Genomic DNA, 72,089 nt, shown 5'->3' with positions numbered 1-72,089 from the left:
CAACACACGAAAAACAGAATCTGTCAAAAACAGAACAGTCTGTAGAAATCAGATTTGTTCTAATACTTCTGGAACTCCAAAAATTCTGAAAAACTAGGAAAACCTGGATAATTTGTATATTGATCTACTGCAAAAAGAATTAGCAATTTATCACGTTCTAGTGAATTTTAACAATTATTTTCGTGAGCGCAAAGTTTCTGTCTTTTTCAGCAAGATCAAACAACTATCACCCAAGAAGATCCTATTGGTTCTACATGGCAAAAACACTAAATAAAACATAAAAGCACATCTAAACAGAAGCTAGATGAATTATTTATTACTGAACAGAAACAAAAAGCAAGAAACAAAAATAAAATTGGGTGCCTCCCAACAAGCGCTATCGTTTAACGCCCCTAGCTAGATATAAAAGCAAGAATAGATCTAGGTATTATCATGATAATGGTAAGGCAAATTGCGAAAACTCATATAATATTCCCTACATTCAGCAGCAAGTTTTCTTTGTGGCAAGAAAAAGTAATCAAAAGGGCTAAATTTAATGGGACAAAAGTCCCCAAGATCAAGCTCGGGAGGTATGGGTTCCTCCTTTGGCCCTTTATATTGCACAACCAATTCATCATTATAAGTATTCTTTTGGCAAAAAGTCATGAGCCCTTGCTCAATAGAAAAACCTAACCCATTGTTATGAATAGCAAAATCATCATTGATTTCAGAAATTCTATCAACTAGAACATCGGTAGGGACCTTCTTTCTAAGGTTTTCATTGTAAGCAACATGATCTAGAGATCGTAAACGCATTAAGTCTTCTTGATTAAAAAGGATAGCTTCTATTGGAGGACGACCAGCGTCCACCCTATACTGCGCAAAAAATTCATTGGCCTCTTTCATTATAAATCTGAACTCATGTGCCAAGAAGATAGTAGCTGCTCGCTTAACAGAAGAATGCTCGATATTGGAAAACTCTAGAAAAATCCTCTGTATGCAAGGATGCATATGAATAAATTGTCTTTCAAGTTCAACTACGAGCAAGGATATAGCATCCGCAAGACTACTAGTTTTATGAAGAATAGACCCCCCATAGAGGGCAGGGCACCGACACAAATAAAGAAATCTTGAATAATTCCTTTTCCAATAATATTACCGCTACCAATCCGAAACCTTTTAGTGTGTAAAATAGTAGGCTCTTCATGAGGATCATCAAAAGCATCAAAGTTTTCCATGTTATTACCACTATCCTTATCAATGATAACCTCCCCAGTTTCAGACATGAAGGCAGCAAAATTGCACAAAAGAACGAGCACACAAGAAGCAAGCGAAAAGAAACAGGCGGACGAAAAAGAGGGCGAATAAAACGGCAAAGGTGAAGTGGGGGAGAGGAAAACGAGAGGCAAATGGAAAATAATGTAATGCGAGGGATAAGAGTTTGTGATGGGTACTTGGTATGTCTTGACTTGACTTGGCAAGTGCGCCAGCAATGGCTAGCTGCTGGAAGATCAAATCTTGACTTGACTTGGCGTAAGCCTCCCCGGCAACGGCGCCAGAAATCCTTCTTGCTACCTCTTGAGCATGCGTTGGTTTTCCCTTCAAGAGGAAAGGGTGATGCAGCAAAGTAGCGTAAGTATTTCCCTCAGTTTTTGAGAACCAAGGTATCAATCCAGTAGGAGGTTACACGCAAGTCGCCTCGTACCTACACAAACAAATAAGAACCCTGCAACCAACGCGATAAAGGGGTTGTCAATCCCATCACGGCCACTTGCAAAAGTGAGATCTGATAGAGATAATAAGATAAATATTTTTGGTATTTTTATGATATAGATTGGAAAATAAAGAATGCAAAATAAACAAAGGCAGAAATAGTAAATTGATAGGATAATAATATGATGGAAGATAGACCCGGGGGCCATAGGTTTCACTAGTGGCTTCTCTCAAGATAGCATAATCTACGGTGGGTGAACAAATTACTGTCGAGCAATTGATAGAAAAGCGCATAGTTATGAGAATATCTAGGCATGATCATGTATATAGGCATCACGTCCGCGACAAGTAGACCAAAACGATTCTGCATCTACTACTATTACTCCACACATCGACCACTATCCAGCATGCATCTAGAGTATTAAGTTCATAAGAAGAGAATAATGCATTAGGCAAGATGACATGATGTAGAGGGATAAACTCAATCAATATGATATAAAACCCATCTTTGTATCCTCGATGGCAACAATACAATACGTGCCTTGCTGCCCCTGCTGTTACTGGGAAAGGACACCGCAAGATTGAACCCAAAGCTAAGCACTTCTCCCATTGCAAGAAAGATCAATCCAGTAGGCCAAGCCAAACTGATAATTCGAAGAGACTTGCAAAGATAACAAATCATACATATAAGAATTCAGAGAAGAACCAAATATTGTTCATAGATAATCTTGATCATAAACCCACAATTCATCGGATCTCGACAAACACACCGCAAAAAGAATTACATCGAATAGATTCCAAGAGAATCGAGGAGAACTTTGTATTGAGATCCAAAGAGAGAGAAGAAGCCATCTAGCTAATAACTATGGACCCGAAGGTCTGTGGTAAACTACTCACACATCATCGGAGAGGCTATGGTGTTGATGTAGAAGCCCTCCGTGATCGATTCCCCCTTCGGCGGAGCGCCGAAACAGGCCCCAAGATGGGATCTCACGGGTACAGAAGGTTGCGGCGGTGGAAATAGGGTTTCGTGGTGCTCTCGGATGTTTTCGGGGTACATGAGTATATATAGGCGAAAGAAGTAGGTCGGTGGAGCCACGATGGGCCCACGAGGGTGGGGGGCGTGCCTCCCTGCCTCGTGGCTTCCTCGTTGCTTGCTTGACGTCCACTCCAAGTCTCCTGGATTGCATTTGTTCCAAAAATAACTCTCCCGATGGTTTCATTCCATTTGGATTCCGTTTGATATTCCTTTTCTACGAAACACTGAAATAGGCAAAAAAACAACAATTTGCACTGGGCCTTCGGTTAATAGGTTACTCCCAAAAATAATATAAAAGTGTATAATAAAGCCCATTAAACATCCAAAACAGATAATATAATAGCATGGAACAATAAAAAATTATAGATACGTTGGAGACGTATCACGGACCCGTGTAGTACTCAGGGTCATCTGCTCAGTTGATGATGGTAATGCAGTTGTCGTGGCTGTCGGCGGTGGGAAAGAAGATCTTAGGCGGCGAAAGACAGTATGGAGGGCGGATCCCTGCTGTGGTGGACCCTTCTGTCATTGGAGCAGCCGAGCTGGGGTGGACGACGGTGCGACAGGAGCGGGACAAACCACACAAGGTTTTCTTTGACAGCTATCTGTAAGAGAAGTAATTCTGTAAGGGCTTGTTTGAATTGGAGGATTCTAACAACGCAGGGATACGAAATACATAGTAATAGGATAGGAATGCATGTGCAAAACAAAGAATTTAAAATCATAGGATTTCTGTCAATCTGGGTGTGTGGTTCACAGGAATTGGAAGGTCACAAGAATGCAAAGAAGCATGGTCAAATTAAGTCAAACCACAAGAAAATGTACAGTTATAATGCTATTATGCTACTATCACTAAGTCTTGTTCTTCTTGAATAGGAATTTGAAAAGGAGGGCCAAGTGGATATTAAAATTCCTATGGTTTTTCTTTGAAAGAGACACTAAGGGAACAAACCCTACAGTTTTCCTTTGCTCCATTCCTTTGAACCAAATGCATTAATAGTAGTACCATAGGAAACTTTCCAATTCCTATGTTTTCCTTCACTTTTCCTTTCAACCACTGGGAATTCTAGTAGGCAGGCTTGAACAGGCAAAAGCCTACACTCCAAAAATGTATTTGTGCTACTTGTACTACTTTGGACCTAGGCCACTGCCCTACTAACTCAACTCCCAGGCCCATCTACACATGCACAACTCAAATGCACAGAAATAAATAATGATGGCTTTCGAGAGAGTCCATCACGGATAGCTCAGTTGCCTGGTACCTCACTGCTTGTTATATAGGAGAAACTAATCGTATTTCACGTTACTACGTGTGCTTAGTGGACAATATATATAAAATGTAGAGTAAAAAATCGATGCACTAAGTGTACAACCTCTTTGGTGAAGCCATGTCGATCTCAACATCATTGGGTTAGTCGCCGAGGATGTTGCGGCTAATGTGGCAGTCTGAGGAGGGGAAGAAGATCTTAAGCACCTGGAGATGGAGCCAAGGGTACTGCTCCGCTGTGATGGAGGGTTTCGTCATTGGAGCAGATCCAGTGAGGTGTACGACAGCGAGGCTAAAGCAGGACAAGAGAGACAATGTTAACCTGAAGTGGTATTCTAATAGCATATCCGATAGATGATGTAAAATACATAACCAAAAAGTGCTAGATGTAAAATACACCAGCCGCTCGTCTCTGAACTTAACTATTCAAACTGAATTTAACTGTCGAAACTGAATTTTACTGTCGAAACTGAATTTTGCTGTCGAAACTGAATTTTACTGTCGAAACTAAACACACTAGTAGTAGAAAAGCAGTGCACTAATAGTTTTGGCCGCTCGAGCACTAGTGGTAGAGTAGTAGTGATCTAAATCGGTAGCCGCTCTAGCAGGGACCATACTACCAGAGAGCAGCTGGGGCAGAGCAGCAGTGCGTGCGAGAGTCAGGGCAGCTGGTCGTGTAGTAGCATCTCAGGTAGCAGCAGCAGGAGCTCGAGCGAGAGCCGGAGCTGCTGCTCGTGCAGCAGCAACACGAGCAAGAGTAGACCATCAGCGCAAGCAAGAGCAAGAGTAGCAGCGCGAGCAAGAGCCATAGTAGAACAGGCAGGGGACCGAGACCAAGAGCAGAGCAGCAGTGCGAGCGAGAGCCGAAGCAATAGCAGCAGGGCCAGCGAGAGCTGGAGTAGCAGCAGCTCAAGACTGATGTGGACGTCGCAGCCGAGGGAGCGACACCATGGAGGAAGTGGCTGGCGATGCCGCCGTAGATGGAGCCGCGCCATGGCGGCTCGATACCGAGCGCCGACAGCACCGTGAGATCGAATCAAGAAGAAAATGCAGCGATTAGTGTAGAACCTCTTTGGTGGTGTTAATTAGGCCTTAGCTTCATCCGAAGAATCGATGATGGTGCTGCTTTTCCGGTGGTGCAGGTGAAGACGGTGCTATGGGAACGGACATGGCGCGAAAGATGAGGCGAACATCGAGGCAGCTCCTTGGAGGTGGAGGACGGGGTGGCTGAACCGGCAGGACGACGAGATCGATGACAGATCCTCATCCTGTGCGGTGGATGAGGGACGCGGAGCTATTGCAGTGGACGATGTCGTCGGGAAAGAGGCTCCGGCTGGGTGGCGAACGGAGGAGGGTGTGGGGCTTCACGGGTTTTCGCGGCCTCGATGGACGAAGGGGGGGGCGGAGGGGATGGGAGGGGGAACCATGGCTTATGGATGTGCTTGTCCGAAATGTGGGTTAAGTTACAAAAGTAGCCCCACCAGTTTGAACTAGGTGGTTCTTTTGGTTTAGGGGTATCACGGCAATTTCGCCTGTCGGGATTTCGCAGGAGGTGGGAGTTTTCGCGTGCGTTGTAGTTTTGGGATAGCCAAGCGCGGGTTGAGATGGACGGAATTTTAGGAGCACAACGAGACAAAGAGATGTCTTAAAATTTCGGGATAACAAGGCACATATTGAAATTTCTGTACAAGCATAACGTATATTGTACCAAATCAATTCGCACTTCCGTCGATGAAAAAACCAAAAAGAAATCAACTCGCACCACACAAGAGAGTCTAGTCCCATTTTGCTGTATGAGTTACTACAAATGCCATTCAAAAGTTTGAATCCATGTTATGTTCAATTAAAATATTTCCTACGTGTATAATGCACCTATCTATAGGTCATTCTCCCATGGTCTCCACAACTCCTTTCCAACACACACTGATCGATAAACCTCTCAAGGGATGTCTGCCTACCACATACACACACACACTTTCCATCTCCTCCTTTCTCTGTCCATGCCTCGTGTCTCTCATATGATCCCACACACGTGTAAACTCTCGCCCCTCTTTTCACTGATCTCACAATCACACACTCCTCCCCCTATCTAGTAGGCCTCTCGCACCACCTCCTAGCTCCATCCCTCTCTCTCTATCCGTCTCTCTCAGCCTTATTTGCCTCTAACAAATGGATGTACACCGACCGATCTCCCAGTATACATATAGCTAGCTAGGTCGTTTATAACTCATTTTCCCCACACACTGATCGATCTACCTCATTAGTTATCTCTCTCCCTTCCTTCGACACACATGATCTACCGATCTAGTTAGGTCTGCTTAACAAACACATGGTTCCCCTTCATTATCCATGCATGCCTCCCGACACATCTATCACGCACACGCACACACAGAAACACATCCCCACTCTTCTTGATATTGCAGTTGTACCCTCAGTTTTTCTTGTAGGCCTCTCCCACATCTCCGAGAAGCAACTCCACCACCCCTCCGACACTCTACTTCTCTCTCTCTCTCTCTCTCTCTCTCTCTCTCTCTCTCTCTTTGTCCCAACCTATATCCCGTCCTTCAATTGTGTATGGATGTCGACCAATCTCCCTCAAGACATAGCTAGGTCTCTCCTTCTCAACACATACATGAGTCGATCTACCTCTCTAGTTAGGTCTCTGGTTCCCCCTCCCCCCCACACACCAATACATCGAGGCGCTCTAGTCATGTCTCCTTGCCACACACAAACTTTCCCTCTGCCCTCTGACGTTCTGGTACATCAGTCGCCCTATATCTTTGACGTGCACAATCACAATTTTGATGGCTCTCTCCATCGATCTCGCGCACCCACACACTTGATCCTCTCTTCGACTCTATCGATATCTATGACCCCTCCCTCTTTTCTCGTGGATTGCCCCCTCTATATATGATATAGATAGGCCTCTATTTCAGACACATTGCATGTGTCACATTTTTGTTTGAGATATCATCAACACATATTCCTACAAATAAATTCAGGAAATCACCCCCCATAACAAAAAACACTCATGAATGCACACACCATCTCTCTAGGTTTGTATCTCTCTCTCACACACCCATGTAGGTGGGGGACGTGCACGAAGAGAAGAGGTGCACGCACGGCACACGTACTCCCATCTCTTTCCCAACCACACCCGTGCTGGTACACGGTGGAGCTCATTTCTGTATGAAAAGGCAATCCACGTGGTAATTTGACATGTGTACCGGCTGTCCACTTGATGGAGGATCGTGTAGTGAACAAACATTGCGACTTGACGCGTTCTTTAAAAAAAGAGGCAAACCATGTGGGGCCTACCTTAGAGGCAAGGCTCTATACACTGGAGATGCTCTGTACTACTTTTGATGTGTCCCGTCAACTCACAGAACGAGGAGAAGCTTGCTTAGTATGCCCTCTCCCCCACCCATGGGCGCGGTGGCTCGCAGAGTCGCAGGATGAGGAGAAGCTTGCTTCCTACGCCTACGCCTGCTTCCTCGCCCACGGGCACGGTGCCTCGCAGAGTCGCAGGACGAGGAGAAGCTTGCTTACTACGCCTAAGCCCGCTCCCTCGCCCACGAGCGCGGTGGCTCGTAGGACGAGGAGAAAATTTTACTACTCCCTTCGTTAGATGTATATACTCCTCGACCCTACCTTGGTTAGAGAGATTATCATATTGTTTGAAATGTATGTCTTTTAGCAGATTTCAATATGAACTACTAGTACATACTCCAAACACTGATGTATATAGACATATTTTAGAGTGTAGATTCACTCATTTTGCTCCGTATGTAGTCCATATTGAAACGGACGTGGTAGTACACACTCTCCCTCGCCCCTCGCCTCTCGACCCTCGCCCACGTGGTGGACGTGCAACAATTCATTCAGTCTCAGATAGCCAGAACCATATACTGTAGTACCATCATTGCTCGACATCCCGAAGAGGCGAAGAGCCAAGCGCAAGGTTAATATTTTTGAGATGACAAATGCAAGGTTTATAGGGGAACGAGTAGTAGTACTAGTAGTACGTACTGTATGAGGAAGAAGGCAAAAAGAATGTATGTTTTGCATGACAGTCTCTTCTTACAGGACGTGCTAGACCTAGTGGACCTCATTGTTGTTGCAATGAGAGTATCAAAGATGGCATGATTCAGAGTGGTGGGCAGCGGGAATAATATTCGGAGCTGCTTAAGAAGTCCCATCGAAAGGAATAGCCATCCTCTACATGTGCTCCTATGTAAAATGAGTAAATGAGACAAAAAGAGAATGAGACAAGGTAAAAAAAATCACCAGCCTTAGAGCCAGCCCTATTGTATCAGTGAATGATATTTCTACATCGTGATTGACATGGCTATATTATTAACCGTGTTGCGGAGGTAGCAGCAGATTATTTATTTATTTGTGGTGGTAGCAGCGGATGTGTCGGTGTAACAAACCCTAGGTCTATTGCCCGGACCGTGCACAGGCCTTACATCAAGATTATTACATCCAAGACCAGACCAAGTTCAAGAGATCGGCTCTTTGAAGAGTCAGAGTGCAGATCAAGAAGACCAAGTCAAGCTAGAGAAGCAAGATACCACTAAGAGAAAACCTCCCTTGTCGGGCAGGCGAGCCTAGCGAGGTCGAGGTTGCCCCAAAGACAAGCCTCCAGACTGCCCCGGCAGGCCTGCCGGGCACAACAAGGGTGAACTACCCCGCGAAGGCTTCACCGCACCTCCTCACAACAACACAAGTCACCGATCGGTGCGGTGTCAAGCCCCGGAGTGACTAAGTGGTTGTCTTTCACCACATGGCAGCCACTTCCTACAGAAACCATCTCCAAATGACACCCGTCCAGAAACGTATCAAGCAGGCAGACGCGAAGCTGGCAAAACAGCCCGGCAAGGCTTGCCGGGCGCTCCGTTATGTGACACTAAGCGGCGCATTTAATGCGCTCTATCCCGCTTGCAGAGTTACGTATGATAGCACTGTTTGCGATCTAATCGGTACACAATGACTCATTTGCCACTGTTGTGACCCCTTTGATCTATAAAAGGAGGCCCATGGCGACCGTAGAAACGATTCAGACCCTTGTACACTCGTATGTGCATAGCCACTCTCGCCTTGAGGCATCCCTGCCGGGCAAGGGCGCAACATTTTCCACCGCGATCCACCACCTCACCACAACGCACGTCGATCGATGCGGTGTCAAGGTCCAAAGTTACTAAGTGGCTGCTATTCGCCACATGGCAGCCACTTTCTATAGGAAATACCTACAGGCGACACCCATCCTGCGACGTGTCAAGCGAGCAGATGCGAAGCTGGCAAAATAGCCCGGCAGGCCCTGCCGGGCAGGCTATGATGTGATGTTGAGCAGCGCATTTAATGCGCTCTGTCAGCCTACAGAGTTAGGTATGATAGCACTGTTTGCTATCTTATCAGTGCATAATGACTGATTTGCCACTGTGGTGACCCCTTTGTCTATAAAAGGAGGCCCAAGGCAACCATAGAAAGGGTTAGCGAATCCACCCCCTCACACATTCATACGCGCATAGCCGTTTCGCCTCGAGGCAACCCTGCCGGGCAAGCGTGTTGCGTTCACCACCATTTTTCCACCATCAAACCACCAAAGCAGGAGTAGGGTTTTACGCCTCGTGGCGGCCCGAACCTGGGTAAAGATTGGCCGTGTGATCTCTGCCGTGCTGTTCGACGCCCCTCTGCTCTTTGTGCAACGTGCCATCCCCCCGCCGAACTAGCAAGGGACTCTTGGTCCCGTAGGTGGTCGTGGTTTCCCATGACATCTTTGGCGCGCTAGGTAGGGGGATCACTTGCGTGAACCTGAAGGTATGAGCAGCGCGTCATCTTCATCGTCATCTTCTTCATCTTATGGCTCCATCGAATATGGCGCCCAAGAAGAAACCCGGTGCTTCAGCTCACCCGTCCACCTCGAAGGCTCCGCCACCCGCGGTCAACGACGCTGCGGGGGCCACGAAGGCGCACGAGGATGTGGGCGCTGTCGGGGACGCGGTCGACGCAGGCGGTGTCATCACCACCTCCCCCGTGGCCGGAACAGGAGCGGGAGGCACAAGAGGAGAGCAACATCGGCAACATCCCGGTGGCCATGCTCCGCGAGGTATGAGCGAAGGGGTTATTCCATCTGTACCTCTTCCCCTCGTAGAGGGGCACAACCACAGTGGTGGCACCAGTATTGGGGCGAATCGCCACCCTCCGGCCGCCCCCACCACGGGTGCGACCGCAGGGCGCGTGCCACCCCCGGGACGGGTTGACCCAACCACTGTGCCCAACGGAGCCGCTACCCCTCAAGTGCCTTCTCCATGTCATCGTGCCATCCAAGTGGGTGGCTCGCAACAGCGAGGGCGTGATGCGGTCACCACCGGCACCATCAAAAGCCGGGCGACAGTACGATCTACATCATCATCACTGATGCCAAGCTCCGCTATGGAGGCCATGGCACGTGCCCATCTGCTGTTGAGGTTTCCGCCGGCGGCTGATTAGATGGATGAACGGAGAGCCACCATTCAAAGACTGATTGGCTTCACCGAGACTGGGGGCTCGCAGCGGGCTGGTCCGTCACGGCCTCCCCAAGCGACGACAACGGCTCGCGCTGCTGGTCGTACGGAAGGGGCCACCCCCACGGTGCAATCCCCACTGAGGCAACCAGTGCGGGCATGACAGAATCCAGAACCTGACGATGTCTCGATGGCCTCTTCCGACCCTCGAGCACGTCAGGCCAACAACGAGTTTTGGAGGACAGGCGGAGGGGAGACGCGCGCGTCGTCGTCGAGCGACGCCGCGACGACCACCGCCGTACCAATGGGTGCGATGGTCTCAAGGCCGACGAGCCTGCGCTCGAGGACGGCGGGTGCCAGCCTTTCGAGGTTGGGTGCCCCGCCTTTACTCGTGAGATACGGCAAGTCCGTTGGCCATCCGCTCATACGTTCAAGCCAGAGATACTAGAGAAGTATGATGGAAGACTGAACCCGGCAGAATTCTTGAGCATCTACACCATCGCTGTTTAGGTTGCCGGAGGAAGAGATGAGAAGGTGTTTGCCAACTACTTCCCTTTGGCACTCAAGTCCAATGTGAGGTCTTAGCTGATGCATCTGCCGGAGAACTCCATTTCATCATGGGCTGACCTGTGCCATGAGTTCATTGGCGCCTTCACAAGCGTCCATCAAGAACCAGGATGACCCAGTGACTTGTAGCTTCTCCAACAGAAAGAACGAGAGACCCTCCGCCAGTATTTGCAGAGATTCAACATAGTCCTCAGGAATATCCCAAATATCCATCCAACAGTTGTGATAGATGCCTTCCAGTCCGATGTGTGCAACCGCAGGATACATTCCAAGATGAATGTACGATTGCCCAAGACTGTGAAGGAGCTTTACACCTTGGTGGACAAGTGTGCGTGGATGGAGGAGGGAAGGAAACTCCCTGGGGAGGAAGATTGCATCGACATCGACTCAGAGGATGACGGTGAATCCACCAGTCAAAAGAAGAAGAGCAAGAAGCGCAACAAGAGGCACAAGGATAAGGCAGTGATGACCGTCAAGGGATTGGGCACGTTCAGTACCGGCAAGAAGGCTAAGGCCGGAGCCCCCGGCAAGGAGGCTGCCGCGTGCGCTGACTGTCGAGAGGCTGCGGCTGCCGAGAAGGTTGGGAAAGGCGATGGGCCGTACTGCAAGATCCATCGGACCAAAGGCCATGATCTCCAAGAGTGTCATCAGGTCGAGCAGCTTGTCAATAGGCAGAGAGCCGAATACGAGAAGCGTGATAAGGAGAAAGGTCAGAATGGTACTGGAGGTAAGGGCCATGATGGTGAAGCAAATCGTCCTGGCAAGGCCTTTTGGAACCTAGGAAAACCCGCCAGGGGCCGAGAGAAGGAGGTTTGTAATGATGAGAGTGATGGAGGGGATGAAGAGGGAACCAGCGAGCCGGAATTCCAGAAGGCCACTGACGCCCTATGCATTGATGGGGGTGCATCTTTGCACTCTTCTCACGCTAGCTTAAACGGTGGGCGTGTGAGGTCAATGCTGTGGAGCCAGCGGCAGAATCTCAGAAGCCGCTCAGATGGTCACACACGCCCATCATCTTTGACGAAGAGGACCATCCAGACCGCACCATTGCGGTAGGATGTTTGCCATTGTTGGTCTCTCCAACAATTCGCAACCTCAAAGTCACAAAGATGTTGGTTAACGGCGGTGCCGGGTTAAATCCGATTTCCCCAAAGGTTATTAGCAAACTTCAGATAGCAGAGGAAGAACTAATGGTCACAGGCACGCTTTAAGGAGTTAATCCCGGCAGGAGTCATCCTAAGGGAAAGATCACGTTGCTACTAACATTGGGGGGGGGAACTGAACTATCAGACTGAGAAGGTTGTGTTTGATGTGGTCGACCTCCGCCTGCCATACAATGGGATCCTTGGATGCCCAGCCCTAGCAAAATTCATGGCGGCATCCCACTATGCCTACAACACCTTGAAGATGCCAGGGTCGGTAGGAGTCATTTGTATCCTGTCAGATGAGAAGGACGCAATCATTGCGTGGATAAGATGTATTAGGACGCAGTCGCGGCAGAGGCCACAACAGCGGTAGCTCCTGCCAATGAAAACAAGGGAAAGAAGAAGGATAGCAGGGACACCAGCAAGGAATCCGGGAAGCATACTTCTTCGGAGTGCGTTGCACCTGTTGATGACTTGCTGGAGAGTTCCAACAACAAGAGATCCAAGGTTGCCACACCACATGTGAAGAAGGTCCCGGCAGGGCTGGCTGGCGTTGATGGTACCTTCACCATCAGCGCCACCCTTGATGACAAATAGGGAAGCGCGCTCGTTGCCTTCTTGCGGGCAAATATTGATGTGTTTGCCTGGCAACCATTTGATGTCCTCGGTGTTCCCTGGGAGGTAACCGAGCACCACCTTGCTGTCTGCCCACACGCTCGACCTGTCAAGCAGAAGGTTTGAAAGCAAGCCTTGGAGAGGCAGCAGTTCATTGCATAGGAGATTAAGAAGCTTGAAGCAACTGGTCTGGTCAGAGGAGTATTGCATACGACATGGTTGGAAAACCCAGTGGTCGTGCGCAAGGCTAACGAGAAATGGAGGCTTTGCATAGATTTCACATATCTCAACAAGGCTTGCCCGAAGGACCCATTTCCCTTGCCGCACATCGACCATATTGTGGCTCCACTTCAGGTTGTGATTTGCTCTCCTTTTTGGATGCATACTCTGGGTATCACCAGATCTTCATGTCCAAGGAAGACGAAGAGAAGACCTCGTTCATCACCCCGTGTGGTACGTACTGCTTTGTGCGCATGCCTTTCGGGTTAAAGAGTGCCGGATCTGCTTTTGCAAGAGCAGTCCAGATTGGTTTTGAACCACAGTTGCACAGAAACATTGAGTCTTATATGGATGATATTGTGGTCAAGACCAAGGACAGATCAACCCTCGTCCAGGATTTGGAGACATTTGCTAATCTGCGCAAGATCACCTTGAATCTAAGTCCGGAGAAGTGTGTGGTTGGCGTTCCCTCTGGCAAGATACTTGGGTTCATTGTGTCCCATCGGGGGATCGAAGCCAACCCCGACAAGATCAAGGCTATCGAGCAGATACAGGCACCCAGGACAGTCAATGATACGAGGCATCCGACAGGGTGCGTTGCCGCGCTTAGCAGATTTATCTCCAAGTCTGCTGAGCACGCCCTACCGTTCTTCAAGATTTTGAAGAAGGCTAGGTTGAGGTACTCCGGTGTGCAAAAGTTGATTTTTGGCCTCATCATGGCCTCAGGGAAACTGCACCAGTACTTCAAAGCCCATGAGATCACCACGGCGCACGTCGTCGATCGGTGCGATGTCAAGCTCCAAAGTGACTAAGTGGCTGCTATTTGCCACATGGCAGCTACTTTCTACAGGAAATACCTACAGGCGACACCCGTCCTGTGATGTGTCAAGCGAGCAGATGCGAAGCTGGCAAAACAGCCCGGCAGGGCCTGCCGGGCAGGCTACGATGTGACGTTAAGCGGCGCATTTAATGCGTTTTGTCAGCAGAGTTAGGTATGATATCACTGTTTTCTATCTTATCAGTGCATAATGCCACTGTGGTGACCCCTTTGTCTATAAAAGGAGGCCCAAGGCAACAATAGAAAGGGTTAGCGAATCCACCCCCTCATACATTCATACGCGCATAGCCATTTTGCCCCGGGGCAACCCTACCGGGCAAGCGTGTTGCGTTCACCACCATTTTTCCATCGTCAATCCACCAAAGCAGGAGTAGGGTTTTACGGCTCGCGGTGGCCCGAACCTGGGTAAAGATTGCCCGTGTGATCTCTGCAGTGCTGTTCGACGCCCCTCTGCGCTTTGTGCAACGTGCCATCCCTCCGCCGAACCAGCAAGGGACTCTTGGTCCCATAGGTGGTCGTGGTTTCCCATGACAATGAGACTATTATGTGTATCATATGATGAGCATATTGCATCTTTCTGATATGATTAGAATACTGTATAAAACCTATTCAAAAACATCGCAAATACGTAGCAAAAAAAAGATATGTGAAAATATAGTAGTAGCGCTTGACAGGAAAACACTACTGCTAAGCCACTTAGTAGTAGCGCTGGCACAGACAGTGCTACTGCTAAGTTGGTATAGCAGTAGGGCGGGTAGAAACGCACTACTGCTAAACATTAGCTGTAGCGCATATTAGTAGCGCGGTGCCACGCGCTACTGATAGCCCTTAGACCAGCACTACTGCTAGGCTTTTCCCTAGTAGTGACGGAGTAGCGTTTGGTTGGCCCAAAGCAGGTCTGTCACACCCCCAAGTACATGCTCCAGCTCAGGTCTTAGGACGTAGAACGTATGTTGTACTAGAGACTCACAGATGACATATCACTTCGTCTCATAGTTGGGCTTGTCCGACTCAGACCTTATCTCGACTCGGATCTGACTATGTTGAATCCGACCAGATCCTTCCGAGTCCATATTATCCGGCTAGCATCCAATGCTCCATGGCCAGTGAGACCGAGCCATCCACCGTGTCATATGCTAGTCTAGTCGGCCGTGCATCCACATAGCCCTTTCGACTAAGGACCTTTTAGGACAGTCCTCATACAATGTATAGTCCCACAAACAAGTCACATACTTGCTGATACACATCATTGATAACGTCCAAGGACTATCTTTATTCATAAACACATCGGAAATACCATCATACATGATTGCCTCTAGGGCGTATCTCCAACACTATCCAACTAGATTGATTTATCCTGCCATGAGAAGAGGTGCTTTGTGATGGGTTCAATCTTGCGGCGCTCAATTCTAGTGACAGAAAGGGACATGACACGCATATATCGTTACTATTCAGGGTAAGAAGATGGGATTTATTTCATACGTAAGTTTATCTTGTCTACATCATGTCATCTTGCTTAAGGCGTTACTCCATTCTTCCATAAACTTAATATACTAGATGCATGCTGGACACCGGTCGATGTGTGGAGTAATAGTAGTAGATGCAGAATCGTTTCAGTCTACTTGTCTCGGACGTGATGCCTATATACATGATCATTGTGTTGGATATCGTCATAATTATTTGCTTTTCTATCAATTGCCCAACACTAATTTGTCTACCCAATGTATGCTATTTTTATGAGAGAAGCCTCGAGTGAAAACTATGGCCTCACATATATCTCGTTGAACTCATATCCATTCAAGATAAATATTTCAGGATGTTCAATGATTGGCATGGCATGAAACAGAGATGTGGACCCCTCAAAATGATAAGGACAAGGATTGGAAAAAGCTCAAGACTATACATTTTGGTTTAAGTGATCCAAGATCACATTGAGTCCATAGGAAAGCCAATACTATTAAAAGGGGATGAGGTGTTGCTTAATGATCTATTTGCTCAAGTGCTTAGTGATATTGCTCCAAAACCCTCAGCCACTTTCTCTATCCAAATATGTCAAAACCCTAATTCCCCACTCGGCCCCACCGATATTTCCTACCCGGAGCCACCGAGTTCATCTTGACATAGCCATAGCCAAAGCCAAAACCCTAGCATTTCAGTCCCACCCATATAGATCTCGGTTCCACTGAGATGGCCTTGCCAACTCTCTGTTGCTTTTTGCAACTATTTCAGTCCCACCGAGATGTTGCAATCGATCCCACCGAGATGGCTTGACTGACTCTCTGTTGCCTTATTACTTTACTTCGGTCCCACCAAGTTGATGCAATCGGTTCCACCGAGACGAGGTTTTCCCTAAGCCCTAGCATCGTCAGTCCAACCGAGATTCCTAACGTTCATATTTTTGTACAGACCAGTGCCACCGAGTTTTCTGATCGGTGCCACCGAGATGGGTCAAAAGTGTGTAACAGTTGGATTTTGTGTGGATGCTATATATACCCCTCCACCCCCTCTTACTCGTAGGAGAGAGCCATCAGAACGTGCCTAGACTTTCACCATTCGTTTTCTGAGAGAGAACTACCTACTCATGTGTTGAGATCAAGAGATTCCATTCCTACCATTTGAACCTTGATTTCTAGCCTTCCCCAAGTTGCTTTCCACTCAAATCCTTCTTCCACCATAGCCAAATCTGTGTGAGAGAGTTGAGTGTTGGGGAGACTATAATTTCAAGCACTAGAGCAAGGAGTTCATCATGAACACACCGTCTATTACCTTTTGGAGAGTGGTGTCTCCTAGATTGGCTAGGTGTGGCTTGGGAGCCTCCAACATGATGTGGAGTTGAACCAAGAAGTTTCTAAGGGCAAGGAGATCGCCTACTTCGTGAAGATCTACCCGAGTGAGGCAGTCCTTCATGGGCGATGGCCATGGTGGGATAGAAAAGGTTGCTTCTTCGTGGACCCTTCGTGGGTAGAACCGCCGTGGACTCGCTCAACGTTACCCTTCGTGGGTTGAAGTCTCCATCAACGTCGATGTACGATAACACCACCTATCAGACGCCAAAAACTTCGTGTCCCCATTGCGTTTGCCGTCTCCAAACCCTTCCCTTTACCTTCATATGCAATGTTTTACTTTTCGCTGCTATACTCTTAGAATTACATGTGTGGGTTGATTGCTTGACTTGTCATAATTGCTGAAATCTGCCCACAACTAAAATTGGGAAAAGGAAAGATGTTTATTTTGTCAAGTAGTCTAATCACCCCCATCTAGACATACTTTCAATCCTACACTTTTATTTATTTTATTTTGTATTTTTGTTCGGTATATCCGTCAAAAAATAAACCTTTTAATCTTGCTCATAACCGTTGAGGGATTGACATCCCCTCCGCGTGTTGGGTTGCAAGTATTTGTTGTTTGTTTGCACATGCTATTCACTAGTCCCTTCTTCGTTCTCTTACTGGATTGATAATCTTGGTTTCATAACTGAGGGAAATACTTATCTCTATTGTACCACACCATCCTCTCCTCTTCAAGGAAATCCCAACGCAGCGCACAAGTAGTAGGTTACATGTTCGAATCTCATCCTTCTGATTTGTTAGTTTTAGGTCCAAATTTGATCAATGATAAGTGGGACCCCCATGTGTTGTTCTGATCTTTTAGTGTATGAGGTTTTTTTGCACAAACACTTTGCGCGGTTAGACAAGTAACGACACTAGTTACATGTATTTTGCAAGTTTAGGAACAAAAGTGATAGTGGCGGAGAATATCACGTGCTCCCCGCAGCTTAGATGCTATGGTGATACGAGATTCTACGTTGTTGGATCTGAGATCCAATGGCTTGGGATTAGTCTTTGTAATTATGCGCAATTTCCTAACTCTTCACGGATTTTTGTTGCAAAAAAATTCAGGCCTCCTATGAGCCACTGGATCTTGGATCCAACGACTCCGAGTAGCTCATATCACCATAGCATCTAAGGTGTGGGAGCACTCGATATTCTCACGTACAAGAGAATATTAGCTGCTCCCCACAACTTAATTAGCCGCTACGGTTATACGAGCATCTAGGTCGTTGGATCTGAGATCCAATGCCATGTGTGTAGTATTTGTAATTCTGCGCAATTTCTAAAGTCTTTGAGGCATGTAATGCAAAAACATAAATGGAGATCGAAACGTGAAGAGAAATAATGAGCGTGCGTGTGTTGGATACCAATAGCTATATTAACAAAGAGATGAAGATCGATCGATACATGACGTATGTGTGGTGAGGGGGGGGGGGGGGGTCGATGGAGAGACCTAAACACAACTGTTGCATGTACATAGTACTAGACTTAATATTCACGTTTTAGTTTACTGTACATTTTATATATTGAATTGAGGACCATGCATGGCTTACATTTTATTTTTGAATTCGTGTCATACATGCATGGTCTGGAAAAATGGATGCACTATACTTGCTGGATTGTTGTTGTATTTGTGTGTGTGGTCATGCTTGAATACATAAAAAGTTTTCTCACCACCATATTGTTCATCTTTTAAATTTGAATTTGCAATGGAAAACTTACCGTGGATACCATGAAATGTGAAATCCACGTTTAGATCACTATATCACGAACCCACTCCAATTCAACAACTCGTCATAAATCAATTACCGTGCCTTTTGGAATGACCAGTTATTTGCCAGGAAAATACGGGCATTGTAATACATTAGCCAACCCCAACGAAAAGAACCACGATATTAAACTTCGCTCCTCCACTCGAGCCTCCGCGTTTTGATTTGAAATATCTGGCGGCCAGAATTCCAGCCCTGCGAACTTCCCCTTATGTCCCCGGTCCATAATGACTACCGATGAACAATGGAGGGATGCTTTAGTAACTAGCCCATGTTACCTACCGTGCCAAGCACAGTTCAAGTCCCTCGGTTGCCGCTATCCAAGGTCACCCATCAACTCCATTGCCTAGTACTAGTACTACACCAGGATGACTATAGAATGGAGCTCCATTTGTAGTATATCACGCAATGCACTGGTACGAAGGGATTGTCTTTTTACTATGCATATATAATTTGTTTGAAGTCTAACTAAGCAAAAAAATTGACCAAATTCTTTCTTAAGAAATATGAACATCTACAATAGTAAAGATGTATCGCTTGAAAATTTATTTCATGATGCAGGTAGTGATATTGTTTCAAATCCTGGATTTTAAATTCTAGAAAATCCAAAACTCGCTTGAAATTCATGAAACTGAGCATGGTCTCGTGATATGGCACAAATAGGTTGTCGTAATTTTTCTGTTCAATTTGAGACAAGATGCTTATGAAAACATGCACACATTAAGAGCCAAGGTATTTTGGAACAAAGAGATCTCACATTAACGCGAACGGTTTCACTATCCAAACCGTGGGCGTTAGACCAACGTGCCGCCACGCGTCCCGCTTCTTATCGGTAGGTGCCGTCTGAGCAAGCGTGCGAGTCGACGGGAGGCATGTGATCAGACTGCTGCGCAGGCTCACTGGGAGGCGTGCGAGCATTCCGCCGTGCAGGCTCACCGAGAGGTGAGCCCTTTGATCAGCCTCCGCTGCCCACCTTCCTCCCAACTGCCCCCACTTTACATGGTGCCCGCGCTGCAATTTAAATCACCGGCGCACTGCCCGGTCTTGCTACAATATTCTCTCTTTCTCTTTGATTCTCCTATCGTCTACCTCCAAATAGCCTGACCTCACCGTATGCCATGCAGCATCACGATGGGCTGGCCTTAGTCTTCACTGCAAAAAAAGACACATCCGTGACATTTTGGGCCGAACGAATTTTTTTTCTGTCATACATATGACACTTCTATGACGATAATTGTGACAAAACCCGGTATCATCATAGTTGTGGTGGGCTCCTACTTCTATGACAAAAAATCATGACAGAAAATGGGCTTTTCATCCTAGGCGGGCCGGAGATGCAGCTGCATGACATTCTTTGGCCGTCCATGACGGAAAAACCGTGGCAGAAGCGAGGGCGAGGAAAATTTCGGGGAGTTCCCGATTACGGTGGGAGGTTGGGGGCCGAGCGATGCGCGTTTCTCTCGTACACGTACGCGCTTGTGTGCGAGGCGTTGGCTCTAACTGAACCCGAGCGAGGCATTGGGCTCTAACTGAACCCGAGCGATTGCACTGCAGGCTACGCGTTACTGAACCCGAGCGATCGATCGATGGCTGTTAACTGAACCCGATCGAGCGATTCCTTCGCTACTGCTGCTAACTGAAGCCGATCGATGCTGCCTCTGGGATGAACAGTGAGCGTTGCGGGGGGGGGGGGGGTTTGGATGAACAGTGAGCGGTGGCGTTGCCTCCGGATGAACAGGACCCCGTGGTATGGTGGAGGGCTGGATGAACAGTAGATGGTGGAGGGGTGCCCGTGGAGGGGTGATTGAACAGGACCCTGTGGTGTGGAGGGCTGGATGAACAGTAGACGGTGGAGGGGTGCCCGTGGAGGGGTGGTTGAATAGTAGCCGGTGGAGTAGCGCGCGGTGGAGACTGGATGAACAGGAGCCCGTGGAGGCTGGAGGAGGTCGACGGTAGCCCGTGGAGGCTGGAGGAGGTCGACGATGGAGATGAACAGTATCCCGTGGAGTCCCATTTTGCGGTACGCCACACCCCTCCCGATGAACATGACCCCCGTTTCGACCGTAGGAGGTCCGTTTCGTCCGTTTTGCGGTACGCCACACCCCTCCCGATCAACAGGACCCCGTTTCGACCGTAGGAGGTCCGTTTCGTCCATTTTGCGGTACGCCACACCCCTGCCGATCAACAGGACCCCCGTTTCGACCGTAGGAGGTCCGTTTCCTCCGTTTTGCGGTACGCCACACCCCTCCCGATCAACAGGACCCCGTTCCGAACGTAGGAGGTCCGTTTCCTCCGTTGTGCGGTACGCCAGGCCTCATTTCCATCGCCTGTTCCGTCCAAGCCCTCCCGATGAACACGACCATGCATTCCGTTCCGACCCAGCTAGTTGGCTCCCACGCGTTCCGTTGCCTCCTGATGAACACGACGCATTCCGTTGCCTCCCCATGAACACGACGCATTCCGTTGCCTCCCCATGAACACGACGACGACGATGTTTCTCCGTTCCGACCCAGCCATGTCAATGAGCCCTCATCGTACGTATGCGCAAGTAGGCGTTCGAGACCCCGCCCGTATGTACACATACGTGGCCGTATTTTCTTTCTTGCACCCTGGCCGCTGTATGTACCTGTACATGCTACATGCGCGCCTCTACTATGACACGTGCACGCCTCTACATCCACCAGTATATATGTACGTACACGTTCGCGACCAGAATGAGAACGCTACGTACGCTTCGACCAGGTGGGTCCTGACTGTCAGGCACTTCCTTGCGTGCGAAGATGTAGCTGGTGGGTCCCAGCAGTCAGGGGGGCGAATCATTTTGTTTTTTTTGCCCGGACGCACTTCCTTGCGTGCGAAGGTGTAGCTGGTGGGTCCCAGCAGTCAGGGGGGAAACGTTTTTTTCGCGAAATACGGTGGCCTGTCCGGTGGATCCCTGCTGTCAGGTGGAGGAATAATTATTTTGCGCATAATAAGGAGGCATTTCCTTGATGCGGCCGTGGACCCAGCTGTGAGCGTCTCCACGTACAGTACTCTTCCGATGGAAGTCGGTCGTTGACCACATTGACCACGCCGCGCCAAGAGCACCACGGAGGTGGACGACGGCGGGGCCTCGGAGGTAGGGAAGACTCGGCAGTTGTTTCCCACGCGGAGGGGAGTACGACTGTACGAGGGTTTACTGGTTCGTCTGCCGTCGCCGGAGAATAACAACAGGTGTGGGTGAGTTGAGGGATGGCTAGGCCAGCGATGGGAGTACGGTGGGGCAGTGAGGCCTGCGCGGCAGCACAGCCGGTCGCGGGGAGGAGGGAGCAGGCAGTCCTGCCGGCGCTTGTTTGAGCGGCTGGAGCAGGAAGAGCAGAGATTGAAGAAGCACGACGGCCGTTGGATGGACATCCAACAGTCAGTGCTTATGCGTCAACCTTTTTTTAGGAAAGCCTCAAATCTGTGGAAAACAACATACAACCCATCTGCCATTATTTCTAATAATTTACAGCCCATTTGCTAATTCTTAAGGTTTTTTTGGACCCCATATTCTTTTTGTTAGCATTACAACCCATATTGTGGCCACGGTTAAAAAAATATACGAAATTTTGCATATTTCGGTGTGGTCCGAACTGTTTTTAATCCTGAAATTTCGACTCACATTCAAACTGATTTTAAAAATAAATGTATATCAATATAAAATCCAACAAATTCTCCACGCATAAAAATTAATGTAATTTAAAATCTTGAAATGAAAAAAAAGATATTTGAAACTAATTGCCGGTTTGATGTGTTTTAAAAATGTACAACCCATTTCTCATTATTGATGGGCCATTTTCTCGGCCAGCCGAATGAAAGCTCTCCTTGTCTTGAAAGATTTGCAGCCCAACAGGCCTGACAAAGCGACTTACTTGGCAAATCACAAAAAACTGGGCTGTGGCCGTGGACCCAACTGTCAGCCTCTCCACGTACAGTACTCTTCCGATGGAAGTCGTTCCTTGACCATGTTGACCACGCCGCGCGGAGAGCACCATGGCAGTGGACGACAGCGAGGCCTAGGAAGGGGATGACGCGGAGCCGGGGAAGACGCGGCAGTGGAAGCCCGCGCGGAGGGTTCACTGGTTCGGCTGCGGTGTGAGGCTGCCATCGCCGTAGGGCCTGGCCAGCGGTGGGAATAGTAGGGGGCGGTGAGGCCTCTGCGGCAGCACAGCCGGCCATGGGAGGCAGGAGCATGTGGCATGACCGGCGCTGCTTTGGGCGGCTAGAGCAAGAAGACCAGAGGTTGAAGAAGCACTACGGCCGTTGGATGGACATCGTACGGTCACTGGAGATAGAATCGTTCATATTGACTAAGTTGACAAAGCCCTTCGTCCCCGTCAACTTAGTAGGCCCACAAGTCAGCCTCCCACCAAGGTGGGTCCCAGCTAGCCGGGGGAGTATTCATTTTTTTGTGCCTAATAAGGAGGCACTTTCAGTGGGTCCGAGCTGACAGCGGGGGGAACATTTTTTCGCGAAATACGGTGGCCCGTCCGGTGGGTCCCAGCAGTCAGGGGGAAACGATTTTTTTGCAAAATACTGGTGGCCCGTCCAGTGGGTCCCCGCTGTCAGGTGGAGGAATAATTATTTTCCGCGTAATAAGGAGGGACTTCCTTGCGGCTGCCGTGGACCCAGCTGTCAGCCTCTCCATGTACAGTACTCTTCCGATGGAAGTCGGTCGTTGACCACATTGACCACATTGACCACGCCGCGCCGAGAGCACCACGGCGGTGGACGACGGCGAGGCCTAGGAAGGGGACGACGCGGAGCCGGGCAAGACGCGACAGTGGATGCCCACGTGGAGAGGAGTACGAACGTTCACTGGTTCGGCTGCGGTGTGAGGTTGCCGTCGCCGCAGAATAACAGGGGGTGTGGGTGAGTGGAGGGATGGCCTGGCCAGCGGTGGGAGTAGTAGGGGGCGGTGAGGCCTCCGCGGCAGCACAGCCGGCCATGGTAGGCAGGAGCAGGCGGCACGACCGGCACTGCTTTGGGCGGCTAGAGCAACAAGACCAGAGGTTGAAGAAGCACGACGGCCGTTGGATGGACATCGTACGGTCACTGCAGCTAGAATCGTTTATATTAACTAAGTTGATAAAGCCCTTGGTACGTCAACTTTTTTTTTGAATGCATGCAGATCAACTTAGTAGGCCCACAGGTCAGCTTCCGAAATGGTGCGCCCCAGATGTCAGGGGAGGAATCATTTTTTGGGCGGGTGAAGCTAGAATATCCGAGATTGAAGAAGAAGCACGGCATCCGTTGGATGGACATCCAACGGCCACTGCTGCTAGAACCGTGTGTTGACTATAAGTTGACAAAGCCTTGCATACGCGTCAACTCTATTTTTTTAGGGGACGCGTTAACTTAGTAAGGCCAGAAGTGTGTGACAGAGAACTTATAGCCCATTTGAGATTTGTAAGAATGTGTAGCCCATTTTTGAATTCTAATGGAATTTACTACAACCCATTTACAGTTTGTTAAAAGTACAGCCCATTTCAACCAACCGTTCAAAACAGAATTCAATAAAATTTCCCACATTTTGATGGGATCCGAAATATTTTTATCCCGAAATTTCTAGTCAGATTAAATACAATTTCAATATAAATTTATATTACGTAAAAATCCAACGAAACATTGCGCTCGCAACAATTAATGAAATTAAAATTTTCAATATCCAAAAATAATATTTTATAAAGTAATCACGTGTTTGGTGCATTTTTTATAGTTACTGCCCAGTTTTTATAATTACATCCCATTTATTATTTCTTAAAGCCCATTTTCTTGTTAAGCCTAATGCATCCCTCCTAGGAAAGATTTGCAACCCAGCGGGGCGGAGAATAACAACTTGACCTTGCCTGGGTATTCCTAAAAAAAAGTATAGCTGGGCTAGCCATTTTCAGCTTGAAAAAAATTAATATCTGGGCTGGATATCTGGCCTGGGCTAGACGGGCCACAGCTCACCCAGTTAATACCTGCAGCGATGTTTTCGTTGTTGTTCAGAGGAGAAAAATTAATATCTGGGCTAAACATCGAAAAACTATGCACTGCTCACACCTCAAAAACACAAATACTGCTCGAGCTGCTTGGTCCCAGATGTCGGCCGCTTCTTGTGCAATTCTCTCATTTATTGACTACTACATAGGTTGACAATGGTGTGGGACCGTGATGTCAGGAAACCAGGAGGAAGCAAAATAAATTATAGTTATATATATATATATATATATATATATATATATATATATATATATATATATATATATATAATAAGGAGGCACTTGCATACGTGAGGCTATGGACCTGGTGGGTCCCCATTGTCATCCTCTCCAAGTAAAGTCATCTCCTCGCCAGCGCGCGCTTTCCGCCCGAAACAGTCAGCGCCGCCCGCCCCGCTTCCCGGTGCAGGCGATTGCTCCACCTTCAAACGACACAAGTGTCGTCCGTCCATCCATCTGCCGCCCACATTAATGATACGCGGTTGCCGAGGCGGCTACTCCAGCGCCACACGTCCGTCCCTCCGCCCGCCCACCATTGCTATATAAACTGCTGCGCCGGCCATAGCCGCAGTCATCCGCATCCGTTCCCTTTCTCCTGTCCACACCACTACTGCCCACCATGGCTTCCTCGCGCTCCAGCGCTCTTCGGGACGGGCGGACGACGGACCACAAGGAGATGGCAGCCATTGCTGCCGACCGGCTGGCCGGCAGGCAGCCGGAGGACGACGACGTCCCAATGGAGAACATGGTAGTCGACGATCCGGCGCCAACCCCCTCCTCCGCGCCATCCTCGCCGATGCATTGCACCATGACCATCGGCGAGGCCCGTGCCCAATATATGGACAGGGTGAGGCAGATGCGTGAGGAGCAGTTCCGGGAGGCGCGGGCCGACGCCGCCTACAACCACCATCTCCTCCAGGAGCACCTGCAGGCGGAGGAACAGATCGCTGCGGAGCGGGCGGAGCAGGAGGCGCTGCTCGACTCGTACCGCTCCGCCCGCAAGGGCCGCCTCGAGCGCTGGCGGTACCGCATGCGGGTGGCGGAGGCTGTGGCCGCCTACAAAGAGGCTAGCAAAGAGGGCGATGAAGCGGGCGAGGCGCTGTTTGGCGAGACCGAGGACGAGGCAGAGGACAATGCCGGCTCCGACGAGTCCCCGCTCCGCTGGCGTCAACGAGGCCCTGCTCCGCCGAGGCCCCGTGGCGCCAACAACGAGGCAGAGGACACCGCCGGCTCCATCGAGGCCCCGCCCCGCCAACAACGAGGCAGAGGACATCCCCGGCTCAGCCGAGGCCCCACCCTGCCGGCAACGTGGGGGAGGATTTCCACCGCTCCGTTGAGGCGCCGCCCGCCGGCAACGAGACCGAGGACATCGCTGGCTCCGCCGAGGCCCTGCCCCGCTGCCAACGAGGCCGCGCCACACAGAAAACGAGGAAGAGTAGAACACGGTAGGTCGCCGCCGCTCGGGTCCAAGTAAGGCCACCACTGCTACCCTCCGGTTGAAGCCAAGCTAGGCGGGTTGACCATTGACGGCCGGTTAGCTTCTTGGCGGCGACATGGAGTCGGAGAGCTGCGCTGGAGAAGAACGCTGCTTCTACTTAATTGCTGGTGCAGTTGGCTGACTGACACATGGGCCCAACAGGCCACATGTCAGTTACGCAACTGCACGTGCAGTTAAGTCACTGAAGCTTCTGTTCGGCTCAGCGGGACACAGGTGGGTAGCTTTGGTTAATTAATTATACCTCCAGCGCACCCCTTTTTAGTTGAAGAATGTATGAAATGTAATGAAATCCGGCATGTTTATATGAAATCCGACCATGTATGAATGAATTTATTTCAATTAGTTCGAATTCCTGTATCACTGGCATTGGATGAACATGCAAAACAATACGTACTAGCATTATTCCCAGGGTGATCACCTCGTTTGCAGCAGTTTCACATGTACTCCCTCCGGTCCTTTCTAGTCTGCATACAAGTTTTGTCTGCAGTCAAAGTATCTCTACTTTGACCAATATTATACAAAAAAGTATGCACTTTCACAATGTGCAAAGTAAAAATGAACAGAAAGAGTACAAAGAGTTTGAGCAGCTTTTTAGCGTTTCTGTACATTGCAATCAAACACACAGGCCTGGCAATTCATAGAGAACATTCAAAACAACCGATGATTATGCATCTCAGCTACTCACATGTCAGAGGCAATATTTACTTCACAACTAAAGAATAAAGAAAAAATTGATCGACGCTGCTGACAGCAAAGGGCGTCCCATTCGAAAATATCAAACGCATGTCTTGCTAAAATCAATGAGCAAAATTTGACAAGGTTGTCCCATTCCAAAATATCAAATGCCTATGATTGTGGAATGGGCAGGGTTTGCCATCAGTTCGGACATTGACATGGCACCTCGTGCTAAATAAACCAGCTGTTCTTTTTGTGCAGTTCCACCAAAATCAACCAAATTCGCGCGTAGCTTGTATGATTTCGCCCTTATATGTTGCAACGCCTTGAACTTATCGGCACCTCCTTTCTTGTGGTGGAAATGAATGATTCGATGTATTCATGAACATTTTGTGCAGTTCCCATTGAAATCAAGCTGAGCAATCCTGCTTGCACAAATACAAAAAAGTGATTAGTATAAAGCAAATTGTACTATGAATTGACAGTTTCAACAGGCACATACATGGTCCGTGTAGAGCACACTTTTAGAAAAATGGAACTCACCAGAAAGAATCCTAGAACAACATTGTACTCGCGCATCACAGCAAAAAATGGAGATTTGTCAGTCCTTCTGAGCTGAAGTTAGTTTGGTCTTGTGGGGAGTAATGTAACCATCCTTCAACTACTCCTTGTGAAATATCCTTATCTTACCTCAATGGGATATTACGGTGCACATACAGATTGGAAGTCTTGTCTCCATTTGTGCAGTTCACTAAAATCAAGCAACATTATCGTACAAGTAGCACAACATATGAAAGCACACTGCAGAATCATGTGAAAGAAGGCTAGTACTGACCTCTCATGATGCGGAATTCAAACAACTCACAAGAAGAAGATCTGAACCAAATTCGCCTTAACGAATAGGAAGTAAGATCTCCTCTTGTGTAGTTCCACTAAGATCAAGCAATCAAGCAACGTTGTCGGTGTGACATTTTGGTTGAACTGCACAAAACACTCCTAAAACAAAAGTGTTTTGTGCAGTGCAACAAAAGGTCACAATGGCAACGAGGTGAAGTAGATAACCCTGATTACACAGAGGTGCAAAGGAAACAATTAGTGGTCAATAACGGTGGATGACACAGAAGCCAACAAAAAGAAGCATCTACCTTATCTAAATGGGAAAGAAAGCAAGACAGTAGCATTTCTCAAACGGTGGCATTGATTAATATTAACATAGAGATTATATTAACAATAAAATTCGTTAAACATGTAATTTGCTTTTAACTGTGGCATTGCATCAATTTTCCAGCGGCATTATTAGGGGGTGTTTGTTTACATGGACATTTTGGTGTAGGGAGTAAAAAAACTCCATGTCAGTCCCATCTAAACCAAACAGGAGGGACTTTTAGGGACTAAAAGTGGGCATTTGGGACTAAAGAAAGAAGACCCCGAGGGAGTCTTTTTGGGACTTTTTCCAACAGTTGCCCCTGCCACGCATCGCACCTTGTCTCTATTAGTTCATTACTAGGGGTAATATGGTCTTTTAGCATGTCATTTAATATCCTCTAGTTCATGTTTAGTCCCTGGAACCAAGCAGGTAGGGACTAGGGAGTTTTTAACCAAACAGGGCCTTAGATTAACAACAGCTAATGAGTTGCACGGGACAGTGGACGCACCAGCACCATGTGCATCTACCGATGTACTGTGGTCATGCACAGTCTGTTGCAACAAAGAACAAACAACCAAGGAGCATATTTGTGTTGGTCCCAGTTTTGTTATCTTTAGACACCTTTCCCTATGTGAGCGCAGCAAATCTAGTCCTGCTCAAACTTTACAGCCTTGTCCCTTCCTTTCCTTTTTGAACTAGTACTTTCGCCCCTTCCTTTCCTCTTTGAACCACGTCCTAGATTTATGCGATACAACTTTCCCCCATTCCTTTCCTCTTTGAACCACGTCCTAGATTCATGCTATACAACTTTCCCCCTTCATTTCCTCTTTGAACCACGTCCTAGATTCATGCTATATACAACTTTTCCCACTACTTTCCCCCACTCCTTTCCTCTTTGAACCACGTCCTAGATTCATGGTATACATGCAGCAAGAGTAATGCATGTGGAGTAAGTAAATTATACCTTAAGGTGCTTGGGGTGTGGTTCGGTGGGCGACGGGACGACGGCGAAGAAGAAGGGGTCGGAGGCCCTCCCGCGCCGCCGCTGGGTGGAAAGTGAACAACTGCGCCGGTAGTCCCTCGTTGACGGCGACAGCGTTAAGCCTCGTTCCCTTCCTGGCGGATGGATCCTGCTGGCTCTTTGAGCAGCAGTGAGGGGAGAGAGAGGCCAACGAAGTCTTTTTTAGATCTGGAGAGGGCGAGAGAGTGTGAAGAGAGCAACTACAAGCGCCGAGGCTCCAGCGGGAGAGGGCGAGAGAGTGTGAAGAGAGCAACTACAAGCGCTGAGGCTCCAGCATGTATATATATACTGGAGAGAGAGTGTGAAGCGTGCAAACCCTAGAAAACATTTTGACCAGTCAAAGAATCCTCCTGGCACAAATTATGCTCAAGTGTAGTTATCGAACCCGAGACCTCAAGTTTGATGAGCGAACAGGCTAACCAGCTACACAACCCTCCCGTTATGTTCAACGAGAGGGAAATAACCTTTTATACATTCCAGCATTCGTGTGACAAGCATGCCGTGTTTTGTGTGTGTGTGTGTGTGGGAGTCATTGGGATTTCAATCATAATCGTGTCATGTGGCTTGGGTGGTAAGACTATCCACAGTGGTGCAGAAATAATGCAGCCTTAGTCACCTTACCTCTCTCCACGTAGTACGTTGGGTCCCACCAGTCAGAGGGTGAAACAAACAAATTAATAATAAAAATTAAAAGCGCCAGCCGTGTATCTTACCTCACACATCTCGCTACTGCTCGGGAACACTGTCCAATTGATCCCTCTGTTCGCTCACGTACTATTTTAAGTGAATCCTTATTATAACATGCACACAAATTTTGGGCACTTGTATTCAACTTAAGTCAGTGTGCCACCGTATCTCGTATACTTACTACTCCCTCCGTCTAGGTGTAATAAGTCACGTTAGAAGGTGCAACGGGACCAAGGTGCGTGCGTTTGCGCGCGCACGCGCGCGCGTGTGTGTGTTTTTAACAGCATGTGTGTGTTAGAGAGAGCGACAGATCGACCTACTCCTACAGAGAGATGTTGTGTAGTGTACGATTTTAGCCGCGAGAGTCGGTGCATCCTCTCGTTTCCGGGCATGTCCTGTAGGGACATGCGGACAGCTACCACGCCCGCTCCTGACCAGCCTGGCCCACCCAAAGCCCCTCCATTGCCCGCGCGCGCTTCCCGCCCGAAACGGTCAGCGCCGCTCCAAAGAATCGGTGCCGCATTCATGCCCGGGCAGAGCGGACGCGACCTCTCACTGGCGCAAGAGTGATGGTTGCTTCGTTCGTCCAACTTACTGCTGGGTCTATGTGATTTGACGGCTCATTGGTCTTTATTACTGAGGTGGTAGGACTGCTGGATGTCCCACGCTTTCGGAGAAAGGAGGTACTACCACTAGATTACAATTTTCTTTATTCTTACAGCGGAGGCATGCAAGAGCAGTGAAAACACGCAGGCTCAGTGATTACATGGCCCACCTCACACTATCACCGTGCGACACCTAACTCTTTACATAGTACTCCCTCCGTTCCTAAATATTACTAGATGAGTCCCCGCGCGTTGCCGCGGAACAGCGGTATATCTCTTTGCGTAAAATTATCCATTTCATAGAACTAAAAAAAACTCTATAACCGCATGACAAATGTGGTAGCCAAACTAAATAAACTCCCATCATCATTTAGATCATCCCACTTAAGGAAAAAAGATCAGCCAACTCCTACTGCATAATGGGATTATATTTTTCTTTTTGACATGTTAATGGGACTTAAGCTCACTTACGTGCATGCTACCGGTGCATGCTTGCATGCAGACATGTTGATGTGATTTAAATCCCACTCACATGCATGTGCCACGGTATTTCTGCATGCTTGCATGTGGCTTAGTGCAGAGCCTCTCAACGTCTAGATCAGACGGCTATTATGGACTGATTTACTTCATCTAATGGCTACATCAATTTTGATGATGTGGCTCAAGGAGAGGATAGAGAATTCCTAGTAGTGGGGGCTAGCTATTACTAGTAGATAAGTCTTTGTAGAGATTCCACCACATACGAAACAAAATGAATGAATCTACACTTAAAATGCATCTATATACATCCGCATGTGGTTCATGGTGAAATCTCTACAAAGACTTATATTCAGGAACGGAGGAAGTACTAGTATAGTACGTACTGTAATTTATCAGCGAGATAAATTTGTACAATGCTATGAAGCTTCCAGCTTCTGTTACATGTATCTTGCGTCCAAGGTTGCCCGTTTCAACATTTCATCAAATACAAAGGAGACTAACATGCATGCTATTGCATCTCAATGATTGACAGATCATAGAAAATATGTACTCCCTCCATTCCAAAATAAGTGTCTCAACTTTGTGCAAACTTTAGTACAAAGTTGTACTACTACTAAAGTTGACACTTATTTTGGAACAGAGGCAGCTAAAGAAAAAAATGATCCATGCAGTCCCTAGCCCTTGAACGGTGAACCCTGACCAGGCTTCAATTTGCTGGCAACGTTCGAGCTTCCTAATAAATGAAGTTTGCAACCTTTTGACCATCGGATCATTTTGTACAGTTTCACCAAAATCGAGATGAGCATCCCTGTGGCAAAGAAATTGAAGAAGCGTGATTAGAATAAGATTACCGGGACTAGTTGATGAGACATAAACTCATCACAAATACAGTATGTAGAAGCCAGTAGAGGTATGTGCGGGGCAAAGAAGTAGAGAAATATCCACAGGGAGTGATGTGGGCAGCTGGAGCAGTGGTGCAAGCCGGCTGTAAAGGGAGTTGTACCTGAGGGATGTAGCACAACCTTGAGGAGGGCGGCGGGAGGCGGCAACTGCCCACGTCGCGGCAGTGAGCAAGGGACGAAGGCAACCTCATCGTCTTTGTGAGAGAGAACGGCGGGGACCCCTGATCGGGACGTGCCGACAGTGGGTTTTCGCCGTCGGTGACGGCCACCGCATCTACACTAAGCATCCACCCCTTCCCCATGCGGACGTGATCCGCCGGTATGTTAGAGATGTGGCCACAATCGTTTTGTGCGAGAGAGTGTGAAGAGAGCAACCCCAGCAAGCAACCGTGTAGGCTGGCCCGTCCTGCCTATGTATATAGTGGAGCGGTTTCCTTTTCTCTCCATATGAACCTATCATATTGCGTACGTGCCACTGAAGAAAAAAAACTTTATTTATAAATGACGCGGCACCTACTACTCGTTCTCCTATAACCTTGCGCTTGGCATCTCCAAAATATTAACCTTGCGATTGGCTCTTCGCCTCTTCGGGAAGTCGAGCAATAATGGTAGTGCAGTATATATCGTTCTGGCTATATGAGACCGAATGAATTGCTGCATGTCCACCACGTGGGCGAGGGTCAATGGGCGAGGGAGAGTGCTACATACGGAGCAAAATGAGTGAATCTACACTCTAAAATATGTCTATATACATCAGTGTTTGGAGTATGTACTAGTAGTTCATATTGAAATCTACTAAAGGACATATATATTCCAAACAATATGATATAATCTCTATAACCAAGGTAGTAGGGACGAGGAGTAAACGGAGGGAGTAGTAAATTTTTCTCCTCGTCCTGCGAGCCACCGCGCGCATGGGCAAGGGAGCGGGCGTAAGGCGGAGCAAGCTTCACCTCATCCTGCGAGCCACCGCGCCCGTGGGCGGGGGAGACGGCGTACTAAGCAAGCTTCTCCTTGTTCTGCGAGTTGACGGGACACATCAAAAGTACTCCAGTGTATAGAGCCTTGCCTCTAAGGTAGGCCCCACATGGTTTGCCTCTTTTTTTAACATAACACGCCAAGTCGCAATTTGTTTGTTCACCCGTGGTAGACGATCCTCCCTCCACCAAGTGGACAACCAGTACACGTGCCAAATTACCACGTGGGCTGCCTTTTTCGTACAAAAATGAGCTCCACCGTGTACCGCGCGGGTATGGTTGGGAAAGAGACGGGAGTACGTGCGCCGTGCATGCACCCCTTCTCTTCGTGCACGTCCCCCACCTACGTGGGTGTGTGTGAGAGATACAAACCGCGTTCGTGAGTGTTTTTTGTTTTGGGGTGGGGGTTGATTTCGTGAATTATTTGTGGGAATATGTGTCGATGACATCTCAAACAAAATTTTTGCATGCAATGTGTGTGAAATGGAGGCCTATCCATATCATACATAGAGGGTCGGGCAATCCACGAGAAGAGAGGGAGGGGTCATAGCTATCGATAGAGTCGAAGAGAGGACCAAGTGGGTGGGTGCGAGATCGATGAAGAGAGCCATCGAAATTGTGTGTGTGTGCAAGTCAAAGATATAGGGTGACTGGCCTACCGGAACGTTAGAGGGCACATGTCAAGTTTGTGTGTGGCAGGGAGACATGACTAGAGCGCTCGATGTATAGGTGTGTGTGGGGGGGAGGGGGGTGGGGGGAGGGGTAGGCAGAGGCCTAACTATAGAGGTAGAACGACTCGTATATGTGTTGAGAAGGAGAGACCCAGCTATGTCTTGAGGGAGATCGGTCGACATCCATACATAACTGAAGGACGGGAAATATGATGGGACAAAGAGAGAGAGAGGAGAGAGAGAGGGAGGGAGAGGGAGGGAGAGGGGTAGAGTGCTGGATGGGTGATGGAGTTGCTTCTCGAAGATGGTGGGAGAGGCCTACTAGACAAACTGAGGGTGGAACTGCAATGTTATCAATAAGAGTGGGGATGTGTTTCTGTGTGTGCCTGTGCGTGATAGATCTGTCGGGACGCATCCATGGATGATGAAGAGGAACCATGTGTTTGGTAAGCAAACCTAACTAGATCGGTAGATCAATTGTTGTTTGTCGGAGGAAGGGAGAGACACAACTAATGAGGTAGATCGATTGACGTGTGGGTAAAAATGAGTTATAAGGACCTAGCTAGCTATATGTATAGCAAGAGATCGGTCGGTGTACGTCCATTTGTTAGAGGCAAATAAGGCCCAACGAGACGGATAGACAGAGAGAATGGAGCTAGGAGGTGGTGCGAGAGGCCCAACTACTAGCTAGATAGGGGGAGGAGTGTGCGGTTGTGAGATCGATGAAAAGAGGGGCGAGAGTTTACACGTGTGTCTGACCGTATGAGAGACACGAGGCAAGGACACATAAAGGAGGAGATTGAAGGTGTGTGTGTATGTTGTAGGCAGGCATCGCTAGAGAGGTTTATCGATCGGTGTGTGTCGGAAAGGAGTTGTGGAGACTCTGGGAGAACAACCTAAAGAAAAAAATGAATGTGCCCGGTGGATAGAATGCCGAGGGAGGGGGAGGGCGAGGAGGGCGTGTGCATGCACGAGAGAAAGTTAGTGGTAGCTACAAAGGTTAGAGGATTGTGTGGGTGTAAGAGACTAACAAAGATCATAATTTGATATGAAAGCGGATTCATATATTTGAATAGGAGATCATAGTGTTTTAAACATTGCATGCATGAATATAGCGGTGATACACGTGTTGTGCACATGTTATACCATAATGTGATAATGCATGGCGTTTGTAACTCACAGCTAAATGCCGAACAATCTAAACCATACTATACGTCAAACAATCTCACATTTTATTTGAATTTGTGATAATGTGTGGCGTTTGCAGCTTACAACTAAATATCAAACAATCTAAACAATACTATATATCGAACATTCTCACATTTTATTTGAATTTGTGGTAATGTGTGGTGTTTGCAACTCACATCTAAATACTTGTAGGCGTAGGGGGCGGGGCACCATACATAATGTGATAAACACATTATACATATGAGACATGGTTTAGATTATGAAGATCTAGCTAGAGCTAGAAACGTAATGTGATTTGAAATCAAAATAAAGTGGATTCAAAAAATCTAGTTCGAGTTCATATAGTACACATAGTTCATATGTAACTCGAGACTAATCATGTGGTGTGCTGTGAAGATAATACACAAATGATGGTTTAACTTGACAATAATGATGATTGTAGATCTTATTAAAATAGATAAACGAATTCAAATGCTTTGACTTCACAACAATCATTACTGTAGATCTTATTCAAATAGAGAAAGGAATTCAAATTTAGTTCATATTGAAGCGGTAGTATATACGTTTGGAATGCACTAAAACGTTCATTTGAGTAGTAGGTTGCATGCATTATACACGTAGCGAAATATTTTAATTGAACATAACATGAATTCAAAGTTTTGAATGACATTTGTAGTGCGCATTGATTTGGTACAGTACACGTTAGGCTTGTCCGGAAATTTCAACCCGCGCCTTGTTAGCTCGAAATATTTAAGATATATCTTTGTCTCGTTGTGCTCCGACAACTCCCTCCATCTCAACCCGCGCCTTGCTATTCCGAAATTACAACGCACGCGAAAACTCCCATCTCCTGTGAAATCCCGACACGCAAAATGCCCGTGCTACCCCTGAACCGAAAGAACCGCCTCAAATCGGTGGGGGTACTTTCGTAACTTACCCCACATTTCGGACAAGCACGTCTCTAAGCCATGGTTCCCCACTGCCATCCCATCCGCCCACCCATTCGTACACCGAGGCCGCAAAAACCCACGACGAAACCCCAAACCCTGCTCCGTCCGCCACCCAGCCGGAGCCTCTTCCCCGACGACGTCGTCCACAACAACACCTCGACGTCCCTCATCCATCGTACCGGATGAGGATCCGTCGTCGATCTCATCGTCCCGCCGGTTCAGCCACCCCGTCCTCCACCTCCAAGGAGCTGCCCCGACGTTCCCCTCGTCTTTCACGCCACCTCCATTCCCACACCACCGTCTTCACCTGCACCACCGGAAGAGCATCATCATCACCGTTTCCTCGGATGAAGCTGCGGCCTAATCGGCGCCACCAAAGAGGTTGTACACTAATCGCCGCATTTTCTTCTTGATTCGATCTCACGCTGCTGCCGGCGCTCGGTCCCGAGCCGACACGGCGCGGCTCCATCCACGGCGGCGTCGCCGGCCACTTCCTCCACGGCATCGCTCCCTCGGCGGCGACGTCCACATCAGTAGGAGCTGCTGCTGCTTTAGCTCTCGCTCGCGCTGCTGCTCTACTCTTGCTCTCGGTCCCCTGTCTGGTCTGCTCTTGCTATTGCTCTTGCTCGCGCTGCTGCTCTCGCTCTTGCTCTTGCTTGCGATGCTGCTCCGATTTAGCTACACTTCAGTAGACTGAATCGACTTTTGGGTCAGTCAATTTTCAGGGGGTGGGGGGGGGGCTCGCCGGGGTGAAGGAAGAACCAGCCATAGCGGGGAGGGGGGCTCGCCGGAGAGGTACCCCACTATCTATCTTAGGGTTCAGGATGGGGGCGGTGGTCACCGGCGGTGGCGGGGCGGTGGCGTGGGGATCGCCGGAGAAAAAGCTCGGCACGGGGGGGGGGGGGGGGGGGGGGCTAGAGGGATGGCCGGGGCGGCGGCGGACCGGCGGTGGGGAGTGTTTTCGGGGCGGGCGGGGCGGCGCACCGCCGGCCGCGGGCGGCGGGGGGCTGCTGTTTGGCCGGTGGTGGCTGGCGGCTCAGGGGGGTGGAGGTTGAAGATGAACCGCAGGCCCTTGATTTCATATCCAACGGCTGCAAAATCGACTGACCAGAGATGAAAAAGTCAGTCGACCGACGTGTAGCCTCACCTTGCTAGTGCGTTCAGTTTCGACAGCAAAATTCAGTTTCGACAACAAAATTCAGTTTCGACAGTTAAGTTCAGTTTCGACAGTTAAGTTCAGTTTCGACAGTTAAGTTCAGAGTTGAGCGGCTGATGTATTTTACATCTAGCACTTTGTGGTTATGTATTTCACGTCATGTATTGGAGATGCTATTAGAATTCCACTCAGGTTAACGTTGTTCGTTGTCTCTCTTGTCCTGCTTCAGCCTCGGCGTCGTACAACTCACCGGAGCTGCTCCAACGACGAAACCCTCCATCACATCAGAGCAGTACCTCGGGCTCCATCTCCAGACGCCTAAGATCTTCTTCCCCTCCTCCGACAGCAAAGTCAGCCGGAGCATCCTCACCGGCCAACCCAATCACGCTGAGATCGACATGGCTTCGCCAAAGAGGTTGTACACTTGTTGCATCTCTTTTTTACTCTACATGTTATATATATTGTCCACTGAGCACACGGATTTGTTCCTTTAGTGTCTCCTTGAAAGAAAAAACGTAGGAATTTTAATTTTCACTTGTCCTCCTTTTCAAATTCCTATTCATGAAGCACAAGACTAAGAGATAGTAGCATAATAGCATTATAACCGTATATTTTCTTGTGGTTTGACTTAATCTCACCATGCTTCTTTGCATCCTGTGATCTTCCAATTGTTGTGAATCAAACACCCAGATTGGCAGAAATCCCGTGTTTTTAAATTCTCTGTTTTGCACGTGCATTCCTATCCTATTCCTGTCTATTTCCTATCCATGCATTGTTGGAATCCTCCAATTCAAACGAGCCCTTACAGAATTACTTCTCTTACAGGTAGTTTTCAAAGAAAACCTTGCGTGGTTTGTCCCGCTCCTGCTGCGCCGTCGTCCACCCCAGCTCAGCTGCTCCAACGACAGAAGGGTCCAGCACAGCCTCAGATCTTTCGCCGCCTCAGATCTTCTTCCCCGCCGCTGGTAGCCATGAAAACTGCATTACCATCATCAACCGAGCAGATGACCTCGAGGACTACACGGGTCCGCAAGAGAGGTCGCACTCTTTCGTGTCTGCTTACGTTATGCATCGCTTAATATTACATGCTACTTTATCGTCCTGTTCACCGATTAGACTCTGAGTCAGCTCCAAACTAATGGTCAAACTTGAGTTTTAAATGGTTGTGGGGTACATACCGGGGCCTCTATCAATAGTATCTATCTACTATCTGGTTAATCTCCGGTGTCTACTATGAGTTTCATGTTGGGTGGGAAACAAACAGTAAAGAAGCCATTATCTGTATTTTTTAACTGAAGCCATTATCTGCCTGCTATTATTGGTTTTGGGTCTATCCACAGGTTGCTACCATCACTCTGGATTTCTGCATGCACTCCTTACATAATCTCACTATATTTTATTCCTATGCATGACAGTTATTGTAAACAATGGAACTGAACATGTAGAGCAAAAGAGACGAGTCTTGCGTGGCAATAAAATTTCATGCAGACGTCACTCCATGGTAGGCGCAAAGGCAGCCCCCCTCCACGCATTTCGGATTGTAATCGAGAGGAAGATATCTGTTCCAAGGGGGATTCAAAAGGAGAAGACAACTCCTATTTACCCCCTGAGGTCTTCGCTCTAACTTGGCATGCTGATGTTGGTTATATCATGCATATGGTGTCTTGCATTGCTTACTTTATACATCAAATATGTCATCTGCTTAGTTTAGACATCCTTTGTGTGAATGCCATCTGTTTAGTTTATTCATCGTTTATGTGAATTATGCAACGCCATCTTGTTTAGCCAGGCATCATATATGTGAATTTTGCAATGCCATCCTGCTTAGCCAGTCATCTTATATGTAAATTATATCAGGCCATCCTTTTTTTCCGTCACATATTACATTTGTCAACAATGTTAGTACATTCAACTGCTCTTCGTGTGCATCAGCCATTTGACACGGTGATGGGAAATTCTAGAGTGAAAACAAGGTCTTCAGAGCAGACTATGCTATCTGACGAAGCGCATATCTCGCTGGTTACGGATAGCTCCTCAGAGGAGGATTCAGAGACAGATGACCAGTCCTATTCCCCCCCGAGGTGTATGCTCTAACTTGGCAGGGTTATGTTGCTCATATCGTGCGTATGGTGTCTCGCATTGCTATGTCATTTGATTAGTTTATACATGCTTTGTGTGAATGCCACCTGTTCAGTGTCTAATTACCATATATGTGAATTATGCATTGCCATCTTGTTGCAAGACATTATATATGTGAATTATACAATGCTATCTTGTTGCAAAGGCATTATATATGTGAATTATGCAATGCCATGCTGTTTAGCCAATCATCATGTATGTGAATTATATCATGCTATAATTTTTTTGTATTACGTGTTCCATTTGTCGACAACGTTTGTATATTCAACTACTCTTCCTGTGCATCAGCCATTTGAAGCGGTGATGGAAGTATCTGGAGTGAAAACAAGGTATTCAGATCAGACAATGCTACCTGCTGAAGCAGACATGTTGCTGGTTACAGAGAGCTCCTCAGAGGAGGATTCAGAGACTGATGACTAGTCCTATTTCCCCCCTGAGGTCTATGCTCAAACTTGGCAGGGTTATATTACCCATGTCATGCATGTTGTCTTGCATTGCTTAGTTTTTACATCATATATGGATTGCCATCTGCTTACTTGCTTACTATATAAATCATATATTTGAATTATATCATGCCATCATGTTTACATAGTACATACACATCATCTATCTGAATTATGGCATGGCAACCCATTTAATAAAGACATCATATAGTTATATCATCTCATCCTGTTTAGTGTTTACAGTAATCATATTTTGAATTACGGCATTCTATCCGTGAATGTATGTGAATTATGGCATGCCAACCTATTTAATAAACACATTATATAGTTATGTCATGTCATCCTGTTTACATAGTCTCATATTTTGAACTATGTCTTTCCATCTTTTTTAGTTAGCCATCATAATGTGAAATTGTGTCATGCTATCCTGTTTAGTTAGCCATCGTATATGTGAAATTGTGTCATGCTATCCTGTTTGGTTAGACAACATAAATATGAATTATTTCATGCCCTCTTTTATTCCCCACTATCCATTGCACCTGTCTATCATACAATGTCTATACTTTCAATTACTTTTCTTGTTTATCAGCCATTTGAATTGGAGAGTGTGATGGAAGTATCTAAGGGAGTAACAACACGGTCTTCAGAAAAGATAGTGCTACCAGTTGATGCAGATAGAACCACAGTTGTACTTGCCCAAGGACCAGGTCCACTACACATAACCCAGACTCTCGCAGATTGTACCCCTACCCAGTTGGACAGAGAACCAGCTACACCCCTTCTAACCTCAACCCCGGCAGATAGTAACCCAGTTCCAGTTGACACATCACCGTCTCCACCACAGAGCACCCAAACATGAGCAGTTAGTAAGGGAACTGTAGTGCCCAAAGCACGAGGATCACCACTCTGAATCCCAACTCAACGCTTAAAGGAGAAGAAGATTTGTTCTCAGGTCAGGTTCTGTAGCTATGGTTCATACTCCTTTGCTCTTGCATTACTGTATTTACTCATACCAACTATTTTCAATTTTGGAGGATGGAATTGAAACTCCAATGGGGCAACAGGTATGTTTTAAACCTGTTTCTTTAACTGGTTTGCTGTTGTAACCTGCTCTATGTTGATTTCAGTTTCAATTGAATAAACAGTTATGTTCTCATGGCATGCACATTACAAGTGTTGTTATTGCTCTATAGTTACCCACACTTATATTCTGTCTATTCTGCTTTGTCTTGAACAAATATTATTTGAACTGTGTCTCTATCTTGATTTGGCAACAAAAACTAGAATGATATAGACCATAAAGTGACCATGGTACATAGATATATGTTTGTTTCAGGCTGTTATCCTATCCACTTTACTACTGAACTCATTTACCAAAATGAGTTTCATATACATCATGGTAAACATGTGATGTGTCTGCTTGTTTCTCTTTTAGAATGCGGACAAAATATTGGAGAACAGTACCGCGTTATCCAATGGTAAAGGAAGTAATGCAGATAAGGTTCAAGATAGTGAGACATCCCTGTTGGTCTCCAAGAAAGCTGATAAAAACTATCTCGACGACAGTGAGGGAACCCAAAAGTCCTGTCTTGATGTAGTGTTCGAGTTACTGGCCACTACTGCTGGCACAAGCTCTTCGAACTCGCTGCCTGAATCAGTTCATCTTCTTGAGTCTCAACTTCAAGTTGAAAGACATCGATCAGATGTGCTGCGACAGGAAGCTGAAGGACTGAGGAAGTCCCTGCAGAATTCAGATGCATATTTTCTGGTGCAACAGCAAGCGCTGGAGGATTTAAGCGCCAAACAAGAGAAAGTTAATAAGCTTGCTAAGCATCTTGCCAGCATTATGGGTACCCAGGATATTGTTTCTTGAGATCTTCTGAAGTGGTTTCAGTTCTGGATTTGTTTTGCTGCGGCATTTATTTGCGCTGGTCGCCAACTTTGACAACCAGTGTATATGATATGCTGCTTTGTTCCCTATATTTGCACTGGTGGCGAACTTTGATGCCCAGTGGATGTAATATGTGTAATAGCCGTGATAGCCTAGCGTTAGTTGCTTGCTTATTTATTTCCTTGTTGTCTTATTTATTTGTTTGCTTGTAGTCATTGCAGTTCTTTTTCCGCGGTTAGCTAGTGGCTGCAATAACCTATTTTTTAAAACTAGGCCACAATAACCATGGGCTAATATTTACTGTAGTGACACTGGGCCTTCTACTGGCCGTAGAAACAGTGGGCCTTCTACGGGCCGTAGAAACAATGGGCCTTCTACGGGCCGTAGAAACAATGGGCCTTCTGCGGGCCGTATCATCAATGGGCCTTATACGGGCCATATGATCGATTGGCCAAACATGGGCCAAACAGACCGCATTATGGACGTAAACGGGCTAGAGTTGGAATCGTCCGTTCATGGGCCGACCATAACGGGCCATCGTTAATAGGCCGTATTTGATGACGCTATGAAAACGGCCCAACGTATTAACGGACCACAAACAGGCCAACTGTAACCACGGGCTGAATTTGGCCCACAAGAAGAAAATGACAGTAACGGGCCGTAAGTAAACGAATGCTGGAAATGAGCCCAAGAATAAATGGGCTCTGAGAAGGCCGAAAGATAACATGGGCTGGAAACGGCCCAACGGAATAACGGGCCGTTAATGGGTATAAAGTGATACACTATTCATTACGGGCCAGTTTCACCATGGCCGTGAATGGGTGTAAAGTGATACACTGTTCATTACGGGCCAGTTTCACCACGGGTCGTTAATAGGCCAAGAGTTACATAGGGCCTCATATGGGCCGAAAGACGTCATGGGACATACATGCGCCAGAAGTGAAAATGGGCTGGAATCATATTGGATGGCCCAGATGACGCTACTGGGCCTAATTCGGATAGGGCATAACGGGCCTTGGGTTAGCGGGCTATAAATGGGCTATATGCGAACAGGCCGTTAACAGGTTTTCCATGGGCCGGCCCGCTACCTTTTGACCAAGTCAAACGGGCCGGCCTTTTCGCAGGAATGGTTCTCTGTTGGGCCGTGCCACGTGTCGACGTATCATAGGCGCCTTCCGTCCAATGAGTGGATGACATCTGTCCAAACGATGAGCCGACACGTGTTTCCTCCAGCCAATGATGATTTTACACGTGGAAAATCCCCATTGGTCGGGGCTGTTAACGGGTTATCGGATCCAAAACCCGACCCGATAGCTTAACGACGTTCCGTTACAGTGGATGCCACACGTCGGTCACCCTTGACGAAAGCACTTCTGTGACGCGCGATTTATCGTCATGGAAGTGGACACTTCCGTGATGATAATTTTGGCAATGTCATGGAACACTTCTACGACAGCGCAGGTATGACTATCTTGATTCTGTCATAAATTTGTCATGGATATACATGCATGACAGAAAACACGACCTACTGTGCCAAACACGTATCATCATGGAAGTGTATTTTTTTGTAGTGCTTATAGTTTCCCGAGGAAGACACTCAGCCAGAGTCGCAAGAACATAAGGCGCTTTGGGACGAGCTTGAACTGGCCTTGCGGGAAGCCGCCGTGCCTTTCCCCTCTCCCGTTCTAGCTCCCGTCGCCCCGCCTGCACCAGCGCCCATCCCCGTGGCATTGATGGGTTGGGACCCGCACATTGTTGCCAAGCTTGAAGCCACAGGGTTCCACGAGGTCCCCGCTGACTTTCATGTGCTTGTGCACGTGCCAGCGCATGCGCATGCGGGTGCAGTGACGCGCGCGCCCATGCTGGTGCCCGTGCACACGAATGTCTCCTTCGTGTCATTGCCAGTGCATGTCCCCGTGCTGGTGCTAGTGCCCCCTCAGTGGCTCAGATCGCCACCGTCGACCCCTTCCTTGCACCAATGCCTCCCGCTGCCTCCCGCCAGTTGACTGGCTCCTGGAGACCGAAGTCCAGGACATTCTAGCCTTCCTTGAAGCTTGGGCTAACGTCCAGGAGTGGACCGATGACACACAGAGCACGGTAGAGGAGCCGCTTCCCGCTGCAAGACGCCTCCGCCGTCGCCATAGGATCTAAATTTGCCATGAAAAACATTCGGATTGCCATGCTTAAAATTCGAACGTTTGGGATTTATCATTTCTGTTTCTTTAGTTTGATCATGGTATGAATGTAAAGTCGCAGTCAGACTGAATGAAATCTATAGTTTGATTGATGGATTGTTCTGCTAGAGCCCTATCAATCAAATTAAATAAAAAATCATGAAGTTCATATTAAATACCACGTCAATTCCAAATTATTTTTTAGGCAAGTCAATTCCAAATACTTGGGCGCAAGCAGGCCCCTTGTTTGAGCACTAGGCGATACATCTATTTATCCATGCATTTAATTATTACTATAGTTAAATACTACTAGCATGGATTGTCTGTTGCAGTCACTTTTGTTCTGAAACTTGTAACATATAGTATACTAGTCTGTGAAACTGGTGTCGTAACTTGTGAACGAGTCCAGATACGGTCAACGACATTGGGCATCTGCCTCAGGTGGCGCGCCATGTTTACTTTTTTTAACACCGCCCACGCGTTTTTCGTTTTTGCCCGTGCGTCTAAACGTAGAAGGGTGGGGGGAGGGCAGACATGGGACCCGCTAGTAAGTAGCTCAAGGAAGGGGAATAGTACGTGCCGACGAGCCGGTCCCATTTATATACTAAAAGTAATATAAAAACATGTTGTCCATTAAATAGGCCGTGGTAATATTAAAACACGATATCAACGAAGGGGAGTACAACAAATGTTTCTACTAATGTTGCCTATTGACGTGCGCCCGGAAGGGCCTGGTCGCATGTTCGATCCTCGTCCTTTTTTCATTTTAAATTTATATATGGGTCCAAATTTGTTCCATGACAGGTGCCCCCCGGGTGTGTAGTTTGTAGCACTTTAATTTCTGGGTCAAAATTTGTTCCATTACAGGTGGACTCCCGGTGTGTAGTATGTAGCTTATTTGTAATAATTAAAGAGAACACTAGAGCTTTTTTTTGCAAAAATACCACGATGCAACAGGGAAGGTGAGAAAGAACGTGCGAGAGAGCGGTGACGGAGCCAGGGGGAAATCAATTGGGGGAGGGGCGGGGGTTGCAATAGTGTTTGGAGTAGTTGTGGGCCCGAATGCAACAAAATATAATTTAAACCCACCGAAATAAATGCCTTCACAAATTTATCCAAGGTTGGAGTCCCCCTCGCAATGTAAATATCTCCGACTCTGCGAGATATGGAGAGGCAACATCTATGTGTGGGAGAGACGGCGTGAGAAAGTGAGGTCAATCGAGACATATATAGATAGAGAGACAGAGTGAGTGTGGACCGACATTCGGTAGAAAGATAGATATGCTCTAGAGAGATATTGTGTGATTGAGCTTTCGGGAAGGGGGAGGGATGTAAGAGAGAGCTTGAGAGATTGACCTACATAGATAATGTGCATGCTAGGGTATACATAGTGTGGATCCAGTCACAGATAGGTAGATATATCGTTTGTGTGTGAGAGGAAGCAAGGTCAATCAACACATAGATAAAGAGAAGAGAGAGAGAGAGAGATTGAGCGAGTGTGGGCCGTCATGCGGTTGAAAGAGTGAGACCGGTTGGATAGAGTGACCTAGATAGACAATGTGCCTGAGAGACTATACAATATGTCGAACTGGCCCCAAACATGGAGATATATCGTTTGTGTGTGAGAAAAAGCGAGGTCAATCGAGACATACATAAAGAGAGATATATTGAGTGAGAGTGGGCCACCATGAGGTCGAAAGAGTGGGACGGCTTGGAGAGAGTGATCTAGATAGACGATCTGTGTGAGAGAGTATAGAGTTTGTCGATTGAGGCCTAAACAGGGAGATATATCGTATGCGTGTGAGAGAAAGCGAGGTTAATCGAGACTTACATAAAGAGAGGAAGAGAGAGAGATTGAGCGAGTGTGGTCCGTTGTGCGGTCGAAAGAGTGAGCCAGTCTGGAGAAGTGACCTAGATAGACAATGTGCGTGCGTGTGCGCGAGAGGGGGGGTCTAGATAGGCAATGCATGTATCTAGCGAGAGAGGGTGGGAGGGAGAGAGAGCTTGGCATGGAGTGTAATGGCGGGTGTGTGAGAGAAATACATTTCTTTATAGAGTGGGGAAAGGGGGTTGTGTATTTGAGAGAGTTAGAGATCGAAACACGGAGAGAAAGAATGAGCGTGTGTCAGAAACCAATAGCTCTATAAGGTGGTTAGGAGGGGAAGATTGATCGATAGAGGAAGTATGTAGTGTGTGTGTCCCGAGGGGGGGGACCTAAACACAACATTTGAATGTAGATAGTACTAGACATAATATTGATGTTTATATTTAGTCTACATTATAAGATTTGAATTAAGGACCATGCATATGGCTTCCAGAATTATTTAAAATTTGTGCCGTAGTAGGTTTGGAAAAGTTGATGCACTAATATTGACTCGATTGTTGTGGTATTTTGTATGTTGTGTGGTCATATGCTTGAGTCCATCAGAAGTTTTCTCACTACCATAATGTTCATCTTATACATATGAATTTGCATTAAAAAACATAGGATGGATACCATGAAATGTGAAATCAACGTTAGAATTGGAGATCGCTATGTGACAAACACACTCTGATTCAAAGAACTCCTCATTAATTAATTTCTAGTATCTCATTTCGAAGGACTATTATTTGCAAGAGAAACACGGTACGGTAATACTTACAGATTCGTTTGCCAACGAAAAACAATTCATTTGCACTCTCAAATGTAGGCGCACCAGGCAGACCAGGGTCGTGTCGTGGTGGTGTTGTGTGTCGTACGAACGTTAGCACCAAGCCCCCTCTCCAAAACAAGAACGGCAACAAAAAACTTTGCGCCTACACGTTTTAGATTGAAATATCCGGTAGCCCCAATTCTAGGCCTGCAAAATCTCCCTTCTCCCCGTCCCCTTCCGCGCCCAGAGTGCTCAAATCACTAATTCGCAGCCACCCAGACGACGGTCGCGCTTCACCACCGCACCGGAGCTACCTCATCGACCCCCTCGTCCACCGCACCGGGTGATCCACCGGCAACATCGGCCGCTGCAACCGATGTGCCTCATAGACATCGCCTTCCACCGCATCAGGTGTGCTTCACCGGCGCCGTCTCCCACCTCACGGGGGCTATTTCACCAAGCACATTGTTGCACCTCCACCTCACCAACGGCCTCGTCTACCGCATTGTAGCGCTCTACTGCCGCTCAAGATCTGCATTCGTAGTTGGCCAGCCCACGCCAGCGCATCACCCCCAACAACTCTGAAGTGACCGCACACTAGGCGAGTACGCCCAAATGCCAACCCAAACTAGGTATCCACATATCACTCCGCTGTGTACTGTTCTGATGATGTTTGGATATCCTTTTACTACTCTCTTAGATTACACACCTATGCAACTCTGACTTAAAATCTTATTTCTTCTGGAGCTACCATTTGAAATAAGCAAAACCATTTTTTAGCGAAGCATGACGACGCTATGGGATCTGATACACATCCTGCACACTCGTATAACCTTGTAAGTACCTGTCCTCCGGTACCACAGCAAGGCCGATTCCTCTCATTTTATCAACCATTCTCCGTGCCAAAAATACAGAGGGGGGTGGAAGGGGCACATGGCCTGCACATCCAAGCAAGTAGTAACATGCACTTCTACATGGAACATCCCAAGCGCAAGCAGAGCTGCAGTGAGCCTGTACAATGAGCTAGCGTAAGTCCGTGCATTTCATTTAATTCATATTGGTCTCTGTGTATGATTTATGTTCAATGGTGGATCCTATAATTCAAGTTACCAGGGGCAAAAATTTAACTTAAAAAATACCAAGGCACTTGCTCAACATAACATGAGAAATGTGAAGCTACATGCACTTTTGAAAACCAGCTAATGAGCCAAAGTAGTTCCAGATTATAAACAACTAGATGATGTAAGCACCAAAAAACACAAAATACAACATGGTGGACAAGGATTACTAACATGGACCATAGTTGCTTGAATTATTCATTCTCTGGCCCAAAATATCCAAGTCTAATTGGCACCAATAACCAGTGTGCAAATTGCATATCAATATATCTATCTTTCACAAGCATGCCAATAGTTTGAAATAATAGATAAGAAAAGTATTTATGCTAGGTTGTCATGATACCGAGATGTTGAGGTAAATGGTCTCGACGTTTCCTCAAGCCATAAAAATGTACTATAATTTGCTAGTCATCAATTCGAGCAAATCTCTCTCTCTCTCTCTCAATAGAGCAGATCATCATTATATTAAATCCTTCAATGGGAGCTTGCAAAATGCTAGCATTAGATCCCTCATTAGACAGTATATGTTTAGTACAAAGAGCATGTAAAATGTTTGCATCAAATCCTTCATTAGTAGTTTGTTCAGTAGACACTTCAGGATCAGGAACAACATGAGGTTGTATGTTTGCACCGGAAACTTGATTATACACATGAGGTTCAGTCAGTTCAGTATTGATTCGGGGAGTTACAAAATAAGAAAAAATTGGTTTCATTTTCTTATAGATCCCTACATACAAGCAATTTTACAACACCAGCAGGTTTAACCATTGCCAAAAATTGAACAGTTGAATTAGATATAATCGGGGATGTGACGTACCTACCCGTTGCGCATGCTGCTCTTGCAAGCTGTGACTTTCCGTTTCCATGCTGCCAACGCCGCTGCCTCCCACGTGGGCTACCCTAGGGTAGGATCTTCATCTTCTTGTCCTTCCATTCGCTTGAAGCCCGGTGACCGGTGTCCAACGAGGGCGTGATACATCTCCAATGTATCAATAATTTTTGCTTGGTCGATGCTGTTATATTATCATCCGAGGATGTTTTACAATCATTTTATAGCAACTTTATATCATTTTTTGGGACTAACCTATTGACATAGTGACTAGTGCCAGTTGCTATTTTTCCTTTTTTTTAGTTCGCAGAAAATCAATACCAAACGGGGTCCAAATGCAACGAAACTTTTTGGAGAATTTTTCTGGACCAGAAGACACCTGTTGGGCCAAAGAAGTACCAGAGGGGGGCTCCGAGGGGAGCACAACCCACCTCGTCCGCCTCCCGCACCGCCTCTTTGCTCTATAAATACCCCAAAAATCTAAAACCCTAGGGGAGTCGATGAAACACAATTCTAGCAGCCGCAAGTTCCAGAACCACCAGATCCAATCTAGACACGATCACAGAGGGGTTCATCATCCTCATTGGTACCTCTCCGATGATGCGTGAGTAGTTCATTGGAGATCTATGGGTCCGTAGGCAGTAGCTAGATGGCTTCCTCTCTCTCTCTCTCTTGATTCTCAATACAATGGTCTCTTGGAGATCTATTTGATGTAACTCTTTTTGCGGTGTGTATGTTGGGATCCGATGAACTTTGAGTTTATGATCAGATCTATATTATCCATGAAAGTTATTTGAGTTTTGATCTCTTATATGCATGATTACTTATAGCCTCGTATTACTTCTTCAAATCTTTGGTTTAGTTAGGCCGACTAGATTGATTTTTCTTGCCATGGGAAGAGGTGCTTTGTGATGGGTTCGGTCGTGCGGTGTTCTTTCCCAGTGAGAGAAGGGGCAGCAAGACACGTATTGATCATTGCTATTAAGGATAACAAGATGGGGTCTATTCCTACATGAATAGATGTTGTCTACATCATGTCATCATTCTTATTGCAGTAATCCATTTTTTCATGAACTTAATACACTAGATGCATCCTGGATAGCGGTCGATGTGTGGAGTAATAATAATAGATGCGGGCAGGAGTCGGTCTACTAATATTGGATGTTATGCCTATATAACAATCATTGCCTGGATATCATCATAATTATTTGAAGTTCTATCAATTGCCCAACAGTAATTTGTTTACCGGCCATATGCTATTTTTCTCGAGAGAAGCCACTAGTGAAATCTACGGCCCAGGGTCTATTCTTTATAATATTTGCTTTCCAATCTATTATTTGCCACTTTTATTTTCAGATCTATTATTCCCAAAGCCCAAAAACACCTTGCTGCATTTTTTTGTTATTTATTTTATTTCGCGTTTCCGCGAGATCTATTTATCCAATCTACTACAAACCAATCTGTCTTTTACCCGGGAGGGATTGACAACCCCTCTTACGTGTTGGGTTGCAAGTATTTGTTCTTTGTGTGCAGGTACCGTTTACATAGTGTTGCTTGGTTCTCCTACTCGTTTGGTAACCTTGGTCTCATCACTGAGGGAAATACCTACCGTAGTTGTGCTGCATCGTCCCTTCCTCTTCGGGGAAAGCACTGACGCAGACACGAGCCATCAAGACAGGATTTCTCGCGCCGTTGCCGGGGAGACATCATCAACATATATCAGGTTCCTAATCACAAATCTCATCTCCCTACAATTTACATTATTTTCTATTTGCCTCTCGTTTTTATTTCCCCCACTTCACAAAAAATTTGCCGTTTTCCAATTTTCGTTTGTCGTTGTCTCGTCAGATCTTTTTTTGTTTGCGTTCTTGTTTGCGTAGTTGCGATGTCTCAAGAAAATACCAAATTGTGTGATTTTTCCAATACCAATAATAATTATTTTATTAGCACTCCGATTGCTCCTCCCGCCACTAGTGCGGAATCTTGTGATATTAATGCCGCTTTGCTGAATCTTGTTATTAAAGGTCAATTTTCCGGTACTCCTAATGAGGATGCCGCGTCCCATCTTAACAAATTCGTAGAATTATGCGACATGCAAAATAAAAAATATGTGCACAATGATGTTGTGAAGTTGAAATTATTTCTTTTTTCTTTGCGAGATCGTGGAAAATTTTGGTTTTCTTCGTTGCCTCGCAATAGTATCGATTCTTGGGATAAGTGCAAAGATGCTTTTATTACTAAGTATTTTCTGCCCACAAAAATTATTTCCCTTAGAACTCAGATCATGAATTTTAAGAAACTTGAGCATGAACATGTTGCGCAATCTTGGGAAAGAATGAAATTGATGCTAAGAAATTGTCTTACTCATGGTTTAAATCTTTGGATGATCATACAAAAATTTTATGCGGGATTGAATTTTTTTCTAGAAATCTTTTAGATTCCTACGCGGGTGATACTTTTATGGAATTTACTTTGGATGAAGCTACTAAATTGCTAGATACTATTATGGCAAATTATTCACATTGGCATACCGAAAGAGCACCTACTAGTAAACAAGTTAATACGGTTGAAGAAATAAATTCTTTGAGTGAAAAAGTTGATGCTCCTATGAAATTAGTTTCTAGTAAAAGTGTTCCTATTGATCTTAATTATGTGCCTTTGTCTACTTTGATTGAGCAAAATAGTGATCCCGTAGATGTGAATTTTGTCTCGCGAAACAATTTTAATAACAATGCTTATAGAGGTAATTTTAATCCTAGGCCTTTTCTGGGAAATTCTTATAATAATTATGGCAATTCCTATGATAATCCTTCTTACGATAATTATAGGAACACCTCTAATCTTGAAAATAATATTAAAGAATTTATCAATGCTCAAAAAGTTTTCAACAATACGATAGAAGAAAAGTTGAATAAGATTGATGATATGTGTAGAAGCATTGATAGAATTTCTCACGACATAGAAAATCTCAAGTTGAAATTTTTTGTGCCCAAGGTTGAAGAATCAATTAAAGCTTTATATGTTTCTATGGATGAAAGTAAGAAAATAACCGCTATGCTTAGAGCTAAAAGAGAATTTTTTGAAAGAGCATTTTCTACCGATTGCTTTCATAAAAGCGATGAAGATCTTAAAGTGATGGTGTTTCTTGTATTGATTCTTTGTTTAGTAAGATTAAAATTGATGATAAAGGGACTGAATAAGAGTCAACTTTAGTTAGAAGGCGTCCCGATAATTTGGAGGGTGAAAATCTTGTTGAAAAAATTGATAAAAGTGGGTTTGGAGAGGTCAAAACTTTAACTAGTGATGTGCCCACTCTTTTGGATGACAAAGACTTTAATTATGATAATTGCTATTTGATTGATTGTATTTCTTTTTTACAATCCATGATAAAATTTACCCCATGCTTATGAACAAAATAAAGCTTTTACTAAACATATCGTAGATGCCATGATGAAAGCTTTGGAAGAAAAGTTGGAATTGGAGATCTCAATTCCTAGAAAATTACATGATGAATGGGAACCTACTATCAAAGTCAAGATAAAAAATTATGAGTGTTTTGCTTTATTTGATTTGGGTGCTAGTGTTTCCACAATTCTGAAATCTTTATGTGATGTGCTTGGTCTTACCAATATTGAAGAGTGTTCTTTAAATTTGCACTTGGAGGATTCTACTATTAAAAAGCCTTTGGGAAGGATTAATGATGTTCTTATTCTTGCAAATAGGAATTATGCACCCATAGATTTTATTGTTCTTGATATTGATTGCAATTCGTCTTGTCCAATTATACTTGGTAGACCGTTTTTACGTACTATTGGTGTCGTGATTGATATGAAAGAAGGCAATATCAAATTTCAATTTCCACTAAGAAAGGGTATGGTACACTTCCCTAGAACAAGAATCAAGCCACCATATGAATCAATCATGAGGGCATTCTATGGATCTAGAAATAAAGATGTCAATACTTGAATCTATGCTTTATGCCTAGCTAGGGGCGTAAAACGATAGCGCTTGTTGGGAGGCAACCCAATGAATAAATTTTATTTTTAACCTTTTCTTTATGTTCTTGAGTGTTTGAAAAATTATGACTCTGTTATGATTGTGTATTTTATGTTTTAGTTAGTGTTTGGGCCAAGCAAAGCCTTTGTGATCATGTTGGGTGATAATTGATTTGATCTTGTTGGAAAACAGAAACTTTTGCGTCCAGTAAAATATTTTATATAAATCACAGAAGCGACGAAAAATACTGAATTTTTTACACATTGTTGATATACAAATTTACTACATTTTCCTAATTTTTTGGGATTTTTGGAGTTACAGAAGTATACGAAGTTTTCAGATTGCTACAGACTATTCTGTTTTTGACATATTCTATTTTCTTTGCGTTGTGTGCTTATTTTGGTGAATCTATGGACTTTATAGGGGGGTATAAGCCATAGCAAAGTTGGAATACAGTAGATATAATGCAAAAATAACATATGAATGGGTTTGCAACAATACTTAGGGTAGTGATTTGCTTTCTTATACTAACAGATCTCACGAAGGTTTTTTTGAGTTTTGTGTGATTGAAGTTTTCAAGTTTTGGGTGAGATCACGATGGATGAAGGAATAAGGAGTAAGAAGAGCCTAAGCTTGGGGATGTCCATGGCACCCCAAGTTATTATCCAAAGAGAAACAACCAACTAAGCTTGGGGATGCCTCGAGTGGCATCCCTCTTTCTTCTAACGACCATCGGTATTTTACTTGGAGCTATATTTTTATTCATCACATATCATGAGTTTTGCTTGGAGCATCTTGTATTATGTGAGTCTTTGCTTGTTTTGCTTTTTAGTTTGGGCCATCTATCCTTGCTGGACACACCTATTTGAGAGAACCAAAATTATGCTATGATTTGTTAGAATTGCTCTTTATGCTTCAGTTAAATTTTTTGAGCTATGGAATTGCTCTAATGCTTCACTTATATCTTTTTTAGCACGGTGTGCTTTAATATTTTTGAAGAAATGCTCTCATGCTTCACTTAGATTTATTTGAGAGTTAGTAAATTTTTGAAGAAATTCTCTCATGCTTCACTTATATTATTTTGAGAGATAAAATTTGTATGCTCATGTTCTTCACTTAGATTTGTTTGAGCTATCAAAAGCGACATATGAAATTAGTCCCAAAGTGATACATATTCAACAGGGATATAATAAAAACTTTCAAGAAGATCATTGGACAAAATAAACTTGATTCATTTTGATAGTTTTGCGATATGATGATAGTGATATGTGAGTTATGTTGGTGAGTAATTATGCTTTAGTAAGAATATTGGTGTTAAGGTTTGTGATTCTCTATGCAAGCACGAAAGTCAATGTTACGCAATGAAATTACATCCTACTTGTGATGCATTACTTGGTGTTAGTTATGCTTAATGCTCTCTTATGTGATTTTTCGTTTCTTGGTTGGATGCTTCTCAATCTATTTGCCAGCCTTCCCTTGTACTAAGTAGGAATACTACTTGTGCATCCAAAATCCTTAAACCCAATTTTGCCATATGAGTCCACCTTACCTACCTATATGCGGTATTCCCTTTTCGTTCTAAGAAAATTTGTATGTACCATCTCTAATTTTCAAAATAATTTCCTTTTTGTGTGCTCGTACCGCTCACGAAGCGGTAGGGATGGTTGATATTTTTCCATGCTAGACGTGTTATTCTCAAGATGAGTGTTTATTCACTTGTCATTGCACGAGAGTATGGCAAAGGTATTAGGGATGCCCAGTCCCGAAATGAAAAAAATGAATTTACTTTATGTTGTCAAATAATAAATTCCTTGGAAAGTGTTGGTATGGATGGCACCTGTGGATATGGCTAGCCATGGTATGCGAAAGTATGGTGGAAAAAGAAATAAACTTTATTTTCTGTTTGGGAACCGCCTATGATATATCTAGCATGGAAAGTATTGGGAACAACTCGAACGTTTTCATTGACAAACACCGACTTCCACCACATCAGGAGTGCTTCATCGACGCCGTCTCCCACCTCACTGGGGCTACTTCACCAAGCACATCGTTGCACCTCCACCTCCGAGGCCGTTGGTGCTTCACCAACGACCTCGTCTACCGCATTGTAGAGCTCCGCTGCCGCTCAAGATCCGCTTCCGTAGTGGGCTAGCACACGCCAGCACATCACCCCCAATGGCTCTGAAGTGACCGCACTATAGGCGAGTTTGCCCAAATGCTGAGCCAAACTAGGTATCCACATATCACTCTGCTGTGCACTGTTCCGATGATGTTTGGATGTCCTTTTCTCCTCTCTTAGATTAGATGCCTATGAAACTCTGACTTTAATTCTTATTTCTTCTGGAGCTATCATCTGAAACAAGCAAAACCATTTTTTAGCGAAGCATGACGGCGCTACGGGATCTGGTACACAACCTGCACACTCGTATAACCTTGTAAGTAACTATCCTCCGGTACAACAGCAAGGTCGATTCCTCTCATTTGATCAACCATTCTCCATGCCAAAAATATAGAGGGGGATGGAAGGGGCACCTGGCCTGCACATCCAAGCAAGTAGTAACATGGACTTCTATATGGAACATCCCAAGTGCAAGCAGAGCTGTAGTGAGCGTTTACAATGAGCTAGCGTAAGTCCGTGCATTTCATTTAATTCATATTGGCCCGCGTGTATGATTTCTGTTCAGTGGCGGATCCTGGAATTCAAGTTACCAGGGGCAAAAATTTAACTTAAAAAATACCAAGGCACTTGCACTCCAGAAAGCAACATAACTTGAGAAATGTGAAGCTACATGCACTTTCAAAAACAGCTAATGAGCCAAAGTAGTTCCAGATTATAAACAACTAGATGATGTAAGCAAAAAACCACAAAATACAACATGATGGACAAGGATTACTAACATGGATTGTAGTTGCTTGAATTATTCATTCTCTGGCCCAAAATATCCAAGTCTAATTGGCGCCTATAACCAGTGTGCAAACTGCATATCAATATATCTATCTTTCACAAGCATGCCAATAGTTTGAAACAATAGATAAGAAAATTATTTATGCTAGGTTGTCATGATACTGAGATGTTGTGGTAGATTGTCTCGATGTTTCCTCAAGCCATAAAAATGTACTATAATTTGCTTGTCATCAATTCGAGCAAATATCTCTCTCTCTCAACATAAGAGATCATCATTATATTAAGTCCTTCAATGGGAGTTTGCAAAATGCTAGCATTAGATCCCTCATTGGACACTATATGTTCAGTCCCAGGAGCATGTAAAATGTTTGCATAAAATCCTTCATTAGTAGTCTGTTCAGTAGACACTTCCGGCTCAAGAACAACATGAGCTTGTATGTTTGCACCGTAAACTTGATTATACACATGAGGTTCAGTCAGTTCAGTATTGATTTGGGGAGTTACAAAGTAAGCAGAAATTGGTTTCATTTTCTTATATATTCCCTACATACAAGTAATTTTACAACACCATCAGGTTTAACCATTGACCAGAAATTGAATAGTTGAATTAGATATGATCAGGCATGTGATGTACCTGCTGGTTGCGCATGCTACTCTTGCAAGCTGCGACTTTTTGTTTCCGTCCTGCTGTCGCCGCTGCCTCTCATGCAGGCTACACCAAGGGTAGGATCTTCATCTTCTTCTCTTTCCATTCGCTTGAAGCCCGGTAACCGGCATCCAACGAGGGCGTGATACGTCTCCAACGTATATATAATTTTTGCTTGTTCCATGCTGTTATATTATCATTCTTGGATGTTTTACAATCATTTTATAGCAACTTTATATCATTTTTTGTGAACAACCTATTGGCATAGTGCCCAGTGTCAGTTGCTATTTTTTTCTTGTTTTTTACTTCACAGAAAATCAATACCAACCGGAGTCCAAACGCAGCAAAACTTTTTGGAAAAAATTTGTGGACCCGAAGACATGTGTTGGGCCAAAGAAGTACTAGAGGGGGGCTCCAAGGGGACCACAACCCACCTGGGCGCACCCGGGGGCCCAGGCGCGCCCTGGTGGGTTGTGCCCACCTTGGCCGCCTCCCGCACCGCCTCTTTGCTCTATAAATACCCCAAAAATCCAAAAACCCTAGGGGAGTCGACGAAACACAATTCCAGCCGCCACAAGTTCCAGAACCACCAGATCCAATCTAGACACCATCACCGAGGGGTTCATCATCCTCATTGGTGCCTCTCTGATGTTGCGTGAGTAGTTCATTGTAGACCTATGGGTCCGTAGGCAGTAGCTAGATGGCTTCCTCTCTCTTTTGATTCTCAATACAATGGTCTCTTGGAGATCTATTTGATGTAACTCTTTTTGCGGTGTGTTTGTTGGGATCCGATGAACTTTTAGTTTATGATCAGATATATTTTATCCATGAAAGCTATTTGAGTTTTGATCTCTTATATGCATGATTACTTATAGCCTCATATTTATTCTTCGAATCTTTGGTTTAGTTAGGCCAACTAGATCGATTTTTCTTACCATGGGAAGAGGTGCTTTGTGATGGGTTCGGTCGTGCGGTGTTCTTTCCCAGTGACAGAAGGGGCTGCAAGACACGTATTGATCGTTGCTATTAAGGATAACAAGATGGGTCTATTCCTACATGAATAGATCTTGTGTACATCATGTCATCATTCTTATTGCATTGCTCGGTTTTTCCATGAACTTAATACACTAGATGCATGCTGGATAGCGGTTGATGTGTGGAGTAATAGTAGTAGATGCAGGCAGGAGTTGGTCTACTAATCTTGGACGTGATGCCTATATAATCACTGGTACGCGCCGGAGCTATACAAACGGTTTTTAACCCCTTTCCGCGACGGCATTTGGAACCGTTGCCTAGCGAGTGACGGTGATAGGGGGTCCTTCCCACACGACCCAGAAACCGTCGGGATAGGGATCCTTGATGCATACAGTTGTCCCTATATAACCATTTCCGATATCTCGAATATCCCAAACGCTTCATCCTTGCGACTCGTTTGTGCGCGCATTGCCATCACAGTCGGAGTTTTGTGGTTTTACCTAAAACCAGGCAGATTCCACGCACGGGAGCTTTCCAGGCAGTTTCCAGGCACGGGAGTTTTACGATGCCTCGCACATCACAAACAGTTCATGATTAAAACCGTGTACGATAGGTAGACAATCACACACACTTAGTTTTCCCGCATCGTATGTGACAGTGTCTGATATCACACATGCTTTGTAAACGGCAACTGTGTGCATTGTTACACACGTTTCCTCTTCGTGAACCATGTCAGATTATGAGGTATATCGCACATGTTGTGCTTTATTAACCGTATGTGCCGTAATGACCTGCACACCATAATTTCACCCTAATTTAATTGCTGCTATTTAAAATTGTACCTAATTTAAACTTGAAAGTAGGCTATAGCTTTATTCGTATCCATCAGGTTCAAATAACAAATGCATTATTCGATTCACAGGTACATATGTTTAAGAATTACATAAGCACCAAATAAAGAATGATGAACCAGGGTTCTATACTTGTACTATTACAGATGGTAAAGAAAGAGGCGACCGACATTCCGGTTGCTGAACAAGGTGAAGCGGAATGGCCTATTGTGCTCTCCTGGATGTAGAAGGCATGCAGGATTCTAGTCCAACCCTTTGTGATGGCTGGCCGCCAATCATGTAGTTTGAGAGGTAATCTTGAGTAAACTTCTTCAGGATCCACTGCAAAAGAAAAAAGATTCAGACATTGTCATCTAACACAACTCATTACGGGCAGTAAAAAGAAGGCTACAGTGTTCTTACTTACTGTCGTGCTTTTGTCATGGCAGATGTCCTAGTCTAGTGAGAGGACTTAGTCGTGGAGCCATCGCGACGGGTTAGCTTAAAGGGGTTAAAGCGGGACAAAGGACACAAGGAGTTTGTACTGGTTCGGCCCCTTTGCGGTGAAGGTAAAGGCCTAATCCGGTTGATGTGGAATTGCTAGGGTTTCGATGACCAGGGAGCGAATCCGCTATGCGTAGTTCTCGAGTTGTTGTTTCGTGTCCCTAAACCGCCGCTGGGTCGTCCCTTTATATACACAGGTTGACGTCCGACGGTTTACAGAATCCCGGCCGGCTCATAACGTGTCATATGGCAGTTTATGTCTACGGGCCCTAATCCGCCTTTGGGCCCTGGGCCTTCATGTTAAATCTCCTCCATAAAGCGCCATATTCCTTGTCTTCATGGGCTTCAATATGAATAACTCTTTATGGGCATAATCCGGCCCCTCCTGGCCGGTTTATAATCAATAGTAATATCCCCAACATTAGGCCCCAGATTGATTTGAACCTGTTCATGTCAATCTTCAATACTTTAGAAAATTCCTCCTTCAGCACCTCCGCGTAAATCTTGTAATCCGCCATGATGTCATCTTCCAGGATTATAATAAACCACCGTGATGTCACCTGTTATTAAAAATTGTATATACCACACCTTCATTAATGAGCCTCCGACAATCGAGGCGACAACTCTGTCACATATCCAATTTTTGGGCTCCTCGATTCTCGCGCCTGTCACTTATCCCTTCACCTTATAAATAAGGCCGAGGGTCATTTTTTCACATTTCCCCCTCGTGCCTCTACTTCATCTTCTTCCTCGTGTCGGCTCAGTACCTGAGCGCTGCCACCGCCGTCGAGTCTTCGTCCTCGTCCTCAACTCCGGCCGCTGCATCACCCTGATCGAACTAGAGAACCGCGGCACCTCTCCGCTGCTCCTGTGACACTGGTAAGTCCTCTTTTCTTCCACCCTAGATCTATCTTTAGGGTTTCAGTGTTCATCGGAGTTCGTCGGTGTTCATCACTGTGCCATGGCTTCTTAGATTCAAACCCTAACTCTTTTCCTCCGTTTAGTGATATCTGTAGTCCTTTTCCATTAGTGCATCTCTCTATAACAGAAAATCCCATCTGGATCCCTTGATTGTTCAAGTATCAGAATTTTAGGTCTGAATATATTTTGATTTGCTGATACGCTGCAGATCTGAAATTGTCATATCAATCTGTGAAACCTGTTTTTCCGTCACTTAGTTACTTCAGATCTGTACCTTCTATCCCAAAGTAGGCGGTTTAACTTTTAGAAACTTATAATCCGCCAGGTACCATTAGCCCTCTATTAAACCGCCAATTCGTCATTTTTGTAACCCTGCTAATGTCAGAATCCGGTTTAACATGTATATATACTTCAACATCTGCTCCTTCTGACCTTGCGATGCTTTATACTTGTTAGTCATGCATTTTAAACCGACATTGATCTTTTTCCAACTTTTCACTGAAATGGCCAAACAATTTTATGCTTGTAACTGGGTCCCCTCCTGGGTTACTGAAGAGCAACTAAACGGATGTGTCGCAACCAGCGCTTTAGCAAAGAAGGAAGTTATCCACTGGAGGGCTCCCGGTCCAGAAAATCCTCCTGAGCCCAAGGATGGAGAAGTAATCGTGTTCGTTGACCATCTGGGTCGAGGTTTTAGCCCTCCCGGATCAAAAAATTTCTGTGATGTGCTTGCTAGCTTCCAACTCCATCCTCAAGATATTGGACCAAACTCTGTGTCCAATGTTTGCAATTTTCAAGTATTTTTCGAGGCTTATCTACAAGAGGAGCCCACCGTTGAACTATTTAGGGATTTCTTTTATTTGAACCGCCGTACAGAATTTACAGACGGACAAAATACTGAACTTGGCGGGATGGCAATCCAGAAGAGGAAAGATGTCAGCTTCCCTCATGCCAAGCATCATAGTCACCCCAAGGACTGGAATCAGACTTGGTTTTATTGCCTAGACACGTCTCCAACTGATGAGAATCCTCTACCGGGTTATCGTCCGCACCTGCTTACCAACACACATCCATTCCCCCAACGACTTAGCGTCAAAGAACGATCCAAGTATGCGCCACAGCTAACAGAGGCTGAAATTACTGAAGCTGTGAAAAAGATACTGGATGAATCGGTGGCTGTCTGTAGCAAAACAGGGCTGAATCCCTTCTGTACTTCCAATAAACCGCCCGCTGTAGGAATCATATAACTCTTTTTTTAACCCGACCTGTTTAAATATTCCCTCAATATTTTGTCAATCTTTGACAGGGTGATGATCCGTTCTGCAAGAAGAAACCACAGGATAAACCGGCCAAGACACCTCGCCCCAAGACTAAGGTTACCAAAAAAACCTGTCAAGAAGAAAACCGCTGAATCCTCTGAACCAAACATTGATGATGATCTGGATAATCCGGAATCAGAGGTAGAACTTGACTCTCTTGGTTCTTTTTTCATACACCTCATTGACAATGACTATTATCAGGATGATGCTGAAGGCAGCCAAGCTGATGATGTTGAGGTAATTATTCTTTCCTCCGGTTCAGATCCTCTGCCAACACAGAAAATCCGTCAAGCAAACCGGAAAGTAAGATTTTTTTCTCACCCCCTAGCTCACTTGGATCCAAGCTTTCTTTTGAAAGAAGCAGCCACACGAAGCTCGCCGCACAACCTGGCACAGCGGCCAACTAGTTACTTCAGCCGGTTTACCAAACACTCCAGTCCAGAAACGTCGATCTGAGGTCTCATATATTTCTGATACTTCTTATCCCAAGGTGGGTTATTTCCGACAACCTCTTAATCCGTCCGATTCAAATTATCAGGGGATACCTCATTCATCGTCTGGCGAGTCAACGGCCACACAACTCCCTCCTCTCAAGACTGTTCCTGGGTGAGCATATAAAACTTAATCCTTTATGCCTTATACCTGTTTATTGTACTAACCTTTATATCTACTTATTTCAGTGCCAAAGCCAGACCTAGAAAGAAGGCCAAAGTAAATAAACCGTCTGATGATAACCCAGCCACTGAACCGAAGAAGACCCCAAAACCACTAGAACCAAATGCTAATGCTATCTTGGATGATCCGGTACCTCAAGTTCAGGATACTTTTGTTGAGCCAATGGAGACAGATCCGATAAGTCATGCTGCTGATCCGCCAAGCCCAGCAAAAACGGCTGATAAACCATCAAGTCCAGCCAAAGCTGCTGATGATAATACGGATGATATTATGATCACGGCATCAGCCACACCACCCCTGGTAATCCTGTCGCTTTATGAAAGCATAGTGCCAAAGAAGAACTTTCTGCTATAGACAAGGGTATGTGGAAGAAAGATTTATCAAGCTATGCCCACCTGAATGCCCAAGATATTCATTTTGGATTCTTAAACTGCCTGTACACAAGCCGCGACTATGAAGCCGGTTTAGTGGGCCTGATGAAGGAGCGGTATGAGGTAAATATTACTTTACATAATTGTTGCTCTCTTGTGTTCAATTTGCAATATCAACTCCAGTAGCCCCAAGGGCCGGTTTACAATATCAATGTAAATCGGTACTTTATAATACTTCAACTTTGCCTGCATAGCCCCCAAGGGTCGGTTTATCTTTTCAAGATGAACCGGGACTTTAGAGTATTGATCTTGGAACTTTTGCCTGTGTAGCCCCCAAGGGTCGGTTATACTTTTAAGATGAACCGGCACCTTTCTGTCATGAAGGTTCCAAAATTCTTGATAATCATCTTTGTAATCCGATTGAGGATAAAAAATCCATAAGTCTGACTGGAGCAAATATGCATTAGCCCCCAAGTGCCAAGTGTATAACTTGTTATGTGCTTGGGACTTAAAATGACGGTTGATAAAAAGCAATATGCATTTGGCCCAAATGCCAAGTGTATAACTTGTTATGTGCTTGGGACTTTAAATATGCACTACCAACTCATTAAATGTCTCTTACAGGCTGAGCTGAGCAAAAAGGAGTGTCAAATCGCCGACCTTCAAGAGAATATCAAGTCCCAGCAAGCAGAAACTTCCAAAGCTAAAGAAGAGCTGACCAGCGCTTTAACATCCATGGAACAACTGAAGGAAAGGGGCGAACAGGCAGGGTGGGATACTGAAAAAGGAACTCTGCTAAAGCGGGCGGAGGATGCTGAAGCAGCTCTTAAACCAGTAGCAGAAGAACTGACTCGCTTGAAGCGCCAAATCAATGCTATGACCACTGCTGTCTTCGGTAAATATCCTCTTCATAAACTTTGAATGCACAATATCCCTGAAACTGTCGGTTTACCAATGTTTTGATCATTGCAGGTAGCCGCGTTACTCATCTTGGCTCGGACATGCGCAAAAAACTGAAGGCTGCTTACACACTGATAGAACAATTATATACTGGCGCGCAACGGGTCATCTGCACAGCTTCGCATAATAAACCGCCCCCATCTTTAATCATGGAAACATTGGAAAGGTTATCTATGATGCCTACCTGGTTTGAGGAGTTGAAGAAATTAGCTGCTAGGGCCGGTGCTCTTACTGCATTAACTTGGGCCAAGGCATGGATATCTAACCTTGATCCGGAGGACATTGGAAACGGCTATCCAAGCCAAAAAGAGGACGGGTCAAATTTTGATAACGACGACCTCAGGGCCCTAACAAGGGAAATGCGTCCACTGGCAAGCAAATTGGCTGAAGACACTGATTTGTCATATTATCAGTCGATTTATGACGCCAACAACAAACGGGTGACCGCACCCACTTATGATGTGCAGAATCTTATCCCGCCAATTCGTAAGCATACCTACGCCCCTGATGTTGAACCGTCCACCCTTATAAGTGATGAAGCTGTCTTCCAAGCCTTAACTTGGACTGGGCAACCGTTGACTTCCAGCCATTGGGTGGAGAGGAGGAGGATGAACCGGTGCAAGATGATCCACAACCTTGAAGTCAGCCTGGCGATGATGCATGAACCGGAGGCCGGTTTATCTTTCTGCACAATGCAACCTTTGATTGAAAAAACAATTATCCTTTTGGGCATCGAAGCGCCTTGTAATAGGCTAGCTTAAACACTTGGTCTGCTATGCCATCGTGCATATTTATTTTGCATGACACTTGTGAATCCACCATGCTTAGGATATATTATGTCTGCTCATAATCCGTAGCGGTTTATTCAAGCTGTTCCTGCATACAATAAATTGAAAGTGTCCTGGCGGTTTACCGCCGGACGGGTCATGATGCCCAAACGTATAGCCAGGGTTTATAACCAAAGCTGTGCTTTAAAAATAATCAAATATGAAATAGATGATACCTGTGATATTGAATCACATCGTTGGTTTACCAACGTTTTGTAGTAAGGGTGATAACCCCAATCTTGAGTACTGATAACTCCTCCCATATTTTGCCGGTTTATAATAAAACCGTAACGGGTTGTAATAAACACCGGATTATCCATATATAATACTGGCAACTTGTAGTCGAAACCAGGCCGGGTCAATAAACGCCGGTTTATCATAAAATATTATAAACCTCATCAAAGGAGAAAAAACTTGGCAAATAAAAGCATAAAAAGAACATGCGAGGCTTTTCATGGGCTGCCAGGCCGAAAATCGAGGCTTTTCATGGGCCGCCAGGCCACTGAGTTAAACCATTTTACAAAGCCTTTTAAGATGGACCTCACATTAACCAATCTTCGTTTTAACTTTGACAAGTTCAGGGTCTGTATAAGATTGACTTGCCAAACGTTCGGCGGGTCATACCAGGATTACCTGGACGGAGTGGCTTACTTAAAACAGACAAGATGACCCGGGGTTTTAGGTGAATACACCTGGCTTCCACGCCTGGCTTGATAGCCTATTACAAGGGTGTAGACTCTTTGTTCTCTGAGAAGCAAAGAGCCCCCGAGCAATATTTTGAGTTGTGCTCAGTGGGTGCCTATGTTTGAGTTGTGCTTTTTCAACACTCTCTTTGGCCCCAAGTGATTTCCTTTTGGCCTTACGCCCATCAAGAGGTGCAGCTATGGTTCGAATACGACCAAGCCCCCAAGTGATTTCCCTGGTGGCCTTACGCCGATCAAGAGGTGTAGCTATGGTTCGAATACGACCAAGCCCCCAAGTGATTATATATATATATGGCTTTATAAGCCGGATCAATGGGTAAACAGAACTCCGCTTTATAAACAGAAGCCCCCATGTAACCACACATGATGTAAGAAAAACAACAGAGACCCCGCTTTAGCTGAGGCTCTGGTTTATTATACTGATCATAATATATACATTGTCATAACTATGTACATAAGAAGAGCCTGTGGCTCAAGTATAGTAAGGCCGAAGATGAGCGATATTCCACGGCCGGTGGGTCTCCTCCTCTGATTTACGTGAGTCTTTGTGCTCTCGGACATCGATAAGGTAGTATGACCCGTTATGCAGATTCTTGCTGACCACAAAGGGTCCTTCCCAAGGCGGGGATAACTTGTGCATATTAGTCTGATCCTGGATGAGTTGGAGCACCAGATTGCCTTCTTGAAAAGTTCTGGTTCTAAGCCGGCGGCTGTGATAGCGACGCAGATCTTGCTGGTAAATCGCCAAACGAGCTGCTGCAATGTCACGCTCCTCATCTAACAGGTCAAGTGCTTCCTGTCGTGCCTTCTCATTGTCAGCTTCGACATAAGCCGCCACACGAGGCGAGTCATGACGGATGTCACTAGGGAGAACCGCCTCTGCTCCGTAAACCATGAAAAAAGGCGTGTAACCCGTAGATCTGTTGGGCATGGTATTAATGCTCCATAACATAGAAGGTAACTCCTCCACCCAACAACCTGGCGCCCGTTGTAAAGGAACCATGAGCCGGGGCTTGATGCCTCTCAGGATCTCTTGATTGGCTCTCTCCGCTTGACCATTAGATTGGGGGTGAGCCATTGATGATACGTCAAGCCGGATGTGCTCATGTTGACAAAATTATTTTATAGCACCCTTGGATAGATTAGTGCCATTATCAGTTATGATGCTGTGTGGAAAACTAAACCGGAAAATCACCTTCTTGATGAATTGAACTGCCGTTGCTGCATCACACTTACTGACTGGTTCTGCCTCTACCCACTTAGTGAACTTATCAACCGCCACCAGAAGGTGAGTCTTCTTATCCTTGGATCTCTTAAAGGGCCCAACCATATCTAGCCCCCATGTTGCAAACGGCCAGTGATTGGAATCATCCTCAATTCTTGAGCCGGTACATGAGCATGCCGTGAGAATTTCTGACAGCCATCACACTTTTTGACTAAGTCCTCAGCATCCGCATGAGCCGTCAGCCAATAGAAGCCGTGAAGAAAGGCCTTGGCCACCAGAGACATTGAACCGGCGTGGTGACCACAATCTCCTTCATGGATTTCACGCAAGATCTCAAGGCCTTCTTCAGGGGATACGCAACGCTGAAACGCCCCTGTTACACTGCAATGATGCAACTCTCCATTGACAATGGTCATTGACTTGGATCGACGGACTATCTGCCTGGCCAAAGTTTCATCCTCAGGTAATTCGCCCCGGTTCATATACGTCAAGTATGGGACTGTCCAATCTGAGATAACATGAAGAGCTGCCACCAACTGAGCCTCCGGGTCAGGAATAGCTAAATCCTCCTCCGTAGGTAACTTGACCAACGGGTTATGCAAAACATCTAGAAAAACATTAGGTGGCACCGGTTTACATTGGGAACCCAAACGGCTTAAAGCGTCCGCCGCTTCGTTCTTTCGCCGGTCCACATGATCAACCTGATAACCTTTGAAGTGACCAGCCACAATATCCACCTCTCGACGATATGCTGCCATGAGCGGGTCCTTGGAATCCCAAGTACCAGACACTTGTTGAACTACCAGGTCCGAGTCACCAAAGCACTTAACCCAGCTTAAATTCATCTCCTTAGCCATTCGAAGACCATGGAGTAAAGCCTCATATTCAGCTGCATTGTTTGTGCAAGGGAACATTAAACGGAGAACATAACAAAATTTATCACCTCGTGGGGAAGTTAACACGACTCCAGCCCCCGAGCCATCCAATTGCCTGGACCCATGAAAATGAATAGTCCAATAAGTATGATCCGGCTTCTCTTCTGGCGCCTGTAACTCTGTCCAGTCATTGATGAAATCCACAAGCGCTTGGGACTTGATTGCTGTCCGAGGCATATATTTTAACCCGTGAGGCCCAAGCTCAATGGCCCATTTGGCAACCTGGCCGGTTGCTTCCCTATTTTGGATTATATTTCCCAAAGGGGCAGAACTGACCACAGTGATGGGATGGCCCTGAAAGTACTGCTTAAGCTTCCGGTTTGCCATGAAAACTCCATACACCAGCTTCTGCCAATGTGGGTACCTCTGCTTGGATTCAATGAGCACCTCACTGATATAATAAACCGGCCGTTGAACCGGATACTCCTTCCCAGCCTCCTTGCGCTCCACCACAATGGCCACACTAACAGCCCGGGCATTAGCAGCCACATACAACAACAGTGGCTCTTTATCAACAGGAGCAGTCAGGACAGGTGGCTCGGCTAACTGCTTCTTCAAATCCTCAAACGCCGCATTAGAAGCATCACTCCAGACAAAATTATCTGTTTTCTTCATCATCTGATACAGAGGGATTGCTTTCTCTCCCAACCGGCTGATAAACCAGCTTAGCGCTGCAATCCGACCCGCCAGCCGTTGAACGTCGTTGATACACGCCAGTTTAGCCAGAGACGTAATAGCTTTGATCTTTTCCGGATTAGCTTCAATGCCCCTGTTAGACACTAGAAAACCCAAGAGCTTGCCTGCCGGTACACCAAAGACACACTTAGCCGGATTAAGCATCATCTTATAAACCCGGAGGTTATCAAAGGTTTCCTTAAAATCATCTATCAATGTCTCCTCTTTTCTGGATTTCACCACAATATCATCCACATAAGCATGAACATTACGCTTGATTTGATTATGAAGACAATTCTGCACACAGCGCTGATAAGTCGCCTGGGCACTCTTGAGCCCAAAAGGCATAGATACATAGCAGAAGGCTCCAAAGGGAGTTATAAAAGTTGTCTTCTCCTGGTCCTTAACTGCCTTTTTGATCTGATGATAACCAGAATTAGCGTCCAGAAAGCTCAAATGCTCACAACCCGCCGTAGCATAAATGATTTGATCAATACGAGGGAGAGCAAAAGGATCCGCTGGACAAGCCTTGTTCAAATATGTGTAGTCCACACACATATGCCAAGTGTCGTTCTTCTTAAGTACTAGCACCGGATTAGCCAACCACTCAGGATGAAATACTTCAATGATAAACCCAGCCGCCAAGAGCCTGGCTACCTCCTCACCAATGGCCTTGCGTCTTTCTTCATTGAAGCGGCGGAGAAACTGCTTGACCGGTTTAAACTTGGGATTGATATTAAGTGTGTGCTCAGTGAGTTCCCTCGGTACACTTGGCATGTCAGAAGGCTTCCATGCAAAGATGTCCCGGTTCTCATGGATGAACTCGATGAGCGCGCTTTCCTATTTTGGATCCAGGTTAGCGCTGATGCTGAACTGCTTGGATGAATTGGTAGGAACAAAGTCAACCAGCTTAATATCATCAGCTGATTTGAACTTCAAGGAAGGATCATGCTCTTTAGTTGGCTTTTTCAAAGAAGTCATATCTGCTGGATCAACATTGTCCTTGTAGAACTTCAACTCCTCTATTGCACAAACCGACTCAGCATAGGCCGCATCACCTTCTTCACATTCCAAAGCGATCTTACGGCTCCCATGTACTGTTATGGTCCCCTTATGACCCGGCATCTTGGGATGCAGGTAAACATAACAGGGCCTTGCCATGAACTTAGCATAAGCCGGCCGTCAAAACAGGGCATGATACGGGCTCTTGATTTTTACCACTTCAAAAGTCAAGGTCTCTGATCTTGAATCATGCTCATCTCCAAAAGCAACCTCCAGAGCTATCTTACCAACTGGATATGCCGATTTACCAGGCACCACACCATGGAAAACAATATTCGACGGTTTAAGATTTTTATCTGTCAACCCCATGCGACGGAAGGTCTCATAATAAAGGATGTTGATACTGCTCCCTCCATCCATGAGCACCTTGGTGAACTAATAACCTCCAACCTGAGGCGCCACCACTAACGCCAGATGACCCGGATTATCAACCCGGGGTGGATGATCCTCTCGACTCCACACAATGGGCTGTTTAGACCAACGCAAGTAACGGGGTACTGCCAGTTCAACGGAATTCACTGCCCTTTTATGAAGCTTCTGATCACGCTTGCACAGGCTAGCAGTGAAGACATGATACTGCCCACTATTCAACTGCTTCGGGTTGCTCTGGTAATCCGACTGCCGCTGCTGCTGACTCCCCTGATGATTATAACCACCCTGGTTGCCCTGACTGCCTTGATTGCCATGTCCGCCTTGATTACCTTGAAATCCTGAGCCAGAACTGCCTCCACCATAACCCGGCCCATGAGAACCGGGTCCTGAACCGCCGGACGGTCCATGATCATATCGGAAAAGATCCGAATTTTGGACTCCCACATAATAAAGCAATCCTTCCAGAGGTGCGTGGCTGGCCTTTCTCGCGACTCGTGCTTTGGGCAAGCTGGTTTAACAGGCGCATAGGATTGGGACCTGATCGTCCACTCCGCGGGGGCGGTTTACCCTTACGACGCTGACCATTATCCTGCGTGTTGGTGTTAGCCACAAAATCTAAACTGTTATCCATTTTACGCTTACCGCTGTTTCCATGACCCGCCAGGTTATGCTGCTGCCCTTTGGTGCTGCCACTCTTCTTTCCCTTTCCCGACTTTTCATCGTCAGACTCAGGGTCCTTGGTACTATCAGAGTCGGCATACTTAACCAGAGCTACCATAAGCGTCCCCATGTCATTGCAATGATGCTTGAGCCGTCCCAACTTCAGTTTCAGAGGCTCGAACCGGCAATTGCCTTCCAACGTTAAAACTGCTGTATCAGCGTTGATGCGATCCGATGAATGCAAGATTTCTGAAACCCGGCGCACCCAATGGGTTGTCGATTCTCCTTCCTCTTGGACACAGGCAGCTAAGTCCACAATTGACATGGGCTGCTTGCACGTGTCCTTGAAATTCTGGATAAACCGGGCCCTTAACTCGGCCCATGACCCAATGGAATTAGCTAGCAAGTTTTTCAACCAGGTGCGAGCTGTTCCCTCCAACATCATGGTGAAATATTTAGCACATGCCGCATCATCCACATCCAGCATCTCCATTGCCATCTCATAGCTTTCGAACCATGACTCGGGGGATAAGTCGGCAGTGTAATTGGGCACTTTACATGGACCCTTGGAATCCTTGGGCAGCCGTACATTACATAAAGCCGGGGTGAGACACGGAACCCCCAAAGAACTGGAGGTAACTCCTGGCTCCACCAAAGTTGTCGGACGAACCGGAGTAAGTTGACGGGCCGCGTACTGCGCCGCTAACTCGGGTTCTCGACGTGCTCTTCCTTGGTCCACCATGTTCTGAGCATCAACACCGCCACCCGCCGGGTTATGGCCACGAGGTGGATTACAATGCCGCGCATTGCTCGACACGGCCGGTTCATCCATATGCCTGCTGTAACTCCGGCTTGGGCGAGGGGTGGAATGAATCCTCTCGCGGCTGTATGAATAGGCCTGCTGCTGAGTCAAAGCTGTCTAAAGGAGCTCTCTAGCCCGTCGTGTTTCAACTGCTACTGGAGACTCGCCTTCGATTGGGAGAGTTGCCAATCGGGAAGCGGCGTCAACGATGTTATCCAACGGGTTAGAGTAATGACCCGGAGGCGTTGAAACGTGATGCGGCAGGACACTGTTCTGACAAGGCGGATCCATCGTGCGCGGCTGAACCGGCGCCCCCGTTCCAGGTGCCTCCACCCGGTTTACCACTGGCTGGTTACTGCTTCCTGCCCCTGGCGTGTTAAACAGATTCCTTGCCTCATAAACCGGAGGCAGGTGAGACCGGTACCTTCTCCTCATGACATCATTTGATGCGCTCTGGTCCAGCATAAGCCGGTAAGCCTGTGCCTCCAACTCGGCCCGCTCTGCAGCCATCCTGGTGTCCTCAGCTGCCAGGTCTGCTTTGGCATGAGCTATCTGATCCTTCACTTTCGCAACTTCTGCGTTATGCTCATCCTGATTCGCCGGATTAACTTCTACCGCTAGTAACATTGCCAAAGCGTCAAATAAGTCGGACAAAACCAGAGCTAGCGATCGCGCAGGGCCTCCTGCCCCGGCTGCTGTCGCCGCTAGTCATCTGGAAATCATTGCTGCTGCGGTCGAAGAGTGTTGCGCAGGCTGTGTACCGGCCATGAAGATCGCAACCCGACTCGGCGGATCGAAGGGGTCCAGAATACTGTCGGCATCGTAACAGCCCCCAAACCGGCCATCTTGCAGCTGGTACAATGACTCGGTCTCTCCAGTAGATGACTCGTCATCAGAGTAAATGACGGTTTCACCACCAGATGCCGATCTAACCTCAGATTCCGCTCCGTGGATGACTCCCACGAAGGCATGCTTCATGGCAAGCTGAACTCAGGCGGGTCTCGCACGCTGAGCCGTTTCGACGATGTCGGTGCAGATGTCCGGCTTAGGGCCCGGTTCGCCGATCTTGCCAATGAAAACGTGAATGCCGCCGAAGGGGACCCGGTACCCGTACTCAATTGAGCCGGCCTCGGGGCCCCAGCCTGCGTCGTCGATGTAGAGCTTGCCACGACAACTCTTAGTCATCCGGCCCACCGCGTATCCCTTGAGCCCTTCGAAGCTGCCCTCTAAGAACTCGAAACCATCGTGCGATAGCCCCACGGTGGGCGCCAACTGTTATGGTTTTGTCACGGCAGATGTCCTAGTGAGAGGACTTAGTCATGGAGCCATCATGATGGGTTAGCTTAAAGGGGTTAAAGCGGGACAAAGGACACAAGGAGTTTATACTGGTTTGGCCCCTTGCGGTGAAGGTAAAGGCCTAATCTAGTTGATGTGGAATTGCTAGGGTTTCGATGACCAGGGAGCGAATCCGCTATGCCTGGTTCTTGAGTTGTTGTTTCTTGTCCCTAAACCGCCGCCGGGTCGTCCATTTATATACACAGGTTGACGTCCGGCGGTTTACAGAATCCCGGCCGGATCATAACGTGTCCGGCTCAGTTTCTACCTTTTCCTATCTTACAACACAAGTTACATGTCATATGGCGGCTTATGTCTACGGGCCCTAATCCGCCTTTGGGCCCTGGGCCTTCATGTTAATTAAATCTCCTCCGTAAAGCGCCATATTCCTTGTCTTCATGGGCTTCAATATGAATAACTCTTTATGGGCATAATCCGGCCCCTCCTGGCCGGTTTATACTCAATAGTAATATCCCCAACACTTACCATCATGCAGTTCACTGTTGTCTTGCATTAAGTGTAAACAAATAGTTCAATTGACATCTTTTGGCCCATTTTAATAACAATCTTTATCAGTTTCTTCACTTGATGCTGGTTCATGAATATCTCATTGCCCCATACGCAGAAAGGGTCGAAGTGTTGATCTTTGGCAATGATATATGTACCTAAAAGCACCAAGTTAATATTAGAAGCTAAACAACAATTGAAAAATGATGTAGTACAACACTCCTTCCATCCCATTATATAAGATTTTATTACATGTATATCTAGACATCATCAGAACATTAAGGTAACACACCTCCTTGTTGCTATGTAGCCTGGGATTGCATATTTAGTCATTCAGTACAATGCATGTTGCTATGTTGCCTCAGATATATTAAATATGGCCCTAGTTAACCTACTTATAAATGGGTTACAAATATATTCAGTGAAATGTCCGATTCAACGATTAATCCCTTATCAGCCCCAGGCATATGGTACCAGCTACCGATATCCTGAACAGTGAGTACATATAAGCAATGCGATGAAACTAACCTCGATGGAAAACAACAATGTTCTCAATATTGTCCTGCATGAGTACATATAAAGGCATGTTAAGCACAACAGGCTAAACATCAACCAAATATATCCATGGTAGACAACATAATCTACAAATGATAGCTACAGTGTGCAGGCTTAAGCATGCTAGTTAAGCAAAACAAGAAGTGGAAAGGTGTGTTAACTGCATCGGGCATAACATTAAAAACAAGAAAATAGTCATTCAAACGAAAAGGCATGTTAACTGCAATATCCTTAACAGCAACCAAGTATCGTAATTCATAGTGGTATTGTTAAAATTGTTATTGATGAAATTGAACTCCACGGCAAATAGTTGCACATATAGAGCATCACATTGTGAAGAACTGAAATAAACAAGTCATAAGGCTATCTCTAGCCGATCCTTAAAAAGTTAAAGGACTAAAACCCTTAGTGGATATATATATATATATATACTCCAACAATTTTTGGCCTTTTCTAGTCGATCCACTAAACTTAAGGTTGTAAACTTCAATTTGATCAAGTTCAAAGCATGTTCAACCAAAAGTAGCATGCATTCAAACATAAACATAGATAGTTTTGCATAACCGAACATAAAACATAAATTTAAACTAAGCTAAACTACTCTCGATCGAAGTAGAGGTTGAGCCAACCCTTCGTCATGTACGGTGT

This window comes from Aegilops tauschii, chromosome 6 (genome assembly GCF_002575655.3).
Source record: "Aegilops tauschii subsp. strangulata cultivar AL8/78 chromosome 6, Aet v6.0, whole genome shotgun sequence".
Classification (NCBI taxonomy): domain Eukaryota; kingdom Viridiplantae; phylum Streptophyta; class Magnoliopsida; order Poales; family Poaceae; genus Aegilops; species Aegilops tauschii.
The sequence above is the reverse complement of the archived record's forward strand: the minus strand, read 5'-3'. Positions refer to the sequence as shown.